Raw genomic sequence first — 72089 nt, 5'->3', positions numbered from 1 at the left:
CATCTTGTAGTGGATCCCTGAAGTTGTTGATATGTTCAACACAAGTAACACAGGTCTTCCTTGAGAAACCCTTCATGGATGGGACATTCTTAATGGGCTGTGGTGCAAACCACGAGGAGATTGCTTTATGTCATCTTCAGTGCATGCTGTAAGGGTAGACAATATTGATAATATGCATGGTCTTTTTCTCATCTTGTAGCGGATCCCCTGAAGTTGTTGATATGTTCAACACAAGAAACACAGGTCTTCCTTGAGAAACCCTTCATGGATGGGACATTCTTAATGGGCTGTGGTGCAAATCATGAGGAGAGAGAGACAGGCAGTGGGTAGAGGTGGTAGCTGATGTGTAGTAGAAGTGAGTGTGGTCTTGGTTGTAGCATTATGGACTGCTGCTGTAGGATAAAAAATATGAGACTGAAAGCCAAAAACAGGACCAAGGGTGTACATCCAGCCCTGGCATGCTCTTCACTATGGATGAGAAGTTGTTTCTTGACACAGTTACAGAAATGTCCATCACTTGTAACACAGGTGGAAAGAAATTAGGCATCACTATGGGGCTATGTTAGTTAACACTGGCATCCCATCTCAGCTACTCTACATCATAGAGGAACAAAGACCTGACTGTCACAGGTGACTTGAGCTTGAAAAGTGTCTCTGGGGATTGTAGGAGTTGACGGGGGGGGGGGTGGAAATTGGGGGGGGGGCACTACCTGCTCACCCAGCCAGTGGGGAGGAAAGCAGCTGGGTCTCACTATATGAGTGACACCTAGCAGATCCCAGGTGTCTATCCTGTGCAGCTGGAGTCTGTTGAGCTCACGCGGCCACATACAAGTCGTACTGTGAACTGACAGGAACCCTCACAGATCAGTTATAGCAGAACTTGGAAGAATCATCACAAGGCATGGGGGATACTCTACCTGAGGAGAGGGTAGGCTACCCTCCAGGACCAACAAAGTTGTACTGCTCCCTACCATTTGTGAGCAGATAAGCTCATCTGGAATTCCTGGGCAGAAACACCACAGGGAATCCCTGGCTCCTGTGACTGCAGAATGAATGGGCTGACTGGGTGCATGCCAGGTAGAGGAACCAATGGGCTCAGACATGCATGGATACACTGGTATCCAGTCGCACCATGTAACCTTTGCTTGCAGATGTGTGCCATTACAGTACTCTTACCACTCATAGGTGATGCCACTGAGGGTGCTTCATGCAATAATGGCATACAGACACCTGCCACACCAGATGATCCTATGCAGCAGGCATGCATTTATGATACCCTGTATGAGCTGATGTCCAGCTGTACCTATTCCAATACTACAGGCATAGGACATGCTTATGGAGTGTCTGTAGCTGCCACAGGCAATGCTGATACCGCCATAGCAGGTCAGGCATAGGGCGATCAATGTGCCCTCCAGTGGCTTCCACCAGGAGGTCGGACTCACACAGTAGTAGTAGTAGTGATGAGGAAGTGGCTGGTATTATAATGGAACAAGTTATGACAGGTGCTACAGTGGACTTCCCTGTAGGATTACATTGGCCCATCACCAGAGACACTTCCATCTTGGTTGGGGACCTCAGCCACCATCACACATGGAGAGGCACATTATCTGACCACTACATATTGCTGCTTCTGTATCCAATGTTACCATCACTGGAATGAGTGACATTGCAGCAGCTCAGCACCCCACTGACAGACCTGCTCTGACAGCCCAACAGCAGCAAGGCCCACATTGGGTGCTGTATGAGGTTGACTGTAGCTGCCACCACCACTCTGGAATGCCCTGCTGACCTTTTGTGACAAAGCCTCCAGGAGCACGTCTGCTCAGCCAGTAGACTACAACTGTGGAGCTCACTTTAGTGCATGTGACACATACTACGAGCATGTAAGGAGGCAGAATGACCATCTCAGATTACAGACTGTCATCTTACACTAGTTGTATTATGTTGCCAGTATCCTTGACAGGTTGTGTCATGAAATGCATGACTTCAGCAGGTCCTTGCATACTGTGCTGTGTGTGCTTTCTACATTTGTGCAGGACCTGGTGACTCAGGCATGTACCTTAAATGAGGAGAGGCACATCACTTTCACCCCTTTCTCGGTTGGGTGTATGGTGACACATTCATACTTTACTATTCTGTGACCTTTGTTACTGGTAGCCATGCCTACTGAAGTACTTCCTATCCACAGTTTATGTGGTGGATTGCTATGTCCTCATTGCCTGTAATCTCAACAGGGTTAAGTGTATCCATTATGCCAGTACAGGGGGCTGTGATATCTAAACATGAGCAGGTTTAGGGGGGTTCATGTCTGTCACTGTACTGTACTGTACCAGCCATGGAGGTCATGGTAAGGCATTGAAGGGTGCTATAGCACTAGATGTCACCCCCTTGCACCACCTTACTCACATGTGCTTAGCCTGTCATTGCCCCTAATCCCAACTGCATACAGTACCTCTACACAACAGACACACACATCAAATAACCACACAAGAACAACTCTAAATCTATCCCCTTAAATAATCTAATCCTAGCCTGCAAACACGCACACAAACACTCCTTCCCCTAATGCTGAAACTTTTGGTACATCCAAAAATTGCAGTGTTAGTAAACAATCCACTTACCTGCATGCAAACAAACTTCACACACCATACAGAATGAATATGTTCCCAACATCGACATTTCTAGCATTAGAACACATACACATTCAATGAAAAAGATACACCAGTTTACTTAGCTGATATTAGCCGATTTGATAAAGTGAACTGTAAACTTAAAGGCATAACTATGCCAAAAATAAAAGATAGAGTTAAAGCCTGGACTCAATGAGGGAAAAAACAGGCAATTCAGAAAAGTTTAATAATTACCATCTCCTGAAATGAAGCATAAGACTGAATATAAATAAAGCTAAAGTCCTCTACTGTAAATCATCACAAACAAAGCTACTCAATACTATCAAAAAGTTAACCTCACACAAAATTTTCCAGAAAAATCATGCAATTGAACAGACTAACCTCAATATACTTAATGTTATGAAAATAATATTACATACCACCTACTTCCCCAACAAAAGATTCATATCTTAAAACTATCCCAAACCAACCGCCATACCACTTCATCTCCTGTTTATTCTTTTACTTAAAAGCCTTTACAAAAAAACAGGTAAAGAAGCTCCATACAAAACACAATCTAACCTGTCACATAATTCACACGTAATATTTAAACTTGGAAATCATACATTGTGTAAACACGATGCCCATATTTTTAACTTGTTCTCAACTGCAAGTCAGTACCACAACAATCTAAACATACTGTAATGTACCCACTCCCAAAAATCCTCTCACCCTAGACAGCTACTGAGTGAAGACCCCAAAGCTACACAACCCTCTGGCTAAAACTCAGGATCTTACAATTTATGAACAAATACTTAGTAAAAAAATGTGATATCCTTACTCAACAACAGTATAGCTTTCAGTCTGAGTATAATGCATTAAACACAATTTAATAACTTCACAAATGTGGTATTTAGCAATATGGAAATGGCCTGTTGACTGAAGCTATTTTCAATGACTTGAAAAAGGCCTTTGAGACTAGTGGTCATACTATTCACCTAAAAAGCTGCAACAAAGTTATTTCTCAGCAGATGTTTGTCATTGGTTTACCAACTACCCAACCAACAAAACCTTTATTATTATCTCCATTAATTCAATAGTTCACGGATAAACAGAGAGTAAAGGTCAGGAAACCACACACTAAAAAACAGACCAGTGATAGGAACCATAATATGAAACTCTGAACAAACAAAAGGTAACTCAAATGATAAAGATCAACAATGGCGGGAGTAAATTCTTGTCCTATCCAGGAACCCCGTATATCCCAAAAAGTGAGTCACAGGATGAGCAAGTACAAAAACCGCAACAGATATGCGCAGAGATAGCTGTCCCCAGCATTAAGGTAGAGGACTGGCTTCACTTCCTTGTTATTTGTGAAAAATAAAAATTAGAAACACTTAAAAATTGCAGTGTTAATTAACTAATAAATAGTCCAGAACTTCAAATATTAATTCCTCCTTTGTGAAGTTACTGAAGAAACAAACTCAAACAGGCTTAGTCACTAGAATAACTCCACTTTAATTCATGATAAGCACTTTCATCCACCAACTGGACTCCATCAGATCAATTTTTCAGAAACAGCTTTAACCCATGGAAAACTAATATATACATGAAAAACACAAAGGATCATAAACCATGACTGACAACCTCATGCATAGTAATGATCCTAGCCTACATCTAAAAGCTAGCCTGATGTAACAGAAGTCATTTTTTACAATCCGAACTAAAATAAGAAACAGAAAGAGTACTAATAAAAACAAAATCCAAATAAACTGAAGTGCAGAACTAGTAATTAACTCCTAGTCTGTCTGCAGTCAGGGACAAGGTGTCAAAAAATTTCCTTCACTAAAGGCTATTTAGCAACAAGGTGACAACAAGATCCTTCCAAAAGGAATGATATACTAAGCTATAAAGGAAAAAAAGGGCGTGTGTATTTGTGCATGCATGTGTGACAAGCACATGAATCAAGAAAACAGCATCCAGTATAGTAACCTTGGAAAAGATGCAAAATAAATATCATAGACAAAAATACTATCAAAATAATCATGTCTTAAAACAAGCAAAAAAGTAAAGCGCTTTCACTCACAGGGCTTCATCAGATCACTATTAAAACTGAGTATTTATAAAAAACAATCATAGACTAAAAATAGTTAAAAAAATCAATCAATAAAATGTGTGGAAAAATGGAAATGACTATGCATATGTTTATGTTGAAGCACAAAAGAAAACAAGCAGAAACCATAAAAAATACAGGCATAAAAATGTCCAAGGAAAGTGAAAAAAGGAGTAAACATGTCTTGTCAAAATGATTATTAAAATAATTTGTGGTCCAGCTTCCTAAGCTGAAAATGCATTTAATTGGAACATGCAGAAATGAGTCCAGGTGGGTCTTAGATGTTAAGCTGTATTTGTCATTCCAGCTCCTTCTTTTCAAGAATGGCATTACAGTTCTGCTCAAGTAGACTCATAGGTTCATAGGTGTTTACTAGGCTAATGACCACAAGGGCCTTTTTAAGCCTAGCCATGCATCCCAAATCTCTGACAAGTTCTGATACCCTTGAGAAGTGTAAGCATGGGCCTGGGAGATGAACCATTTACAGGTTACCTGTGTCCATTAGAGACATAGGTGCCAAACCAGGGATGAATTTCTGGTTTCCTATCCAATTGTCCAAGTTGCACTTGAGTTGGGTTAGGGAGGAACTCTGCTTCACATGGATGGGGAGTCTGTTCCATAGACAAGGTAGTCTCTGGGATACATATCTATCTCTCCAGCAGGTCCTATTTATATCACAGGCAAGGTTTATGTCTTTAGAACAGGTAATTCTGGTACTGTTTGTTTTGTTGACATGCAGGAGATCATATCCAAAAAGTGAAAAGTGAAAAAAGAATGACCTGATGATTCAATGCTGTGCTTCCCAAGATGATTCTTGCTTAGTCTATTTCTAATTTCAGATGTGTTGGGCTATCTTCCTTTTAAACTTAGAAATATTTTTTTCCTATGTAAAAAAAAAAAAGAAAACGACACTTAGAGCAATGGGCTCTGTAAATAATGTGTTCACTGTTACATTTCCTAATCACCTTACTGTTATACCCATACTGGGGCAGATGAAAAAAAATCTATGCATGACACTTCCTTATATGAACTGCAAATAAGTTTTTTACTTGATTTCAGAATCACTTCCAAAGAACTTCCACTACATTTACAAAGGAAAGAGAAACTGAAAAGTATGACTCTAACTTTCAGTAAAGATGCCCACGATATTAAAAGGATAGTTTGTGACAACTGGCCCATTTTGTGTAGTAATAGACTGGTGAGCAAGATTCTACATCCTACCCTGCCTTTTGTTTTCAAAAAAGGTAGGAACATTAGATCGTATTTAGAAGGGTCATTCAACAAGGACTGTATTGAGAAGCTTGTACCTTTAAATGTGGGCTGCCTTTCCGTACCATTTGTGAGTTCTTGAGCTGCAGAGATTTTTTTCATCTGCCTCAGTATTAGTATAACAATAAAGTGGCTGGGAACTGTAACAGTGAGCAGATTGTTTACAGAGCCCAGTGCTCCAAGTGTCATTTTTTTTGTTTGTTTTATTTAGTAAAGGCTATTTCTAAGTTTAAAAGTAGGATAGCTCAACACACATCTGAGATAAGAAATAAACTAAGGAAGAATCCTCTTGCAAAGCACAGTATTGAATCACCAGGTCATTCTTTTTTCACTTTTCACATTTTAGACATAACCAGAATGGGTCCACTCAAGCAGAACTGTAATGCCATTCTTGAAAAAAAGGAAATGGAATGACAAATTCACCTCAGCACCTACAACCTGTCTGGGCTCAGTTCTGCTTGTTCAGATAAATGCATTCTTCAACTTAAGAAACTGGACCACAAATTATCATATTAATGGTTTTAACATAACATGTTTGCAACTTTCTTCACTTTTCTTGGAATTTTTTATGCCTGTAATTTTGATGGTTTCTGCTTGTTTTCTGATGTGCTGCATAGTTATTTGCATTTTTCAACACATTCTGTTGATTGTTTTATGGTTGCTCAGTTTTAACAGTGATCTGATGAAGCCCTATGGGTAAAAGCACTTCTCTTTTTTGTTTGTTTTTAATACAAGTATGATTACAGTTTTCATTTTGATTGTATTTTTACTTGTGATGCTTGTTTATTTCACATCTGTTTATTTCACAGGTTTTCCAAGGTTACTATAGTGGGTGTTGTTTTCTTGATTCATGTGCCTGTTGTCACATATGCAGACACACATGCACAAACACACACACACACACACACACACACACACACACACACACACACACACACACACACACACACACACACACACACACACACACACACACACACACACACACACACACACACATAAAACCCTTCACTTCAGCTCACTGATTTTTTTTCTGTTTGTTTCTTTACAGGTTTTTAATGTATCACTCCTTTTCGAAGGATCTTGTTACTTTGGTGCTAAATAGCCTTTAATGAAGGGAGTTTTGCAACTCTTTGTCTGGAGACAGACTAGGAGTTAATTACTAGCTCTGCACTCCAGTTTAATTGTATTTTGTTTTATTGGTACTTTTTCTATTTCTTATTTTAATTTGGATCATAAAAAAATGACTTGTGTTATATCAGGCTAGCTTTTACCTGCAAGCTAGGCTCATTACTATGCATGGGGTTGTTGGTCATGATTTATAATCCATTGTTTTTTTATGTATGTATTACTTTTGCATGGGTTGAAGCTGTTTCTGAAAAATTGATCTGATGAAGTCCAGTTGATGGATGAAAATGCTTATCATGAATTAAAGATGAGCTATAGCAGTGACTAAGCCTGTTGGAGTCTGTTTCCTCAGTAGCTTCGTTGAAGAGGAATTAACATCTGAAGTTTTGAATGTTTATTACTGTTACTTAATATTATAATGTTTAAGTGTTTTTATTTTTCATTTTCCACAATTAACAGGAAGTGGACTCAGTCCTCTACCTTAACGCTGGGGACAGCTACCTCTTCACATCTCTGTTGCGTTTTTTCTACTTGTTTGTCCTGTGACTCACTTTTTGTGATACACATGGTTCCTGAGTGTGAAGGCATTGTTGAACTTTATCATTTGATTTGCCTTTTATTTGTCCAGAGTTTCATACTACACTTCATATCACTGGTCAGTTTTTTAGGGAGTAGTTTCCTGACATTAATTCAATAATAACATAACCAAGCACCCTAGAACTAAAACAAATATGTTTTTTTCACTCTATCTTTGTTTCCTAACATGTTGTATCACCTCAAAATCACTCTAAGTGCTTTATTTGTAATTTTAGCCAGTTTTTCATGACATGGCTACCAATGGGGCTTGATGTATCAACGTGATCTTGTTCTTCCTCAACCCTTTCTCTTTCCCATAATGCTTTTTATGACTCATGCCAAACATAAGGAAGTAACTGTGAATTCCCATGACATTGACATATATTAGGATTTGTGTGAGTCACTATCATCTTTTATAACTTCTGTAAAAGGGCTGCTTCTTTTCTGTCTCTAATTACCCTCATTTATGTTTGGCTCAGAGCTTGTTTTACACTATACTTAGAAGTTATCCAGCTCTAGCTGGAAAAGTAGGTAAATTGCAGGCCTTTGTTCAGGCTTTTCTTTTGTAGTCAAAGAGGAATTGACACTGACAGTCCCCTCCTGCTACACTACTGCAGAGCTGTTAATACTGTCACTGTACTGTGAGACCCTTGCAGAATCAATTCCTCCTGGGACATTACTTACCACCTCCTTGCAGTGAAAGTACAGTACCATATTACTGGCCACTTTCTATTCTTTCCATCTCCCTTCTCATTCTTTCTATCCTAGCTTATGTATCAACCCACTCAAAACACAGTCTGTTCTGAGATATGCTTTTCCCCTCCAGCTGCTCCACAACAACACATCAACCTCTGAAGGAACGTATACTTTAATTAGTTCATACAAGACACAGTTGTATTACTATGATGCTTATAGTAGCTGAATTTAATCTGTTGCTTTTCTTCCTCTTCTGTTTTCTTAATTCTATAAGTTTTACTACAGAGTCATTTAAAATAAAAAAATGAATCTAAGTTGGCATTATTTCAGTTGTGCCTTCTGTTGCTGTAAATTAGAGTAGTATTTCAGGTAATGTTCTTGTTTTTACAATGGTACTGTTTTACAACATTGTAGTTCTTGTGCCAAGAGTCTGAAGACCTAGCCTGAGGTTAAACAGTACACCTCTTTTTGTTAAGCAAAACTACAAGTGACTTTAAAGCTGGTGCTACATTAAATTCCTTAGCTATGACATCAGAAGAAAGACAAATATCTATCTAGTCTGCCTCTTGTCTAGCTAGCATCTGTCACTTGCCTCTTCTCTACCTGTTTTTAGGCATCCAGGCTTTCTTGATGAACTCTGTCATCAACAGTCCACTACATACTCAGGTATTCTGTTCCATTTATTCACTAACTTTGATGTAAAATTACCTTTTAATGTCAAAGATGAACTTTATGCCCTGCACATGATAGATATAATTGTTCCTCTGTCTATGCTGTAGAACTGTATATCATCACAATGCCCTATAAGCATTTACCGAGCCCAAAGCTTGTTTCTCCTCTCACATCTACCCTTAGAAAGAATAGATTTAGTTTCCATAATCTCTTCTTGTGCCTCCTGCCCTAATTTACAATTAATTCTGACATTCATCTGGCTAAAATAGACATGCAATCAGTACTTACCACCTCTGATGCCGAACCTATAACTCTTGGTGTTTTGAGACAGTACCACAACTGCCACATGTTTGTCAAAAACACATTACTTCTACCTCAACAAGACTCAGTATGTGAAAGGTGCAAGCACTTTACTCTGAATTCCACCTTGGCAAGTACTGACATGTTTGGTAAGCACCACATATACTCGTACACAGTACAGACACCCACACTATACTTACCTGTGCCATGGTGGTGAAGAATTCACTTCCCAAGCATCAGATAATTAAAACACCTAGAGAAGTACAGCTAAGAGACCTCAGCCAGCACCACCAGCATCACAAACTTCAGCAGGCAACACACATACTTATGAAGGTCATAGGAATACAACTCCTGTAAGGCACAGTGCGTCTATAACCATGTAAGTTTATGTTTTCCTATCTTCAGGCCCACAGACAGTATGCTCACTTTTTGTCAGTCTGTCTCCTAGACATTATGAACTGTCAAATCCAAATTCAAAACATTAAAAGGTGGCTGTACTCAATGCCTGAAGTCTCAATAAAATGATGCTGACAGTTGAGGCTTTCCTGCCAACTGAACACATACATGTATGAATAGTTACAGAAACATGGCTTCAGTGTAATGATAGCACTCCCACTCTTGCTGAGTTCAGTGCCTATCATGCGTTCAGACCTATGGGAAACTGCAGGGGAGTGACTACCTTTGTCAGAGGCCTCTTCATTTCATGGCAAATTCCTAATGACCCAGCATTCAAATGTCTGGGAATCCTGGTCACAGTAAACAAAGTTTATTGCTTCAGTGCCAGCTACAGAGATCCATCTATGACTTCTGTGGATTATTATAGCTATCTCAACATCCTGGATCAGAAGCATAGGTAAGGTGAGGCAAAGGGTGCAGCTGCCTCAGGAGCAAAGTATATGGGCAATGATTAGGTATTCAGTGTATTACTATATTGCATGTGTGGGCTGAACTGAAGCAGTGCTTTGCACTCTTTGCAACATTTGTAGCAAGCAGTTTGCTGCACTTCCGTGCTATTCTTTTGCAATTACACTTGAGCTTTATTTTGATCCCCAACTTTAAGTTGAGAAGGGCTTCAAATTAGAGGATGGCACTAGGCATGAGATTAGCTACCTACACCTCTGTCCTATGTGACATACTTACAAACCCTAATACATTTATCCTATGTAACTTCAATTATCTGGCAGTAAATTGGCTCACCAACACTACAGCATGGAAACACACCAATGTCTCTTCAACTTTGTAAATGTAAACTATTTAGAAAAATTAGTGGTGCTGCGGCAGCGTTGTCACCTCACAGCAAGACGTTGTCCCGTTTGATTCTCAGCTAGAGCATCTTCTGTGTGGAGGCATGCGTGAATGGGCATGCCTTCATTGAAGGTTGTGTGTCAGGGCTGATAACTCGGCACGTAAAAATCCACTCCCAAACATTAGCAGACCGGAGTTCCGCTGTGGCGACCCCTAACCGGGATAAGCCGAAAGACACAACAACAACAAGTGAATACCCCAATCAGGGGACAATATATCCTGGATATTGTCCTTGCTAATACCACCTCAAATTATACAGCTCTGGGGGAATCTTCCACCATTATAAAATCTGAACAAAAATCAGATATTTTGTCATATGAATTCACCAGCAATCCCCAAAGCAATACTTGTTTGTTCATGGATTTCTCAAAAGATCAATTTAAGCAACTTCTTAGTGACTTAGGCAAATTCTGCTGCAGTCCTCAGCAACCATATCCAACATTCAGAGCTCTTCCTCTGTCCTGTCTCACCTCCTGCCATCTCTGCTGCAGTCCTTCCTACACTTCATATGCTACCTCTCCTACCCAGTCCTCTTAAGCTGTTCTTTTTATCTGTATCACATCTGAAGATCGGTCTTCTCCCATCTGTGCACTTCTACTGTAAGCTGGTTGAACATTTTGGCACAATCCCTTACCTCCTTGGTCTCGTCCTCTTTACCATCCACTGTACTTTATTCTATTCCTGACTTCCCTCACCTCTTTATAGTCCCCTCTGTAATGTACAAATCACTCTGCCTTTCCTTCTACATCTGGAACATTTGATACCACAAGGTCTGCTGTAGCTATCTCATCTATATCTCCACTTTCAGTTTTGAACTGTTCCTCTCTCCTCCTTTTCTTTTGCTGCCTTCTTCTCAGTTTCAGCCCTGCACATCTACCTAGTCTCCCTCCTCTACCTCCCATCTCCTGATATTGCACCTGCACAGGTCCTTTTATCTTCATACATATGTGATTGCAACTGACTGACACAAGACCTGAGCTCCCTAATTAACTCCTTCATCTGAATTACCTCAGTATTTGTATCCCAGTCTTTCTGCAAGGTGTGTATTTACCTCTTTGCCTCACACCCAAAAGTCATACTGCCATATCCCACACAGAGATCCCAAATACAAGAGCAAAATGCAAAACTGAAGGTCTAGAAACTGAGAAAAGTTATTTTTTAGTGTAGACACTAAACAGCAACTGACTGAATTTGCTGCTATCCAGTTAAAATGCTTTAACAGGGGATTTGTGTATCTTATGATGCACGTGTGTGTGTGTTGGGGTGCTGCACCTCTATCCCCATTAACTTATATATATGCACACTAACTCCGTGATCACTGTACCTCTAAATAAGGGAATACTCCAAGCTACTACTTAATAATGTAGTACTCATTCCGAGATTTATTAAATAACAGCATTGCAGTTCTGAGGATCACACTTACTGTTGTCAGAGTTACAACAGATACTCCAGATGTCAAACATTCTACGTACCTCAGTGTCTCACTTCTCCCCCATCCCAGTTTTTCTTTTCCTCTGTTTCAGTCCTGCTTTTAGCTATAATGTAGTCTGTAGTGACTGATTACTACTGATTAATTAATATACTCCTGAATCTACCTGCTTGGCAACTGTTTTTGGCTACCTTTTTTGTACTAAATTCTTGGCCTTCTCCCTTGTCGGACTTGCACCTTTCTTGCAGTGCTCTTTCCAGTGCTATGTTTGTATCCTCAGTCTGTCCTTTTTTGTGTTATGATGCTGCGGTTCAGTGCCCAACAAATCATATGTATTCTAGTGCAACAGCACCCAAGGAAAACAATCCCTAAGTTTCTTTCATCTCTATATTTACAGGTTTTTAACTAAATAGTCTCATGGACACCTCTTTGAAATATTCTTTCTCTGTTAACAGTAACATCATGGCACAGTACTTAAAGTGTCTGGCCACAAAATTGAATATTTATTTATTTATTTTTTTTATGTACTAGAAAGTTCTAACTGGGAAATAAGCCCCTTTACATTGAGGTCAGGGAAGAAAAGCTCCAGAAGAACTTATAACAGTAGTACATATACAACATACAGAATACTTGGGTAACATTTAGCAACATTACAAACAGAGTTCTGCAGGAAATATTTACATTAGTACTTATACAACATGCAGAATGCTTTGGTAACATTTAGCAACATTACAGAGTTCTGGAGGAAATATTTACAATAGTATTTATACAACATACAGAATGCTCAGGTAGCAGCAAAGCAAGGCTGAAAAAAGCAGATAATTATAAAATAAACAAGTATATTTTGTAGCAGCATTCTTTGCATCTGGTGAAGTTATGTAGTAGTACATTAAATCATTATGCAGCGGTGTGGATATTGAATTCCTGTGGTCTGTAAACAGCGACCACTGAAGGTGTTTGTACTCTCAATCAACCACACAGTGAACATTCAGTTTCATATCACAATTGTTTTATTTTTATTTTTTTGTTAGCTTAGTTAGTCAGGGAGAGCAGGCAAGCATGTCAGTAGAGGAGTATGGCAAGCTGACAAGGAGCCAGTTGGCTGAGATGTGCCAGGCTAAAGGACTGGTGCATGGAAACCTGACTAAAGCAGACATGATTGCAGCTTTGGTAACAGCTGCATCAGAAAATAGCAACCAGGAGGACAATCAGACTGGCCTTGGGAATTTGCAACTCTCAGAAAATGGACAGTTCAACCTTTCCACAGAGGACTTAAAAATCCGTCTGGAGTTAAAGAGACTTGAACTGGAGGTCAAACAGTTGGAAACAGAATCAGCGGAGAGAGTGAGATGCCTGGAGGCTGAAGAGAATGAGAAGCTGAAATGTCTGGAGGCTGAGGAAAATGCGAGGCACATGCAACATGAGAAGGAGATGCTGACTCTTCACCAGGGTCATGGAGGTAATGGGGAAGGGAGTAACGGAATCCAGAAGCAACAAAGGTCAGTAAATTTCTTCCACAATTTATAGAGGGGGATAATTTGATAGTTTCATTCATATGTTTGAAAGGGTGTGTAAACAGTATAATGTTGACCAAGGGCTCTGGGTATGGTTCCTTACCCCCTTACTCCATGGTAGAGCTGTAACAGTTATTTCTAAATTGCCTGATACTGATTGCTTAAAGTATAATACTGTAAAAATTGTCTGTTAGAATGTTTTAAGTTAACACCTGAGGCTTAGAGGAAAAATGTTTTGTGAGCATAGACGCAAGGCAGATGGAAGTGTGTGTGTGAATATATTGCTGAACTAAGCACTTATTTTCATAGGTGGGTGAGTGGATGTCAGGTTACCACTTCTGAAGGGCTGGCAGACCTTTTGGTGAGGAAACAAGCCCTTAACACTTTGCCTGAGGACATGAGAGTCTGGTAATCGGATAGAGAAGGTAACACATCAGATGAGTTGTGGAAAAGGGAGACTTATACCTAGCAAGCAGGGGATCACTGCACAGGAAAGGGATACCCAGTACTGCTCATGGGCCTAAGGGAACCCATGGTGGGTGGCCTAGACCACCCCAAAGAGCCTGCCAGTAGCAGGGGAAGCCACTAGTCCTGGTACATGTCCAAGACCAAGGGTTAGATGTTTTAAATGCAACCAGTGGGGCATGTAGCATATAGATGTTGATGGAGACAAGGTGGGGAACAAAAGGTGGGAGAGCCAGTAAGTGGGAATGACAGGATGCCAGCAGTAAGTTGTCTCAAGGCAATAAGGGTACCAAACTACCACAAGAGGTTATATCCTATATTAATAAATGGGAAAGAGGCCATTGCTAAGAGAGACATGGCCTCTGACCTAACCATTGTGAAGCTTGTAATGGTTAAAGAGGAGCACTACTTGCTTGGGCAGTATACTCCAGTCAGGCCTTTAGGAGGGACCCCATTCCAAATACATTTGGCTAGGGTTCACCTTGAATGGAAGGGTGGAAAAGAAAGCCAGCAAGTAGGTGTTTTTGTGGATATCCCTGTAGATGTCTTGATAGGGAATGATTTTGATAATGCAGTACCTTGCATGCATGCAGTTACATGCAGTCAGGTTTGGAGACAAGCATGTGGGCCTGGTAGCCTGGGGGGGACCCAGACAGACCGCACACTTGCAGCCAGGATGGGTGAGGTGGTTACTTCAGGGAAGGAGCTACCTTGTAGTAGTGAGACTGAAGGTGAGCTACAGCTGCGTGTGGGTACTGATGTTTCCTTGGACAGAGTGACAGCAATGGCAGAGGTGAGTAGCAGTACCCAAGCTGACAGTGAGGCACCGCTGTCAGAGAATACCAGACTTCCCATGGAAGGGAAGCTGGGAAGGGCTACCAAGAGAGAGTTGGGACAGGTTCAGCTCTCAGACCCTTCATTACAAGGCCTGAGGGAGGTAGCTAGTGAGGCACCTGATTCTCAAGGGAAGGGGGAATCAGTATACTGGGACAAAGGGTTACTATATAGAGAGTGGACCCCTGAGGGTGAGAGAATACAGCAGTTGGTAGTGCCCACAGCCTACCATCTGGCACTTCTAGCCATAGCCCATGATATTCCCTTTGCAGGTCATATGGGCAAAAAACCTACAAAGAGACCTATTATGCAGTATTATGCAATACTTTTATTGGCCTGGGATTTCCAGAAATATAACAGGGTACTGCAGGACAAGTGAGCAGTGCCAAAAGGTAGGCAAGGCAGGAGACAAGGCCAAAGCTCCTTTGATGCCTTTGTCTGTGATTGAGGAGCAATTTCAGAGGGTAGCTATGGATATGGTGGGGCCTCTGAGCACCCCAAGTTTCACAGGGAAAAAGTATATCCTAGTGGTAGTAGATTATGCTACCAGATACCCTGAGGTGGTGGCTCTGTCCTCTACTGAGGCAGAAAAGGTGGCAAATGCTTTGTTAGAGGTTTTCAGCAGAGTAGGTTTCCCAAAAGAAATACTGACTGACAGAGGTGCCAATTTCATGTCAGATCTGCTGGCTTGTCTGTGGAAGCACTGTGGGGTGAAGCATCTAAAGACCACCCCCTACCAGCCCCAGATTAATGGTCTTGTTGAGAGGTTAAATACCTGGAGTTGCAGAAAGGAAAGAGGGGCATGCTCTTAAAAAAGCTTTTGCTCTACACTCAAGACCATGCTACGGGAATTTGCAGACCAGTTCAAGAGGGAGTGGGATAAATATTTGCTCCATCTATTGTTTGCTTACAGACAGGTGTCCCAGGAATCCACATGTTTTTCACCCTTTGAGTTGCTGTATGGGCATAGGGTGAGGGGACCTCTAGATTTCATTTGAGATGAGTGGGAGGGTGAGTGTGAATCCTACAAGGAGTCTGTTGTGGTATGTATCCTAAACTTCACGACAAGATTCTGGGAGCTCATGGGTTTGGCCCAGGAGAACTTGGCAGAAGCCCAACAGCAGAAAAAGGTCTGATATGACAGGAATACTTGAGCTAGAGAGTATGTTGTGGAGCAGCAGGTAATGGTTCTCATTTCTGTTAGACACAACAAGCTGCAGGCAGCCTGAGAGGGACTCTTCAAGGTGGTAAGGAAGATCAGTGATGTTAATTACATGGTAGAACTGCTAGGCAGGAGGCAGGGATAAAATGTAACATGTTAACATGATGAAACCTTACTATGAGAGGGAAGCCGTTGTGCTGAGTATTTGCAGTGGATGGTAGGAGGAGTCTGAGGGGGATCTGGTGACCAGTCTCCTCAGTGAGGCTTGGACTGATACCTGAGTGGAAGTGGTAGCAGTGTCCCAGCTGCTATTTCATACCCAGGTTCAAGAAATCTGAGCAGTCTTACAGGAGTTTGGGGACATGTTCACTGGGAAACCAGGGTGCACCCACCTGGTGCAGCACCATGTGGATACAGGACCCCAAAGGCCTATTAAACAGGCCCCTTATAATGTGTCTGAGAGAGTCAGACTCTGAGGGAGGAGATACATGAAATGTTGGAACTAGGGGTACTCCAGGTGTTCAGCAGTCATTGGGCCTCCCCAGTGGTGCTGGTACCAAAGAAGGATGGCAGCATTAGGTTCTGTGCAGACTACAGGAAATTAAATAGTCACACAGAGTCAGATACCTACCCCATGTCTAGGACAGACGAAGCCCTAGAGCAGCTGGGTGGGGCTAAGTATCTTACCACTATTAATCTTATCAAGGGTTACTGGCAGGTGCCCTTGACTCTCCAGCGCTAGAGAGAGGTCAGCCTTTGTGATTCCTTTCAACTTGTATGAGTTCACAAAGATGCCCTTTGGGATGAAAAATGTCCCAGTGACTTCCAGAGGCTAGTAGATCATATCCTAGCAGGAGCAGGAGATTTACCCCTTGCTTACCTAGATGATATTGCCTTCTACAGTCATTCCTGGCAAGAGCACCTTCAGCATGTCAGGGAGATGCTGGGCAGACTACAAAGGGCAGGGTTGACCATTAACCCCAGCAAATATCAGGTGGGTATGGCAGAGGTCTCCTTCCTGGGACATAGAGTGGGGAGTGGTAAGATCAGGCCAGAACCTGCCAAAGTAGAAGCCATTCAAGCATGGCCTGCCCTTGTTCCAAAAAGCAAGTGAGGGCATTCTTAGGGACAGCAGGGCACTACAGAAGGTTTATCCCCAATTATAGTACCATAGCTGCTCCCCTCACTGACCTGTCAAGGAAAAACAGGCCAGATAAATAGTGCAGACCCCAGTATGTGAGCAGGCATTCCAGAAGCTTAAAGGAGTTTTGGGAGGACCCCCTGTGGCTGCCAGTCCAGATTACAGCAAATAATTTGTTGTGTAGGTAGCTGCTTCAAACCACGAGGTGGGGGCTGTACTCATCCAGGTTTTCTTAGAGAGAGAAGTGCACCCAGTGGTATATCTCAGCCAAAGGCTCCAACCCAGGGAGGAATGCTATGCAGCTGTAGAAAAGGAATGTCTAGCCTTATCTGTATGGAAGGAAATTCATTGTAGTTACAGAACACAATCCCTTAACATGGCTACATCGAGCCAGCTAGCAAAATGCCAAGTTATTAAGGTGGAGCATAGGGTTGCAGGCATATAATATGACAATGCAGCATTGCAGTGGGATTAGTAATGCCAACGCAGATGGGCTCTCAAGACAAGGAATGGGGTAAGGTATTCCCAGATGGGCTGAACCCACTCAAGCAATGTTTCTCAAGGGTCACTTGAAAAACTAGCTTGAGTTTTTTTTTGGGGGGGGGGGGTCACATTGACAGCCCAGCTATCTGGAATTTTGTAAATAATTATATGTCATTTGAGAATATTAATATGATTTATATAGAAGTGTGACAGAAGGAGATACTGCCAGCCCAGCTATCTGGAATTTTGTAAATAGTTATATGTCATGTGTGAATATCAGCAGGATGCAATTTCTTGTGTTACCACTATATTAGAACTGTATGTCATCTTGCATAGATGTGTGCTGAAGAGATATTTTTATACACTATTGTAATTGTTTAGATGTATGTATTTTAACAGAAGATTAGCTTGCAAAACTTAACAATAGTTGAGATTGAAGTACTTTATTGGCAGGTCATAAACAAGAGATGTTATCTTTCAGTTTCAGTCAACAGGAAATAGGATGTCTACACTAGGGGACTCTTTGTGTTGTTTTGTAAGTGTTTTGATGTTTTATGCCTTCTAGCAGCAGTTGCAAACATCTGAAGTCTAAGTATTTTCACAGAGAGATGTTAAATGGTACCAGATGCAGTGGGGTTTAGCCTGGGAACTGAAGTCAGATGACAAAAAGTGATGTCATGCTGAAAGTATCACAGCAGTAATATTCAATATTAATTTAAGAACTCTCTGAGAGAGTGATAGTGCATTTTGTAATTTGTCTTTGACCTAACAAGACAGCCACTCACCACTTCAGCCTGCTTGTTGTTCTGTAAGTAAGTTTTTAGGGTATAGTAACTCTTTTAGATTCAGATAGGAATATGGTAAAGGATAGCTTAGCTGTTTTCTTTATTTATTCAAGACTGTTCTGCAATGTTGTTTTAAATATTTCCTGTGATTTTTGAACTCTGATGTAACTGATTACTTATTGAGTATTGCCTTTTTCGTTTATTATTTATTATTAAATATATTTAAACCTATTATTGTGGCTGATATCTGTGAGACATATTTAAGCTCTTAGAGTACTTGCATATCTATTTGTGACACTGTACATGCCATTCCTAATAGCCTGGCACTTGGTCAAACTACCATTTGGATTAATAGTAACATTACACAGTAAGATTGGACACCCTTTGTAAGGACCTTAAAGTAACTAATAAGGACCTGGCTGGTGACAGTAAAAACTACCTTATAGTCTGGGCAGAAGCAGGCTTAGCTAGTAAACCTATGCCAGCTTTTCCCAGGTGTGTGTGTGTGTGTGTGTGTGTGTGTGTGTGTGTGTGTGTGTGTATGTAAAGTGTGTGTGTGTGTGTGTGTGTGTGTGTGTGTGTGTGTGTGTGTGTGTGTGTGTGTGTGTGTGTGTGTGTGTGTGTGTGTGTGTGAGCTACTTGGCCAGGGACACAAAGCACTGGTTAGACAGAGAATGTGCAGGAGGTCCAAGCTTGGCCACTCATCTGAGAGCTCAACTCTATAGCTGTGCCAGTGGGGAGTCTTATTAGGGATCTGGAGAAAGAGAGAGAAACCAGTCCCAGACTGACTGTGATCTCTGTGTGTTCTTAAGCAAGATTGCACTTTACTGTGTGTGTGTACTTGTCATCCTCCCATTGTGTACACCCCCCACTGTTTCCAGTGGAGAGGATTGAGGCTCCTTGATTACTGGGCCAGTGTTGGGGTGTCACACAGCACATCTGAGATTAGATCCCATTATTGCCCATTTGGACAGTCCCAGAGTCTTGTTTAAAAGGAATTGCGCCAGTGGAATTATCTAATTACCACATCCAAAAAAAAGTCACTGTTATATACAGTATAGTCTGATGTGAGAACAAAACTCTGTATTTACATAAAACAAGCATAAGTGTGCACGTACACATAGCCACAGACATGCATATTACTAAGTGAACTTCCTTTATAGCAAGTTATTTTAAACAAGGTCAACTTAAATGATTGTTTCACGTGTGGTTATTTTGTGCAAACCTCATAAAATATGGAAATGCTATGTAACAATATATCATCTTAATGTTATATAGTATGAGCAAATTCAGCTTGCTCTCTTTTACTAAGCCAAGAAGGTAGCTTTGTATGACTCAGATGAAGCTTTCATTGCTGAGAAAACTCAGAAGCAGATGATGTGGTTACAGGCTCTCATCACAATGAGGTGTACATACAAGAAACAAAGGTTTACAAATGTTGATGAATGTCAGGCTGTAACTACCATTTATTTGTTGCAGCAGTTAAAAGACCGCAGGGCAGCAGCAGAACGTTTCCCGTTGCTCTGCTGCATAGAATGTATTCAGCATCTGAAGAGTGAGTGATTTGTGCATAATTTCATGAGAGCATGGCATACCTCTCAACTGTCCAGATTTTCACATAATGCCCAGAATTTTGCCTCATGTTTTGGCCTCTCTGTTAATCATAAAAATGTGTGGTTTTCTGGCAAATCATCAAGGACTGATGTCACTAAATAATGACAGATATTTAAGTTTCAGACTTTGTATGCTTCAGAAAATGCATGCTAACACAAAACCTGTTATTCTAGCAAATTTCTGAGTTTAGAAAAAACAATATTTAAAATCTGTGCCTGTTTGTTAGCCTTTGTTCCCCGATTATTTTTGAATTTGTCCAGATTTTTTACTTAGAGGGTGAGGCACACATGTCAGAAGACCCATAAAGGGAGTATTGACACTGTTATAAACATTTTGGAAGATGAAAATGGAATTCTTTCTCTAAGTCCTGCTGAATTATTTCATTATTTTCTGTCACGAGGTTATCATGTCTTACTTAATTTTTGAAGTTCATCATCTTCACTGAAAAATCACCTGTCTGGATACCTGTTCTACCCTGCGATCTAGCTGTCTGTGAAGGTATGCTTCCACAATTGTGTTATAGTTCCTTCTGGCATGAGGTACTTTTTGATAATTGTATCCTTGCAGAGTCTTTGGAAGCTCTCTATAGTTTGACATGCTTAAATTTATTTTATTTATATTCCTCACAACCATTGACTTTTGTACAGTGTGTGCTCTCTATATTGCTGAATGTCTCATGGAAACTAGTGTAGTACAGTGAATATGCTGATGTATGTTTCTCTCTATGTATATAAATTAAACAGTAAAAAGGTCACACAGACAAACCAATTAATAAAAACTACAAGACAAACCAAGCCAAGCTGGGGTTTTCACTGTATGATACTTTAAACCTTCTGTAATAGAGGTTCTATGGCTCCTGAGTGTTCCTGACTTTTTACTTTTTGTTTTTAAGTCTTTATGGATATATTCAGGATAAAAAAAACCATTAACTGTGAACATGCATGTTTTTGTCTATAACCTCATCTGCCAGGTAGCTTGTCCATCTATATGTTCAGAACAAGGGGTCCTTAAATCCAGCTGATTTCCATAAACATTAAGGTGTCTGCAAAATATTCCAGCTAACATCCCAACCAAAGAGTAAAAAGGTCATACAGACAAACCAGTTAGTAAAAACTAAAGCAAAACCTAGCCAAGCTAGAACTTTCAGTGTGTGCTGCTTTAAACCTCCTATAATAGAGACCCATAAGATATATGCAAAGGACCCCTTAAGGGCATCAAGTGTTTCAGCTATATGGCTTCTGCATTTGCTCTTGTTGCAACTGAAAATAATCTGAGCAGACGAGTTCTCTTAACCAGCTAAAAAGTAAATAAATTAAATGTTTAATATTTTTTCAGACTAATTTCCTTATTCAAATTGCACTGTCAGGATTACACAAACTGTACTGCTCTAATGGTTATCTTACTGTCCCAGACTACTTTGTGAGTCACCTCAGCACATGATGCTGCGCCTCCCTCAACAATGACAATCCAAATTACATATCAGCTTACATCATGCAATGCATTTAACAGCTGTTTGCATTTAGCTGAACCTTTCTGTGAAATTCCCAGGAATTATTCTCTTACTTTATAATTTTATGATTCGGTGCCACCTAATACTATTTATGTTTGTCTGTTACAGCTGAGCTATATTTAATGTTTACATACATTGTCTATTTAGAGTACCTTAAACCAAATTCACATTATTATCTCTTAGTATCTGCTACTTTAATGTAACTTGGCATGCTGCTTGGAATATGGTTAATTTTTGAGTAAATGACAGCAGTGGTCTGGTGAGTCTTCATGGTGACCACAGAAACAGTAATTTTCTAAAGCTTCATTAATCCAGATATGGCCATGCCTGAAGTTTATATACTGGCAGTATAATTTCTGCCGCCTGCTACCTAATCCTCTAACAATATAATCAAGCGTTATTCTGGCCTTTTCTGACACATTCCTATAGAGTGAGGTGTTCCATGATGCAAGTATAGCTTGATTCCAGGACATTCAGTTTCCATTGTAAAGCTTTGATTGAGCTTCATGTTCATGACTTCAATATGTCTGCTGTTGTAGTTTTTTACACTGACCGTGCATACATACAAAATGCCTGCAGAATGAAACAGCGGGAGCTATGTGCTCTGCCCAAACACCGTTTCTTCAAAGTATCACCAGTCCTTTTGAATTAATCAGTAGTTTTGCTTTGTACTAGCTACTCAGGCAGTTCATTTCATTCATCCACCATCCTCTCCATGAGGGAATATGTCATCATATCTGCATTAAAGCTTCCTTATTATAGCTGAATGTTATGCCTTACCCTTCCACTCCATCTGTCGTCTTTAATTCAGTCCCTTTGTAAGTCACATTTGTTTCTCTCTGCATCTATAACTTAATCCCCTTTCTGTCCTAGAGTGGTCTGCACTAACTGTAACCCTGATCTGCCCACCCTTTCCTTGTGCATCATGTCTTGTAATCCGTTCATCATTTGGGTGGCTTGTAGTGTTTTCAGTACACAGTTTCCAGAAGTAATCACCAGCTGTGTTCTAATCAGTGCCATGAACATGGTGACAGCACCTCCCTATTGTCTTAAATTCATTTTGTTTGCTATGCAGACCAACATTTTACGGGCCACAGATGTTGCCTCCTTTGCCTTCTTGGTCTGTTCTTCTAAGATTATCACCTTTTCATATGTCCAAAGAACAACATTTCTTGCTGAAACAGGACACTGTGCCTGGCAAATGATAAAACCTCAGGGTAGGATTCAAACAGAAGACTCACAGTGAATAGTAGTGGTGTATTCACAATTTTGGGACATGAATTTCTGAGTGATTTAGAGACAAAAGAGCAATGGGCCACAAATGTCAACAAGCAAAAGTGAAATATACTGCAGTGCTGTTATGCTAGTGAAAGCAGTAGAGTTTCTTTGCATGCATGTGAGGCAGTGAGCAGTTCAAAGGTCTCTAACCTTGTGTCTGATCTTGTGTTTCATGTATTTATCAGCTTGGTACACAAGATCAGACATCTTTGACAACGTGCAGTTATAAGATGTCTGATCTTGTGTACAAGCTGCTAAATACATGAAACCATGGTACCAATGCAATTCCAAGAAGGCACTTTGCTATAATGAATCAGGTTCCATTTTTAATCATGGATATTATAATGATAGTCACATAGCCTGCAACCATACCAGGTAGCCAGACAGAACTAATATAATGTCCAACTGCAGTATACATCATCATGCAAACTCTTGAACGACTCCGCATGATGATATGGATGCACATAATGTTAATGGCTGTCCATTACTGCTACAAATCAGGATAAGGATAGAGGTCAGCATCCTATTCACAGCCACCATGCAGAGGCCTTTTGAGGACAAAATTGGCACACTGAAAGAAGCCATCAGTACAATTTTGAACCATTTAATGGAATGCATGGCCAGAAATGTTATTAAAGAGAGACTGATTTTGTTGGAATTCTGTTGCGTAGAAGACATTCCCTGCTTCATTGATGCCACAGATTGTACACTTTGTAGCATACACACATCTAGCAAAGGTAATATTGCAGGATATTTAAAAGGGAACAGACTGTACTCCCTGAATATGTGGGTTGCATGTGGTCATTGTGGTCTTACAGTGAACATTTGTGTCCAACTCCCAGGCAGCACACACAACATCAGCACCTATAATGTAGAAAGTAGAAAAAACAGAACCATGGCTAAAGTTAAAAGCAGCTTTAATAAAAAAAAAAGTTAAAATCACCCTTCTGCAAAATCCAAAAGTTAAGTACAAGAAGTTAAAAATAACTCTTCAGCAGTATCCAAAAAGTTGTGTTGCTAGTAAAAACTTTCACCTTAAGGCTTCTTTAGGCTAGTGATTCTTTGCATTATAACTGTAGTATTTAAGTAAAAGCATGTGATTAGTGCACCTGTAGTTGCAGACCATGAAGCACTGGTCTTAAAGTGAAAGGTTCATTAAGACGAGGTGCAGTATATGCACTGAAGTGCAAAATCCATTTAATTTCTTGTAACTCGATTAGGTGTTTTGAACTTCCTCCACGTATGGGTTTCTATACAGTGCATAAAATTAAAAATTTGAAATTATGTGAATTGTCTGTGTTTGAAATATGCTTGTATAAAGCATTAGTATATACTTGTCTGTTAATATCAGAAATATGGTTACCATTCCTTTCTTTAAGCTTCCTGTGGATCACGCTTATATAAAATGCTGGACATTGTGTACATCATTGTATATAAACCCATACGTGGAGGAAGTTTAAAACACTTAAACTTAGATCTTATTATAATCTTTACTACATATATAATTATTCATTTTTTTCATTTTTTAGTCATTGAAAATGAATGCTGAAAGTTGCTCCCATTGATATTAATACAAATGATATTAATGAAATATTAATGGAATATAATATCGAATTATTAAATTATCAATACCATTGGTAATAATTATCATTATATATTGTGTTTGAATTTTAATATGGCATTATGGATACAAGAGTATTGAATATATCAAATAACATATGTTATTTTGTACAATGCACCTTTTATGTGTATTTCTCTTTAAAAGAAGTTGTTTCGCATTTTTCGCGCCTAAACAAGTATTTAAAAGTTTGATTGATTAATTAATGACATTCTGAGGAAGTCCACATTGCATGTGGATGAAAGCGCTAAAACTGATTTTGTTTTTACCATTTTTTATTAAATTTATGGAATATTATCTTGCTGGTGTTTGTGTTCTTCTAAGGAATCCAGCATCTTGTAGCGTTTATTTCTTCCACATATTTATTTGGTTGGCTGAACACTATTGTGTGGCAAATTCAGTGAAACTGAATAAAAATAATCCTAAATAAGATTTTTTTTTTTTTTTTTTTTTTTTTTTTTAGCAAGGATGTTGCCCCCTATGTACTCCAGTGTGGGATATGCAGCGCACACCCCATACAACTTATATACATTAACCCCATGATCATAAGCATAAAAAGAGACATAGCTGGCACCAGGTAATACCATTTATTTGCCTATAAAAACATTAGCACAATCTCTAAGTTAGCAGTGTCACAATCAAAGTGAACTGCTTGGCAATCAGACCTTGGAATCATCAACAGTATACATCAAGCTCACTCACTGAGATGGAAAAGATACAATCAGTATTGAAAAAATACAAAAACCAGTAAAGGAGCATTTAGATTCTGGAGACGTATTACTGATTTAGCACTTTTATTCTTTTAATGACTTTTCTGTGCAGAGTCTGCACGTCCTCCCCGCGGTTGGGTAGCATTCGAAAGACATGCGTGCGTGAATGGGCGTACCTTCGTTGAAGTTTGGGCATCGAGCTGGCACCTCGGCGTTTCATAAAAATCTACTGCCAATCATTAGCGGACTGGAGCTCCGCTGTGGCAACCCCTTATGGGAAAAAGCCAAAAGACAAACAACAACATTCTTTTAATGACTTTTAATGAAGAAATTAATCAGAATGCATACAACACATCCCCAGCAGGTTAAATTCTTTGCAAACATGTAAAAGACATTGTGATTGGTTAATTCCTTAACTCATCAGCTTTAACTTTTAAAACAGGTGACAAAACACATGGCCATTCAATCCTGGGGAAACATCAGCATTCCAGAGAACTTGCCAATATAATTCTCTGTACATGAGCTTGTTCTCCCAATCACCCCAGACTTTTATTGAACTTCTTCAAAATAAAAAAAATAAAAACTTTAAAACCTTCACATTTCAGAGAATGTTTATACAGAGCATTAGTGCTGTTCATTTTTCTAATACATAAAATATGTTCATGTATTCTTTTTCTTAAAATCCACTCGTGTTTTGCAAGTGTAAAATCCTAAACACTTTGAACACAGAGCAGTATGAACCACACCACTGGTGCTACAGTTAAGTTTCCGAAACACTTTGAACACAGATCAGTATGAAGCACACCACTGGTGCTACAGTTAAGTTTCCGAAACACTTTGAACACAGAGCAGTATGAACCACACCACTGGGGATACAGTTATGTTTCCGAAACACTTTGAACACAGAGCAGTATGAAGCACACCACTGGGGCTACAGTTACGTTTCCGAAACACTTTGAACACAGAGCAGTATGAAGCACACCACTGGTGCTACAGTTAAGTTTCCAAAACACTTTGAACACAGAGCAGTATGAAGCACACCACTGGCGCTACAGTTAAGTTTCCGAAACACTTTGAACACAGAGCAGTATGAAGCACACCACTGGTGCTACAGTTAAGTTTCCGAAACACTTTGAACACAGAGCAGTATGAACCACACCACTGGTGCTACAGTTAAGTTTCCGAAACACTTTGAACACAGAGCAGTATGAACCACACCACTGGTGCTACAGTTAAGTTTCCGAAACACTTTGAACACAGAGCAGTATGAACCACACCACTGGTGCTACAGTTAAGTTTCCGAAACACTTTGAACACAGAGCAGTATGAAGCACACCACTTATGAAGCACACCACTGGTGCTACAGTTAAGTTTCCGAAACACTTTGAACACAGAGCAGTATGAAGCACACCACTGGTGCTACAGTTAAGTTTCCAAAACACTTTGAACACAGAGCAGTATGAACCACACCACTGGTGCGACAGTTAAGTTTCCGAAACACTTTGAACACAGAGCAGTATGAAGCACACCACTGGTGCTACAGTTAAGTTTCCGAAACACTTTGAACACAGAGCAGTATGAAGCACACCACTGGTGCTACAGTTAAGTTTGCGAAACACTTTGAACACAGAGCAGTATGAACCACACAACTGGTGCTACAGTTACGTTTCCTCGGACATGGTAAAACTCTATGAATGCCATGCACAGTCAGATTAGATCCTATATGAATATAATGAAAATAAGAGCACACACCACCTTTAGTAACAGCCAGACACCACCTTTAGTAACAGCCAGACACCACCTTTAGTAACAGCCAGACACCACCTTTAGCAACAGCCAGACACCACCTTTAGTAGCAGCTAGACACCACCTTTAGTAACAGCCAGACACCACCTTTAGCAACAGCCAGACACCACCTTTAGTAACAGCCAGACACCGCCTTTAGTGACAGCCAGACACCACCTTTAGCAACAGCCAGACACCACCTTTAGTAACAGCCAGACACCGCCTTTAGTGACAGCCAGACACCACCTTTAGCAACAGCCAGACACCACCTTTAGCAACAGCCAGACACCACCTTTAGTAGCAGCTAGACACCACCTTTAGTAACAGCCAGACACCACCTTTAGCAACAGCCAGACACCACCTTTAGTAACAGCCAGACACCGCCTTTAGTGACAGCCAGACACCACCTTTAGCAACAGCCAGACACCACCTTTAGTAACAGCCAGACACCGCCTTTAGTGACAGCCAGACACCACCTTTAGCAACAGCCAGACACCACCTTTAGTAACAGCCAGACACCGCCTTTAGTGACAGCCAGACACCACCTTTAGTAACAGCCAGACACCACCTTTAGCAACAGCCAGACACCACCTTTAGTAGCAGCTAGACACCACCTTTAGTAACAGCCAGACACCACCTTTAGCAACAGCCAGACACCACCTTTAGTAACAGCCAGACACCGCCTTTAGTGACAGCCAGACACCACCTTTAGCAACAGCCAGACACCACCTTTAGCAACAGCCAGACACCTCCTTTAGCAACAGCCAGACACCACCTTTAGCAACAGCCAGAAGCCAGAGGCCATATTCCTAACATATCAGTTACATAAAATGGCCTCCTTTATCAGCTGTAACTTTCACACCACTATAATTTGTTGAGATTCAAAGTGTGAATGTGAACAATGTATCTATTTACTAATTTTAGACAAGCCATTAAATTAAGCATTTGCCATTGATAATGCAAGCTGTATAGCATTCCAAAGCCAGCAGTGTGAAGCTAACCAGGCATTCACTGTGTTGTGAAAACTTTCAGGCTGTAACATTAAATAATGCAGTTCATCAATGGTAGAAAATGCTCCAAAATTATCATCCATTTAACATATGCCTTTGTAGTGGCTTAAGGTACAATCCCAATGATAGAAAGTGTTCTTTGACCCCCAGGAAGTGCAATAAATCCTGTTAATACCCAGAGTTTCAATTCCATTTATCTTTTTGAACATGGATTAGGAGAGATAGAATTCTGCATGGAATCAAAAATGATCAAGTCAGAAGTAAATAATTAAGGGAACCTGACTTGCTACAATAAAGTGCTTGATGCATAAAGAGTAATTAAACTTTCAAACATTCACCTTAAAAACATAGGTTAGGACCTGAAAGTATATAAAAAATGACAGAACAAAGTACATATCTGCTAAATAATATAAAAATAGAAATGAAAGCACTTGTGAATATATAGTCATCAAAATGGCACTTGGTAATAAATGAATAGGCAGAAACAGAACCAGTGTAAGAAAATACATTTTAGAGTTACTAATCAAGTCTATAGGCTATGTGTGCATTGTACACATTTTGCAAAGGGACATTTTCAAGGATATGTCCAACACAGGGTTGGACAATCAACTTGCACATCCATGCAGTACCCTGTGATGTTTTTCAAGTTCATGAAGGCCAGCAAGTAGCTCTTTTCACAAACAAGAACTAATAGGTGCAAAAAACAGAGTGAAGCTATGAGTATTTTAATTAAAGTTAAATATAATTCTCTGTGTTGCTGACTGTATACCTTTAATTGCTGACAATATCTTAGAGAGACATTTTGACCCATTTATTGATGAGGGTTGTCTGCAAGAAAAGTACCATACTGATATTACCCCAGGGCAATAGCAGTATTGCATGATCTGAGAAGCGCTCCTGTTACAGTCAGAGATAGAACTAAGCAGAGATTAAGACACACAGACGTGTAGGAGTAGTTAAGCAAACTGATGTGAGTGAAGCAGCAAATAAAATGGTATCAGTAATGAAGCAGAATTTAAAAATATGCATAGATTCTAAAGGCAAGCACACAAATGAAAATAATACACTGCTGCAAACAATTGAAGCAGTTGTTGGAACTGTGCATAATGCTATGCTCTTCTTGGAGATTAATGCTAACTAAGGATTTTCTGTAAATTAAGCAAGATCAATCTGTCTTTTAAGCTATGTATATTCATCTTCCCTCTAGATAGATATCTATGTCTGCAATTTGAAATCTCTTCTGCTCTGAAATGACTGAAAGACTAGAAGGTATAATCAATATAATTCCTGGTCTTCCATTTTGGGTAGCTACTGTGCCAGAGCATGATTTGCATGTCATTCAGTAGCTAGACAGACAAAGGTGAAGAAGCTTGATGCTGAAGGGTCAAATTTGTGTATCAGCTATTTAGTATATAGGCCATGATTTAACTTCTGAAGGTCTCAAACCTAATTCCAGCTAAGTTAAACCAAATGGAAATATGCAGCAGCCTCGTGATAAACTATCTCTTAAGCAACTCGTGGTATGGCACAATGCCTTTTTAAGTTTATTCCAAATCTGTCAGATATAACAATACTACTCAATCATGAGATTGCTCGAATCTGCTCAACGGTGCAAGACAGAAGCTAGTCACTGAGGCACCTACATTCAAATTCTATGATGCACCACAGCCCATAATTTGCAAGTAGATATTGCTCAACAAAGTCGTTGTGCAGTGTTTCTGCAAGGAGGTAGACTGACTGTTTGTGGGTTAAGAGCTTTAAATGATCTAACACATTATGATAAGATAGAAAAAATGAGTTTCAACCATAATTTTTGTCTGTCAAAATTTTCATGACTAGATCTATGATAAAAGAGTAACTGTGGTGTCAAATAACAAGCCACTTCAAATTGCATTTAAGAAGTTTCTGGATAAAGTACTATTGAAAATTCAAAGGATGCTGCTGTCTTTGCAGAAGTATAATCTGTCAGTTCACTATAAATCATATAAATTCAAAGTCAAAGTCAAATAAACGTTACTGTCATTTACAACTACACACGTGTAGCCTAAATGAAATTTTGTGCATCAGCTCAGTTCTTGAGATTAGAGCAGACACATTTACCAACACTCATATACGAAAAGAATACCCTCCCCTGAGTTAAATTAACTACCCTATTTAAAGTAATACAAAACACACTACAGACTGAAATGCCTAAGTTATTTGTCTAATATTGCACTTGAGTGGGTTAAATAATACTGATTATGGATATAATAAATAAATATTGCACTTGCTTGAAATATATGCAAGTATATATTGCATAAATAAATACAAATTGACTTATTATGTGTCCAGACCTCTGGGACTAGTGCCCGAGTTCAGAAGTCTAATCACTGTAAGGTATTGAATCAGCTGACACCTTGGGTGCAGCATATCTGTAACTGAATAAAAAGAGTATTTATATGGGAAAACTCAAATTTTTATAGATAGTTTCTCAATTATTTAAGTATAACAAAAACTGGAGGAGCCTAGAGTTTGCACAAGTGAAGAGCATGAACTACAGTATATAAAGTTATAGGGTTAGCAGATAATGGTACTGCACTACATCCAACCAGTTCGGTTTATCTTCCATGTCCAGATGAGCTTTCATGTCACCTGGTTTGTTATTCAAATATGAAACAGTTATAACTCCTGCTTATCTGTGTGAGGTCATCTTGAGTAACACACAAGTCACATCTAGCTACTGGTAAATTTAAAGGAAAATCATGGATTTCTGCAAAGTCAAATGAATGATTGGTGTAGAAATATAAAGTCTGTACTAAGTTCAGGAATCAAAATCAAAAGCAGAAATGCTATGACAAGCAATAGCAAATTTTACTTGGGCAAAAGTAGGAGTGGATTTGTATCAGTACCAAGATGTTTGTTCTCTTTTTGTGGACTGTTATTCCATATTTCTGGAAGCTGTGTAACTTTATGAAGCTAATTGTTAAGGTGTTGCTACAGTTCAGAATGTTACATTTGTCAGGCGTGGTATTCCTAAAGAAATCATATCTATCTTCCTCAACTTCTGAGTCAAGTTTTGTAAATCAGTGGGAATTTAATCACATCACTTCAAATAATAGCTATCCAGAGAATAAATAGTAAGTGGAATGAATAATCTAATAATTAAAAATTTCAATAAAAGTTACGTCAGTTCAGATAACTCAAATTGCCAGTTAATTGTAGAACAAAGAACTAAACCATTACAGTTTGTAGGACTCTGACCAGCAGGGATGTCAATGGGTAGACATCTTAAGTGTAAACTACCTCTCTTGTATTCATTGCTAGTATCTGACTATAAGAAATGGGCTAGTCAGGAGTTGCAGGAAAGACAGTGGCTGACATTCATAGACATGTAGCACAATGCACAGTCCAAATTAGCACACTAACAGCAGTGAACAGGGAGTGGGTGATTCAGAGACACAGATAATGTGATCACAATGTCACAAAAAAGAGATACTGCCATCCCAGCTAGCTGGAAGTTTGTAAATAATTGAATGTCATTTGTGAATATTAATATGATTTATATCAAAGTGTAACAAAAGGAGACACTGACAACCAGCTACCTGGAATTTTGTAAATGATTGCATGTCATTTTTGAATATTAACACGATTTATATAGAAGTGTAACAAAAGGAGATACTGCCAGCTCAGCAGTCTGGAATTTTGTAAATGGTTATGTGTCATTTGTGAATGTCAACATGCTTCATGTAAAATGCTTGTGTTACAGATTTATTTATTTACTTTTATTTATTTATCCTTTGTTTACCAGGAAAGTCTGACTTGGAACAAAGCCAATTTCAGCGGAGGCCCGGGGAGAAACACTCCAAATGCATGTCTTTGTAATATGGGAAGAAACAGAAGCACCCAGAGGAAACTCACACAGATGCAGGGAGGACATGTAGACAATGCACAGAAGGCATCCCAGCCGAGAATTGAACGGGAAAACCTCTTGCTGTGAGGCAACAATGCAACCATTGCACCTTCCAGATGTATTAGAACTGTATGTCATATTGTACAGACATGTGCTGAAGAGATATTTTGTGAAGTACTGATCAGAGCAGTATATACACTATTGTAACTGTTTAGATATATATATTTAACACTGGAAACTGCAACACAGGAGGTTAATTTCATAAAAATAGTTGAAAATTTAAATTATTTTATGACCACGTAATAAAGGGATGTTGTCTTTCAGTTTCAGTGCAGTGGCAGACACAGTGTCTAGAGCTAGAAGTTTTTTGTATTGTCTTGGATGTGTTTATTGTTTTATGACTTCCAGGATTTGCCTTAGAACTAGGAGGGGTCCTTGTTTGTGTATTTTCAAAGGTAGATGCTGAATGCTACCAGCTGCATCAGTGGGGGTTTTCACCTGGGACAGTGTCAGATGATAAGAAGTGATGTCATTCTGCAAGCTATCCCAGCAGTAATATTTAGGATATTAATTTAAGAACTCTCTGACAGAGAGAGAGACTGAGCATTTTGTATTTTGTCTTCGACCTGACAAGAACATCCACTAATCACATCTACCTTGTTGCTCTGTAAGTAAGTTAACTAGGGTATAGTAATTCTCCCAGATTCAGTCAGGAATATAGTGAAGTATAGGTAGATGTTTTCTGTATTTATTTGAGACTGTCCTGCAATGTTGTTTTAAGTATTTCCTGTGACTTTGAACTCTGATGTTACTGTGATTATTTACTGAGTATTTTCTTGTTCTTTTATTATTTATTATTAAATATCTAAACCTGTCACTGTGGCTGATATTTGTGAAACATATTTAAGTTCTGAGAGTACTTGCATATTTATTTGGTGACACTGTGGGCCGCTTCTAATAGCCTTGCTCTTGGTCAAACTACCATAAGTATTGATAGTAACATTACACAGTAAGACTGGACACCCTTTGTTAAGGGCCTTACAGTAGTCAAAGTCAAAGTAAACTTTATTGTCATTTAGAACTACACGTGTAGCCTAAACTAAATTTTGTGCATCAGCTCAAATCTTGAGTTTACAAGGGAAAGTAAAACAACACATACAAGTAGAGAAATAAACATAACTAACAAATACAATACTATCCCAATTCATGCAAGAAAGACAAGAGACATTTACCAATACTCATATGCAAAAAGAATACCCTCCCCTGAGTTAAATTAACTACCCTATTTAAAGTAATACAGAACACACTAGAAATTGAAATGTCTAAGTTATTTGTCTAATATTCCACTTGAGTGAGTTAAATAATACTGACCATGGATATAATAAATAAATATTGCACTTACTTTGAATATATGTAAGTATATATTGCACAAATAAATAAATATTGACTTATTATGTGTCCATACACCTGGAACTAGTGCCAAGGTTCAGAAGTCTAATCACTTTAGGGTAGAAACTGTTACTGAATCTTGTAGTCCTGCAGCGGATGCTGCAATATCTCCTGCCTGATGCCAGATGGTTAAACAGCCCATGTGCAGGATGCGTGTTGTTCTGTATTATTTTGATGCCCTTTTGGATGTTTCTTGCAGAATAAAGATGTTGTATCAATGGAAGACTGGAACCTGTTACTTTCTCTGCAACCCTCACCACTCTTTGTAGCCCCTTCTGTTCTGTAACTGTGCAGCTTCCAAACCACACTGTGAAGTTGCAGGTGAAGATGCTCTCTATTGCACCTCTATAGAAGGTGGAGAGAATATGAGGAGGAAGCTTAGCTTTTTCAGCCTTCTTAAAAAGTGGAGGCATTGGTGAGCATTCTTGACCAGCTGGCTGGTCTTTCCCGACCATGAGAGATCCTCTGATATGTGTACACCCAGGAAGTTTGTACTCTTAAACCTCTCCACACTCTCACCATTGATCCTGAGCACTGAGTGGTTTGTTCTTCTTTTTCTGAAGTTGATGATAATCTTTTTGGTCTTGCTTACATTCAGGTCAAGGTTGTTCCCCTCACACCAACTGATTAGAGATGCCACCTCCTCTCTGTATGCCCTTTCATCTTCCTTTGTGATTAGCCCCATAACTGTGGTGTCATCAGCAAACTTGATGATATGGTTGGACTTGTGCTTAGTATAGCAGTTGTGGGTCAGGATGGTGAATAAGAGTGGGCTGAGAACAGATCTCTGTGAATCCCCAGTGTTAATTGTGATGCACTTTGATGTGTTCTTACCTGAACACACCCTCTGTGGTCTCTCAATCAGGAAGTCCAGAATCCAGTTATAGAGATGTTTACTGATTCCTAAATGTGCCGTTTTTTCTATCAGTTGCATTGGTACCACCTTATTAAATGCAGAACTAACATCTATGAACAGCATCCTCACATAGTTGTCTTTACCCTCTAAATACTCAAGTGAGATGTGTAGTGCTATTGATATGGCATCAGCCGTGGATCGGTTAGCTCTGTATGCAAATTGCAGAAGGTCAAAATCAGGAGGTAGACATAATGAAAGATGCTTTTTGTTCAGCCGCTCAAAACATTTCATAACAGTGGATGTCAGAGTGACTGATCTGTAGTCATTAGGGCTGGAGGGAGTGGTTTTCTTACGTAGTAGGATGATGTTAGTTTCCTTGTAGCATGAGGGTACTTTTGCCATGAGAAGAGAGGTGTTAAATATTTCCTTGTGCACTGTGCATAGTTGATCAGCACAGCCTTTTAACACCTTGCCCAGTATATTGTCTGGGCCAGCAGCCTTCCTGGGGTTCACTCTCCTTAGCCCTCTTCTTACTTCCTCTGTGCTGAAGCTGAGTATTGCATCCTTATCAGTGGGTAGCTTTAGTGCTAACCTGTTGTTTCTTTCCTCAAATCTACCAAAGAATATGTACAAACTGTCCAAGAATTTAATGCTGTCCTCCCACTGTGCTAACCTGATTTTGGAGTAAGTGATCTCCTGTATGCCTTGCCATAATCTTCTTGCATCCTTCACATCTTCAAAGTGGCTCTGTACCTTTCTGCCATACTCTCTCTTAGCTTCCTTTATACCTTTCCACAGATTACCTTTTGTTACACTTAGGGCTGCTTTGTCCTTAGCCCTGTAAACTGCATTTCTCTCCTTCAGAAGCTCATATACCTTGGGGGTGAGACATGGATTCTGGTTAGCTCTAATAGTGATGCTCTATAGTAGCTGATAAGGACGTGGCTGTTGGCAGTGATAACTAACCTAATAGTCTGGGCAGAAGGGGGCATAGCTAGTAAACCTGTGGCAGCCTTTCTCAGGTGTGTGCATGTGTATAAATCAAACCTCAAAGTGTGTGTGTGTGTGCATCAGATACTTGGGCAGAGGCATGAAGCACTGGTTGGACAGAGAGGGTGCCGGAAGTCTTGGCTTGGCCACTCAGCTGGGATCTCAACTCTATAGCTGTGCCAGTGACTATAGTCTCTGTGTGCTCTTATGGGAAATTGCACTTGATGCAAAGAGCTGCATCTGGAAATACTGTGTGTGTATTTGTCATGCTACCAATGTATGTCTCCGACTGGTGCTAGTGGTGAGGATTAAGGCTCCTTGATTACTGGGCCAGTGGTGGGCAGCACACACATAATGTGAAAAATAAAACAGCATGCAGAGAATGCAGGTAATCACAATGATAGGGACATGAAGCATCCAATGCAAATAAGTCATGTGGGTGATGTAAATGCTGACAGCAAGCATGGCAGAGCAATGCATAAATGTTTAAAGCAGAGACACTCTGAAATTAAACAAACCTATTCTGAACACTGAGGGGTTGTGGAGTACCAAGTATGGCAGAGCAATGCATAAATGTGTAAAGCGGAGACACTGTGCCATGAAACAAACTTATTCTGAACTCTGAGGGGTTGTGGAATACAAAGCATGGCAGAGCAATGCAGAAATATGTAAAGCAGAGATACTGCATAATGAAACAAACCTATTCTGAACACTGTGATGTTGTGGAGTACCAAGCATGGCACAGCCACCCATAAATGTGTAAAGCAGAGACACTGTGCCATGAAACAAACCTTTTTTGAACACTGTGGTGTTGTGGAGTACCAAGCATGGCACAGCCACCCATAAATATGTAAAGTAGAGACACTGTGCCATGAAACAAACTTGTTCTGAACACTGAAGGGTGTGGATTGCCAAGCATGGCAGAGCAATCCATAAATGTGTAAAGCAGAGACACTGTGCCACGAAACAAACCTTTTTTGAACACTGAGGGGTTGTGGAGTACCAAGCATGGCAGAGCAGTCCATAAATGTGTAAAGCAGAGACAGTGTGCCATGAAACACACCTGTTCTGAACACTGAGGGGTTATGGAGTGCCAAGTATGGCAGAGCAATCCATAAATGTGTAAAGCAGAGATGTTATGCCATGAAACACACCTGTTCTGAACACTGAGGGGTTGTGGAGTACCAAGCATGGCAGAGCAATCCATAAATGTGTAAAGCAGAGATGCTGTGTCATGGAAAAAAACTATTCTTGACACTGAGGAGTTGTAGAGTACCAAGCATGGCATAGTAATCCATAAATGTGTAAAGCAGAGATTGTGCTATGAAACACACCTGTTCTGAACACTGAGGGGTTGTGGAGTGCCAAGTATGGCAGAGCAATCAATAAATGTGTAAAGCAGAGATGTTATGCCATGAAACACACCTGTTCTGAACACTGAGGGGTTGTGGAGTACCAAGCATGGCAGAGCAATCCACAAATGTGTAAAGCAGAGACACTGTGTCATGCAACAAATCTAGTCTGAACACCGAGCCGTTGTGGAGTATACCACAAATAGGATAGACGTAGCTGTGATTCTAGTTGAACAACATATGTTAGTATCCACCACTGTCAGTACCCACAATCCTCCACGCCAATGCAGAAGGTATTGGCAGTGCCCTACGTACCAGCACCTAACAAATCAGTTAATAGTGGACTCAAGAGGATGTGTGAAATGCCCATTTCAGTGAACATAAAAGCATGAGTAGCTTTAGCCATTTTATCTACAGGGACCTTTCAGTGGCCAACAGGGACACATTAGGCATGTTGCGGACATCAGCCTTGAGTCCCCCATACCAATTCCTTGACATTATGCTGCAGTATGTAGAGGAGCATGTCTGGTTCCCCAGGACAGCATAGGAGAGAACCACCACTATGCATGCCTTTTTACAGCATAGCCCATTTCTCCCTGAAGCCCTGAAAGCCATAGACTGCACATACACACACTAATGTCAAGGCCCAGTATAGAGACCAAGATACATTAGCAGGAAGGGCTTCTATTCCGTTAACCATTATGTGGTTTGTAATGCTATTGTCTGTGCACCACCCTGGCAGATCCCATGATTTACCTGCATGGCATATGTCTGCCCTATATTCTGGTATCTGCAGGGAGACCTCCCACTGGGCCATCTAATTAGTAGGTGCACGTATAGATGAGTTACACAGGGTGCTAATCAACCGACAGCAGGACATCTTGTTCAATAACTTCAAGAAGCAAACTGTAGTTTTTTTTTTGTTTTTTTTTTTACTCAAAAGCTTGTTTAATAACTCAAAAAAAAGATGTGATTCAGTGTGTTCATCTGTAATACACAGAGACTTCTTCAGAACATAAACTGTCAGAAGCAAAGTTCATTTTTAAAACTCTTTGTCACTTGACAACAGTAAGCAGCTGACAGAGCTGTGTGGAAATGTTTAAAGCTATGTACTCAAAAATATGTATACTTATAGAAAATATATAATTCCTAAAATACAAAATGTCATACTCAAAGGTAAAGTCATGAAATATATACTGTAAAATCCATGCTGTAAAATGTTCACAGCTTGGCTCCTTTTAGCTTTAATACACTGTTAATTGAGATGGCATCATTAATACCAGAGGAATTAGATGCATTTAATGTTAACTGCCAGCTAAGTTCTTCATACTTGGCAGTATTCTCCGAGCACCCCTCTCTGACTGAAATATTTACCTTATTTTATTTACCTTATTTATTATAAAGAACTGAATGTTTTTAAAATTGGTACAGTGTGTAGATTATTTATAAAGTGCATTATTAGGTGCTTTCCATCTAAAGTCATTCAGGAACTCATATTCTCGGATTCAGCCTCCTCTTCATCTTTCCTGTACCGAAAGCATCAAAGAAAAGACAACCTGCCAAATAAACTGTCCTTTTGGTTTTACAGTGACAGGTATGGATTTTACTGTACATATTTAGCTTTCAGTGTATCATTATGAATTTTATATGTGTTTTCGTGTATGATCTTAACTGATGTTTTTATTATGTATATGGCTTTAAACATTCCAACATGGTTTTGTCAGCTGATTAATATTGTCACGTGACTGAGTTTTTAAACATGCACTTTGCCTTTCATGGTTTAGATTCTGAAAAAGTCTGTTGGTGTTACAGATGAAAGGACTTAACAACAAGTTCTTTTGGATGAAAACAAGCATGCTTCTTGGAGTTATTAAACAAGACTTCCTTGTCTGAATCAGCTACCACAGTGTTAATGGTTTTCCCACTGGTTCTGAGTATACACACACTGGCTGATGCTTTGAACCATTTTTTTCCTGTTATATACACATATATCATGCACGCAGGGAGCAGGACACACATAATTATGCAGCTTGTGTATTGCAGCTAATGCTAGATTTGCCATGGGATGGTGAACACTATCTATAACTTCCAGACCATAATGCAAGATGCATACACCACCACCCTAGCAGAAACATGGATCATCATCTATTCAGCATGTTTGGACAACTGAAGACATATTCCATTGCCTTGGCACATAGTGTGAGGCCTAGCAGTACACAGCAGATATCACCAGCAAAATCCTTGCGGTATGTGTTATGATATATATTATGGTACCACCTAAACAGCAAGGAAACATTTCAGCAGGGCACAGCATAGCAGTAGGATCAGCAGATAAATAGCAGGCAGTAGTATACAGAGAGAAGGATTCACCAGCCATAGTACATGTGAGGTAGAGGTGAGTGCGATACATTGCAGCACTGGTTAAGAGGTAGCATGTGCTCTATGATTATGGGCCATGACAAAGACAACACAAAATTAAATGATGCATGTATTACTACATCCAGAATATACAAGGCAATGAATGAACAGGCCAAGCTATACATCATAAACACCCTTACCAAGGCAGGTTAAAAGGGTGGGCAGGGCTCAGTAATCATCACTTGCTCAAATGGCTGGGGGCATACAGTGGCATTTATAATAGGGGATAGGGTCATGCCAACCAGATTTGGTAACCATTTACTCTGCTAGCAGATTGTGAAGAGTCAAGGATCACAAACTCATGTGGTGGGGTTGAAATGCAGTTTTGCAACTATCGGTGATGTCCACTGTGAAGGCTTGCAGTACTGGGGCTCAGTGCAGTCCATGGTAGGAAATGTGCAGCACTTTGAATATGAGCCTGCCTGTGTATCCTGATGGGGTGCCTCACAGTGGGAGCTACAGTGCTTTGACATCCCTGACCAGGATGTCATCAATGTGAAGTCATAATGTTCCATGGACTCACAGATGATAATGAAGATACAGAACTATGGGAATAATTACAAGCAAATCCATAAAGATAGCATATGCTGCGAACAGTTAACAAGATACCCCAGTTTACACTAATACCCCAGTTTACACTGTGTCCTTTGTGTCTTTGGTTAACTGTAAATAATTACAAGCAGCCAGGTAAGGGGATCCAGGTTTTGACCTAAATGAACATGACTGGGTTTGTCAGGCTATGTGTCAACAGTTGAAAGTGGAGTCATCTCAATAACAATCTGTTTAGTGGGCAGGTGTGGCATGTACCCAGCCACCTCACATCTGGATCCTGACATGGCCACATATTGCAGATCCTGCAGATGCAGAATAGGAACAGTTGTCACATATCAAACTGAAGCACTCATGGAGATTACATTTCCCACCACTGACGTAAGCAACAACAATAACTTCTTGTCCCTATGTTCCATGTCATCCTACAAACCACAGACCACATTCAGAATATTGACAATACTGTTAGTATCTGCTGTCTGTGTCACTGACCTGCACATCTGTTGATTTAGGCTGAGTGATGCACCTAGACTGATCCAGCAACAGCTGGATGTCTGCCCCATCACTGTACATGACTTGTCAAATCAAGTGATAAGTAGGCCACTACAACTGGGCCACCAGAAGCACAGCTCACTCATGACATCAGTCATGGAGGTGACTGATGGCTGGGTTTTGTCCTCTGGGCCAACATGGCATTTGGCCATGACTCCTGCCTTATCCCTATCCAAGTGTTCCCCTCTATATCATTTTCCATACCTCATTTGTTGTGCATCCCTATATATCACCAGTTGTCCTTCTCTTGTCACAATGTATCCATCCACTGTCATGTCTAACTTTCATGTGTAGTCCAACTCTATGTGTGTCTTGTCTGACTGCCCCTGCTGCCTTTCCTTCTCCCTCCATCTATTCTTTAGTGATCCCTGTCTACATAATCCACCAAGCCTTCTTCATATATTATAATTATCTCTTTAACCTACAAAACAGGTTTGTCTTCCTGCCTCATAGCTTGTGTTAACCTTTGTGTGTTTTCCTTTCCTTCCTATAGTCACCTTCCACCATCCCTTTTCTCTCTTTTCTCACCATTTCTCCAATGAACTTGGTTAGCACGTTGCTCTCCTAACCCTCTGCAGGTACATCTGATATGGCATCATTGCATCATTTTGTTGTATATATGGATGCACATGGACTGTGCCTCGCTAGCCTACCATGGAGGTGACATCAGCCATGTCAGTTACATGTCCGTTTGTCATGCTATTCCCCTGTTGTACTCCTATCTTCCCTGTAACATGCAGTCATTTGCTTGGTATCTTTGTGCACTGCTGGCCTTAATACAGCTCTGATTAGCTTTCGGTCATGTTGTTGCATCAGCTCCATGCCATTAAATGCTATGCAGGCATGCACTGCTGGTCAATAATCATAACCAATATGAACAGAAGTTTTACTCTGAGTGATCATCCAAAAATCTTTTTGTGATTAAAAAAAAAAGTAGGCGTGAATAAGGATGAATGTTGGCTGTGATATTTCACATTTGATGCACACACACACACACACACACACACACACACACACACACACACACGCACACACGCACACACGCACACACGCACACACACAAATTCATGCAGCACAACGGCCTAGGTTTTGTCCTCTGGGCTGGTGCGGTGCTGCATAGGTGCCACATCAGGTCTGCCTAAGGAGGGTTAACACAGCAGTTTTAACCCAGAGCTAATAATGCAACATGGGCCAAAGCTAATCAGATATGCATTTGACTCAAAGTACCATTTTGATCACTAATTCTACATAAGAAATAGGAATCCTCATTCCAGGAGATATTCAACTGACTGTCTGTGAAAACTCAGGTGAATTACCTACAGGGTCCAAACCAGGGAAGTCATTACCACTTCCTCAGAGTGAAGAATGTGTTTGTGGGGAATGTCTCAGCTCATTCTGACATCTCTCTTACTGATTAGGAGTGACACTGATCAGCTCTTCAGGATGTGGAAGTTTGATTAAACTGTCTGATATTCTGACTGTGTGCAGCATATATCGTTTTCGTATGCACTTAGTATCAACCAGTTTAAATGCTTTGAGTTACATGCATCTGTGCATATCCCATGATGTGCAGGTTATATGATAGTGTAGCATACTAAATAATTTGTATGTAATTTGTATATATTTAAAATCAGGTATCTTCCTCTAAAGTAAAGAGTACGTCGTCTCATGAATAGGTATATGTATATAAGAGCTCTGTCTTGAAGGCAGTTACTAACATTTGGCTTATTATGTCGAGTGACTTTAATCCTTGTGTAATTCGGTGAAGGTTCTTGCCAAACACACATGATGTTAAATGCGTCTTCACTTGTTCTTTTTGACTGTGTATGTTTTCAGTGTACAGTACATATAATCACAACCTGTACACTGCACAGCTATGAAATGTAAAATCAGGTATCTTAGGTTCATAGGTTCATAGGTAGGTACTAGACTATCAGCCCTGGGGCCTATGCAAGCCCAGCCAAAAAGGTACCTTGGCTTTTGCCACCCAAGAAAATTATTTTACTGTGCCACTGTCGAGCAGAGCCAAAGAAGTGATCCCGGGGTGAATTTCCTATTTCCCATCCAATCATCAAGATTTTTCTTGAAGAGTGCTAGTGAGGAGCTTTGTTTGATATAGACAGGTAGTTTATTCTGGAGTATGGGAAGTCTCTGGGACAGGAATCTATCCCTCCGGCATGTTCTGTTTATTGTGGTGACAAGGTTTAGGTCCCTAGAGCGTGTACCTTGGAGGGATTGGGATTTCTTTAAGTGGAGCATGTCCAACAGCTCTGGATTTGACATAGCTTTGTATGTTAGGCAGAGATCACCTCTGAGTAGACACTATGCGACGGAGTAAAGCTGGAGTTTTTTGAGACGGTCTGCGTAGGGCGTCTGTTTGAGGCTGGTAATCCTCTTTGTGAGGTATTTCACAATGATCAAAGATGAGAATCAAACCCATGTACCTTGCACCTGTGAGGTAAACACTTTAATCATCATACTAACCCCACAACCTCTAAGTGCCACTATCCTGTAATGTCAACATTGTAATACAGAATACTTCCTTTAAAGAAAAGAGGACATCATCACATGTATAGGTATATATATATATATATATATATATATATATATATATATATATATATATATATATATATATATATATATACACACAAGAGCTCTGTCTTGAGGGGAGTTACTAACATTTGGCTTATTATGTCGAGTGACTTTAATCCTTGCGTAATTCAGTGAAGGTTCTTGCCAAACACACATGATGTTGAATGCATCTTCACTTGTTCTTTTTGACTGTGTATGTTTTTAGTGTACACAATCACAACCTGCACACTGCACAGCTGATAAAAGGGCAGAAGAAGAAGACTAGCTTGTACTAGTTACCAGCTGGTTTATCTGTTTGCAGTTGTACTGCATCACCATGACTGCTCTCTGAAACTGTATGCACTTCCAGGAACAAGGCGTTGTCAGCAGCAAACACTTATTTATCTAAACGTCATCTAAACGTCACTGCCACATAAATATTGGAACTCTACTGAATTAGGCTGTTTGTAATGAAGGTGTATATTTCTCTAAAGCTTTATAGAAAACAAGACCTTTGACTCAATGTTAAACACTTTATAAGATAGAACAGTAATTTCATTAACTTTATACATACTAAAGTGTCAACATCCTCAGACTCCATTGTAGCATGTGATAGTCTTCTGTTAGGCCATTTGTGTAGTGAAACTATAAATATGTAGTGTGTGTGTCCTAAATTAATAATCAAGAAAAGCCAATAAATCTCTTTACTCATACGTGACATAGGAAAGTGAGGAAATTCTTTGCATCTTGAGTAACAGATGCTGTATGTATACATTTTAAATATATATCACGCATGTGAGCATGTGTTATATATAAACATATGCACATCTTATAATTTCTTGATATATGTAATTATGTGTGTGTGTGTATACACATACACACATGTTTTTATATTATTAACTTCCATATAAATGGTTTAGCCCTTACTGCTTAAAAATTTAATACGGCATTTCAGCATTATGGACTTGAGCAAACGGTAAACCAACCAATAAAACCAAATCAACAAACAGGTATATATAACACTCTACCTTATTCTTCCAAACCATCTTAGATCATAGGTAAATACTAGGGAATCAGTCTGCAGACAATACTTAAGATCTATCCAAATGCCAGACAATGATCAAATATGAGAATCAAACCCATGTACCTTGCACCTGTGAGGTAAACACTTTAATCATCATACCAACCCTCAACCTCTAAGTGCCACTATCCTGTAATGTCAACATTGTGATACAGAATACAGAAAAAGCCACCACATCTTCTTAAGATAGACCCATTTCTGAATAAGGCAGGCACTCCTTAACACACACCTACAAACTGAACCCCCCCCCCCCACATCATCTTAAGGTAGACCCATTTCTGAATAAGACAGGCACTCCTTAACACATACCTACAAACTGAAAAACCACCACATCATCTTAAGGTAGACCTATTTATGAATAAGGCAGTCACTCCTTAATACATACCTACAAACCGAAAAGGCCACCACAACTTCTTAAAGTTTACCCATTTCTGACTCAAGACAGGTGCACCTTAACACATACCTACATGCTGTAGATTGGGCACCTTTATATTTTGAAAGCTGTCTTTCATCCCTAAGCTCAGCAAGATACAAGACGATTTTTTTTCAGTGGAATTAAAAAGTAATAAATCCAAATGATAATGCCTTGGAAAAGCTAGAAACAAAACACCTAAATGTATAGTTCCATCAAACTTAGACTATAGAAAGGCAGCTAGAATAGTGACAAACACAGCCAAGGCAACAAAGCAGCCTATCTCAGTAAGAAGTAAGGTTCACTGTCCTCTACTGTTAAACAAGTTTTGAAAGAATTAAGACAACTAGGACAACATATTACAAGTGCCATCTATTGTACCACACTACAGTCTACCAATGACAATACAAACTTTACCAAAAGGTATAAGCAGTATTTATAAGTACTGAAAATCTAGTTAGCAAGTTTTCAACTCAACCATATACTCAGTAATAGGTAAAGGACATAATAACTATAACTGCTCATAGCTTAACACTGAACCTTCTGCTTTAAGCAAATGGTCAGTGAACCAATACATTAAAAAGACTAATTAGTAACTCTGATGCTAAATTCAGCAAGCTATACAAATCTTTCCTAAAAATGATATCCTCACTCATTGCAAAACTACTCCCTCATGTTTACAGTCTCTTTCATTTGGAAAAGTCCCTAATCCCTTCAAATATTATACTTTGACTTCTGATGGTTTCTGCCCCAAAGGACTGCAAAGGTTACAGGTATAGTTCAGATTTATGCCCCTTACCAAAATTTTGAAAACGTTGCTGTACAAACAGATATCTGATCACATAAACAGCTGTGTCCTTCTGTGTGATCCACTAGGTTCCCTCTTGGATTTTCTTCTTCCTTGACCTACATCATAGATCCAAAGTGGTCTGTCATTCTGATGCTTGAGCTGATGATGAGACCTGGGAACTTGATGTAAAAGGTGACTTCTTAAGAGTTTTGACCTCATTCAGGCCATTTCCATTGCCAGTCAAAAATGCGATCACTCCTTGGACTTACTGTCCATCTTGGTCTAAAAAAACATGGACTTGGCAATGTAGCCAGTTTCCTGATCTGCCCACTATCTGTTTCATTTCAAAGCAGGATTCCTTAGGTCACTGCCCCCCCCCCCCCAAATCTAAGTTATTTGTCATGACCTCAGTAGAGCACATAACGTGAGGTTTGTCTCCATTAATTGACCATTTCCTCAAGGGAGCAGCCTGATTCACCAGTGGCAACATTTAATGCAGCTACGGGTGCTCTGTGAGTGTGCATCTTAGGGTGATTGCACACAAAGAATCATGCTTTGGTCATGAGCTTGAATGGATGATGGAGCAGAAGTGATGAAGAATGGGCTTTCTCAAAGACAGACTTATTCTGCTCAGTATTATGTCATTTACCAGACAAAGCTTTCATGTCAGACAGTAGCATCTGTGGCCAGTGAAGTCTCTGTCTCTCCATAACATCTGGCTGTACTCTTCTAGTTTGTCAGCAGGTGGTGTAGCCCATCCTGTCTTGCCACTCTGAGGAGTTTTGTACAAATTATTGTTAGAGGCTTGCATGTTCTTTACAGAGAATGTTACGATTAGGCAGACCTTTGTCACTCATCCACCTGTTGGCACATATGGTGATTCTTGTATGTATTCCCCAGACTTTTATTGGACAATGATCATCTATGTGCATTATGATGAAACAATGCTGATTCTATCTTCTGCATGTCCTATATACTGCAGTCTGCACACAGGTCCTGCAAGACTAATTTTGGTCTGCCTTGTGTCCCTGGGTCCAATTATTTCCCAAACTGTGAAATACTCTTTGAGATCAAGGATATGCCTTCAGTCTTAAAGGAGACATTTGTCATCCCTATTCTCAAAAAGCATTGTTTGATACAAATAGTCAGTGGTATACTCTATATTATTAAAGTGAAGCCTCTAACCATGCATTTATAGTGACAGCTATTGAGAAGGTTGTTTATTCACAGATGTATGTGTATATGTCATCCCATAACCTCTTAGATCCTTGTCAGTTGAGTTTTAGATCTAGACAAATTACTGAGACAACCCTCATACAAGTGGTTAGTGACCTCCTTATAATGAGAGATCAACTAATGTGTTCTACCCTGATTCTACTTAATCACTCAGCAGCATTCTATACAGCGAATCACAGGATCCTTATTAACCACTTGAAATATTATCATTGCTTTACAAGAACCATACTAGAGTGGTTCTCCTCTTAGCTCACTGGTCACACATAGCAGGAGGTGTCAGAGGTTAATTGCTTTTGGTTCTATTTTCTTTCACTTGTTGTTCACAGTATATGTGTTGTCAATAAGGGAGGCCATTATGGGGAAGATACATATTATCAAGGTTATTCTGATTATGGTCGGCTTTACCTTTCATTTTTTTTTTCAGGATCAACTACCAGATTTTACTACTTGTGAGGACTGTCTGGTTTCTAATGCTCATCCATTGAGACGTAACTGCCTGAAACTCAACAGAACAAAGACTGGGGCCTTGTTGCTTTTCAGCATGCATTTTTTTCACATCTTAGTTGCTCTTCTTTACACATGAGGGTAATACACTGGAATTTATGCCTTAAGTCTGCCCTCTGGGTATGATCCTTGATGACAGATTGACATTGAGGAATAAGGTGTCACCTGTCATCAGGGTGTCTTAGTTTCATCTCAGAAATACCACTCAGATCAAGCATTTGTACTGCCTTCGGACTTAGGTACGGTGGCAAATCATCTGGTTGTTTGTGGTCTGATATAATGACCTTTACCTCAGGCTTGCCAATGGCAAGTTTGCAAGTCTACAAAAGGTGCTTAATTCTGTAGCCAGAGTATTGACTGATACATTAAGAATCTTCCATATAACTCCAGTTTTATGTGCTCTGCACTAGATTCTAATCACTGCCAGGTGTGTGTTTAAGATTTTGTCCTTTACTGACTATGCCCTTCATAGTCTGTTTCCTACCCACCTAAAGGAGCTGCTGAGACCATGTGTCCTGGCTAGACATCACAGGTCAGGAAAGAGAGGCTGCTGCTATTTCATGGACTACTTTGGAAACATTCTTTTCTTATCATACTCGACTTCATGGAACCTGTTGCCTTCCTTTATTTGTGTAAGTGAATCTGAGAGCTCTTTCAGAAGGTAACTCTCAAGTTTTACCTTTTTAGGAAGGTGCATTTGCACCCAATAAGATTCATCTCCAACACATTTAAATGGTTGAATGTTTTTATCTTAAATGTGTATTACTATTGGTGGTACCTACTGGTTTTGTACTGAACTATCTCACTGCTGTTTTATGATTTATTGCTTTTATGGTGGATACATTTTAGTTTTTAAGCTTCAAAAAGAAAGTAAATTAAGTTGTGTTTTTATCAATTCTTAGCCATATATTTCTCTTTTATTTTGTCCCTATTTTTATTTTTAAACTAAATTTTCATTTTATCCCAGTCAGTAGTTATAATGTCTGAAGATATTTGTATCTTTCTTAACTCTCAAATAATTTCCACTACCCAGTCCTTAAATCCCTCTCTTTGTCACAAGTAGGTGGAAAGTGCCAATGTCTTATTTTTACTTCATTGCCTTGCATTTTTAGCTTAGCTTTTATTGGAGCATGATCAGAAATAGTTATTGAATGTGTGTTGAAGCTTTCAATTAAATGCACATGTTCCTGTGAAATATAATTTCTATCTCGTCCAGCCCATTTATTGTACCTAGGGGAATAATATGTAAATTCTGTCTGAGTTCCTACTACTGAATTCATGTTTTACAACAAATATTTTCATAACTTTCTTCAGAAATCTACCCCCTTTTTTATATTGTCCATTCCAGGTCCCTCTGATACATTCTCAGTACTGCAAATCAAATCCCAGTCCTCAAAAATTAATAATATTCCCTGCTGAAAGCTAATTATTTCTCCCAAAACTTTCTTAAGCACCATAACAGCAGCTTTTGGTGGAAAATGAATACATGCTATTGTAATGCTCCTCCCTTGCTGATAGTCCCTTACCACAATAAATCTAACAGTTTTGGATTTTTTTCTCATCTATCACTATCCCTCTAGCAATTAGTATAATTATTCCTGCTTTCCTCTATACTGCGGTGGTGGTGCTGCGGTAGCGTTGTCGCCTCCCAGTAAGACATTGCCCTGTTCAATTCTCAGCTAGAGCGTCTTCTGTGTGGAGACATGCATGAATGGGTGTACCTTCATTGAAGGTTGTGCATCAGGGCTGGCAACTCGGCATGTAAAAATCTACTGCCAATCATTAGCGGACCGGAGTTCCGCTGTGGTGACCCCTAACCGGGAAAAGTCGAGAGACCCAACAACATTCCTGCTTTCCTCTTTCCCTGATATTCTGCTGAATATCCTTTCTGAAATCCTATCTTTGTCAAATCCACATGTTCATTTCTTTCCAAACATGTCTCCTGCAGCATTACTATTTGCATGCTGCATTTCTTAAAATAATTCTATACTCTTTCCTTTTTATCTATACTTATAAGGACATTCACATTTCAGTATTATATAGACAGCATAGCCATCATGATAAAAAGCTATCATTCCCACTTATTATACATGATCATTTTTTGACTGTGTATTTCCAGCTTATGTGTTACATGCATATGCTAATGTTTGGCAGGCTGACCTTTTTAGCAGTTGTTTCTTCTCATATCCATTTGAACCTATGTCATATTTTTCAAGAATTTTTGTTTTAATAAAAACCATCAAAAAACTAAATACAAACACTCCCATCCCCCTATTAACCTGGAACAAACACACACAACTATGTAGATCTTCAAAACATGAAGTTTAACCCTTCAGACGGAACAATTGGTGGCTGCACCTACAGGCATTATCTAACCTAAAATTAAGGTTATCCATGCTAAAGTAGATGTTGCAACCTGTGCTCCCACTTACCCTGATTACTATCTGTTCTTTTCTTATCTCTCTTCCCCTCCCAGATATGAAAAATAGCTTGTATACTTTCAGAAAACATTAACCTTTAGTCCTAAGAAAAAAATACATTGGCTATCTTTAAATAAAACCAAACTGTACACTGTTCTATTAACTACAATAAAGTATTAAGGCTGCTAAGGATGTTGCTACCTCTTATTCACTTCCCATAATTTCAAACTTATTTTTTTCACTGAGCTGATTGCCGTTGTACCTTTAAATTTTGCATTTCCCTCAGTAAAGAACACTCAGAATTCTGAAAATTAAATGCTTGTACCTGCAGACTGTTTATCTCCATGGAAATGTACTCAGCAATGAGTCTTTGTAAATTGTACTCAGAAAAGTATGCACATTTGCCTTCAACTGCAGATATCTCAACTTCACTGAACATTATCCAGCAGAAAACAAACAAGTTAACATCTTTGCAGTTGCAAGAAGCATAGCATTTTCATATAGCATTGTCATGACTTTCATCATTTTTATCTTATTTTTAAAGCCCACATGCTTACAAAAATACCTTTTTTCATCTTAAGCCAAGGGTAGTAATCTAGACATTCACTCTTGCAAAATAAAAAGAGAAAATATCCTAATTTTACATATAATATAAGTGCACTTTTACACATCATCCCTACCCCAGCAGTCCAAGATAACAGCATATGAACATTAAACTTGCTTTTGTCCAGCCTTTTTCCCTTGTTATACTGTACAAATTGTATGTCTTATAACTAAAAAAGTACTTTAATATCCTTTACACATACAACAGTCACTGAAAAGATATTCTACATTTAAAATACCCCTGACTACACACTACACAAAACTTTTACTGTATGTAACATGCAGTTTATATCATGAAATGTTTTATACAAATACTAATAAGAACAAACATTATTTTACTTAGAGTTAGTTTTCCGCTTTTAGTGTCCTTCTAAACATTAATTATATAAACTAGGTATATGCTTTACAGTCCACCCACAAGTTTAACAAAGTCAACAAACGTCTAGTGTTTTTCAACCACTTTTTCTTGCAAAACCATATTCCACAAATGTGATAAGATGCTTTATAACCTTTAATTTATTCACTAATTTCAGAGTTTCTGGTCTTCTTCCTGCTCATCTCCATTTCCCAACACAAGTCTAAGCTACTGCTGATTCTTCTAGTCAATGTCTGTGTCTTTTTTCTGCCTCTCAAGTATTTTCATTTGGAACATTGGAAAAGGTTTCACTGGCAAATTCTCTCCATGAACATTGCCATCAGAAGAATGAGAAGCAGAGTCCTCTTCAGCTTGCTGACACACTTTTTGTTGGATCATTTTTATTTCCTCCTTAGCCTGTTTTTGCATCAAAAATGACTTTGATCCTCCAGGAAAAACACTTGGAAGACAGCTGGATACAGCAACTTGAATCTCAACTCTCGACATTCCCTGATTGCTGAGATAAATGTGCCTCTCTTCTGCCTGGTGTACAGTGAATAATCATTTTTAACAAATACTCTGCTGTCTCCAATTTTTAACACTTTGCCTTTCTGCCACAGTTGCATCAGGATCAACTATTTCTGCTGATATGATTGCATCTTTACTAATATAGGTCTTGGCTGCTTTCTCATGACCAAGTTTGGAGCACATACTCGATGTGCCCTTTCAATTAACACCAGTCCAGTTGAAAATTAATACAGACTGTTCCTCCCAGTTTCACTGATACAAAAGAAAATCTCAGATTGTCTCTGCTGCTTACTCTGTCTTCTGTTTTTTTAAACAGTTCTTGCAAACCTAATATTTAGCCAACTTTTCTTATGTCAGCCTCTGATTTTTGCAGTTTTATCAGTTCATCTGAATGGCATGTTAAAGTTTCTTCTATTTTTTCTAGCCTTTTTTGTTTGAATTGATACATTTCTTAATTCAATGTTTAATTTATTTTAATCACCTCTGAGTATGTACAGTATGATACATTTTTCTCTAAATTACTGGAAGCCATCTCTTGAACCAAAGCTGAAACCTGAACTACTTTTTGCTGAACTGCTACAGAATCCTTCCCAGTCTATGCTTTCTATTCACCTTTAATGAATTAATTTCTTTCAGGTTTTTCCAGCTTTCTTCTTTTCTGGCATACAGGCAGTATATTTACTAGCCAGCAAATGAATTTTACCAAAAAAAATATTTTTTTTTCAAATGGCACTCCTTTTTCTCAGTTATTGTTTTTACACTGGGAGAGCTGAAGTTATGCTGTTGACCACTGTGTAGCCATCTTGAAGTTTAAATAAAGTTGTGTTTGTTGAGAACAATTATGTGCAAAATCCAGGTGATCATACAATGCTTTGTTTGACAGGATAATTTTCAGCTCAGGCTCCTCTTAATTGGTCACCTTACAAAGCAAAGATTTTGGCAAACCACATAGGATATCTGTATAGTCTTGTGCTCTCATTGTCAAGTGAATATGTTCTCTCAGTTGGAGTTTTCAATGATTTTGGAGGTACTGGATGTTACAGTACCATCTTTTAATAGAGTTTTGGGCAAAAGGTAATCCTTTCTTCAAGATGTCATCCAAGAACAAAAAGGATGACTGTAAGAATAGTGGCAAGTCTCTCTTCTTGCTTTTAGTTTTGCCAAACTTCCATGGTCAAGCCAGGATTACACCAGACCTTCCAGATTTGCAGTCATGTTGTCTTTAATCTTGCTGAATGTTATTGGCTAGGTAAGAGCAGCCATCTGCTTCACATTAGTCTGAAATTCCATGCAGAACCTATATTATTCTGACAACGTATGGAGCTGGAGCTGCCTCTGCAGTATCTGAAAGGGGCGAGACTAACAATTTTTCACTATGCATTAGAAAACTTCCTCTGAGTTGCACTAATAGCTACCCTCTCAAGATTCAGTAGAATGACTGAAGGGCTCATGTTCACTTCCTGATAACAAGAGAGCCCTGTTTAAGTTTCAGAGAGACTGTCATACATCCCCGTATGTTTAATGCGACGAGGGTATATAGTACTGGTCTTATGCAAGCACTGAAAAGCTCACCTGTGTTCTCATGCATAATATGCAGCTGATGTCTACCCCCACCTTCTAAATCTGTGGGGAAAATTACCAGTGATCCACAGTTTTGCATGCCTGAGGTAGGCAACATTTGCTGCAGCAGTCAGGAGGAGGACTTTGCCACTGCTTTGTATTAGTTTTTACATTAGGAAGGTATCACATTAAAGAGAAACAACTTCTGATGTGACAAAGTTCAGTGACAAAGTAAGCTCCTTCAGATCAGGCAGTACTGCTTTTCTTATTCTGCCAAAGCTTTTCCAAAGTGCATTCTGGGACAGCAGTAACTGAAGTACCTTAGCTTATTTACCTGCCATAAAGCTTTGGTACTTCAACCAATATGCCTGCAGTAGTGCCTTGGTACCTCAGCCAGCATACCTGACATAGTGTTCTGGTACCTCACCTGATGTGCCTATCATTGCGCTCTGAATTACCTGCCAATGTAGATCATTGAATGCTTGAGCCCCTGTTTTGTTTATGCACTACCATGCTGACTTGACAACCCATTGTATCCTGCCTGTGTAGGTTAGACATAGTCTTGGTCAGCTCCACAAGTTCTTCTTAGGATATAATGACTCTCTTCTACTTGCACTGATTGGCTGATTAACCAACATAATACCAGTAACTGCTGAAATTACTAGCATGTTCCAGGTGACAGCTGTATCTGTCAATTATGAGGTTATGCCTTCTGCAGTTTGTCAGCAAGCTAATATACAGTTGTCCAGCATAGGCAAAAACAAACCAAATGTTTCTAGTAACAAGAAAGATGACCAGTGCCTTGGCTCCAAACCACTATATAGTTCTCAAAAAAAAAAACTGTAGTTGAATAGTGTTCATAAAAATCAGTTAATACAAATGTTTATACACTCTACCCCACCCCATGCCATGCAATCATCTCTTCTATAATTAGACGAAAAGGCAGTCATCCAGGCAGCCACAAAGGGAAGTTGCTCTCCTTGTATTTCATGCAAGGTTCTCTGATAAAAAAACACAGGGATGTCTTCAATCCAGCAACCAGAGGGTTGGCTTCACATTCCCCAGGACTAGGGCCACCCATGTTTAAGGCTGGATCCTAACTGTCCCAAGGCTTAGAAATATTTTGCCCCCCTCCCCCCGTCTGCAGTGAATTGGAGTATTTGTTTTATGGCTGAAAGCCCCTGCTCCTGCCCCTTAAGTGGCCTGCTATACCATAGTCTGGGAAATGTACACTCCTGTACAAGCTAACTCCTACTGCATCACACATACTGCTGGGCAGGTGGGAGTGTGTCATGACCATGTGACTGCCTTCTCCTAGGATGAGCAAGCAGATGTCAGCCTCTCCCTCATACCCTTTCCATATGGTCTTGCAATGCCAATATTGCAAACTGATCCTGTGTTGTGTGGGTCATCAACAGAGCTTTATCCCTCTGCACTACACAGTCATTTAATCAATATATAACTAAAACCTCAATTAACTTATTTCATCTATTAAACAAAGAAAAAAAGCATTATAAATGTACCCCTAAATTGTATCCACATTTATGCACTGATGTTTCACTGTGTCATGCCTCCTTACTTAAGTAGCCTCCAGTTTATTCATATAATCTTTATTTTGTTCCCTAGTCCAGCAACATGATATATTTAAGGCAAACATTACTCTACAAGATACAATTGTCATCATCATTGTGACATTCCAAAACATTTTAAAACTGTGCTATTAAAATTATTACTTGTATATCATAGGTGTTCCTGAGTAGGTATCTTAAAAGCTTTGAATAGATCACACACACCTACCTATGAACAGATATCATATGATAACATTTCATGCCATTTTCCAATGATACTCCAACTCTTGTTTAACATATGTATAGACCTCTCTCTCATGCATACATATACACACACAAACATGCACAAATGCACACACGTGCATGTGCTGGTAGCTGCTTAGTATCTCTGAAAGTAACTGCAATGAGCAGTGATGCTGCTATGATGACCTTGATGTGGAAAGATCATGGCTGGATATGCCCGCTGCTAAAGATCATAGCTGGATATGCCCGCTGCTAAAGATCACAGCTGGATATGCCCGCTGTTAAAGATCACAGCTGGATATGCCAGCTGCTAAAGATCACAGCTGGATATGCCCACTGCTGATAAAGATGATAATACTGCACACATCATGCCGACTATTAAAAAAAGTATCAGCTGTCTTCTTTTACATAATTTCAGGCAATACATGAGCATTTTTAACTGATACTTAGGCCTTTCTTCAAATAAACAAACAGAAGGAGGTCAGCAACCAGTACTAAAAAGTTTAAAAAGATAGATACTGTCAGCAACAAGTCAAATTACTGTTGCTAGATGAAATTAAATTTGGCTCAGCAAATTGCTTTTCATAAAGGCAATAACATCACCTTTAATGCCTTTGCAAATATATCTCTGCAGTTTACAGTGTTGCTGGAATAAAACATGTTTTGCTGCTACAGAACATGTCATTAGATTTATTTTAAATAACAAATTGTTCTGTTTTTGAGGATCTAGTAAATCACATCCAGCTATGATGCTGCAGTGATTTTGACAAGTGATAGAGCTGCCACACCAGCATTGCCTCTAAAATAACTTTTTGTTCTGAAGCCAGACATATTTGCTTAATTGGTACAAGATCAGTTTCAGTATAAAATTTCATCTCAATCATCCATTGCATGCAACACTTACTGGAAAATAAGTTGCAGTTAAAGGAGAAAAGTGATTTTAGAAATATGTGAATTTCCTATGACTATGGATACATTTATTTATGTTGCACAAATTGGCAAAGCAATATGTCATACATAGTGTCCACAGTTACTGTTTATTCAGAATATTGGTTTAGAGAAATGTTTCTCACAAGCAGCAAAATGTCCCATATGTTAATGAACCTAACTGTTTACACATTCAAGTGTATAGACATCTGCAGGACTTCTTTTGCAGCTTAACGTTGAGAGCCCTGCTCTAGGCAACCCAGAAATTTGCATTACAAAACTGATTCAGGCAAATCAGAAACATACATATGTATCTACAGCACTGCTAAAACATTGTTTCAAAAATAGGCTAGAGAGAGAATGCCAACAACCATAAGGATGACTAAGGCTTTTACAACAATAAGGTGTTTATACAAGGAAGTAGCAGCTTAAAAGACTTGCAAACATTTTAACAACTAGTGTTAGTATTTGCAGCATTATTAAGGAAGTACTTCATTGGTTGGATATTTAAAAAAGTTTGAAACTAATAGGAGCAGATTCAATTTTACTTTAGCTGTGCTACATGTAGAAAGCAAAGTAGTGATGTAGTTACCCCTGTGGATAACAAAATAATTATGTAGTTACCACTAAAGGGTAACAAAGTAGTGTTGTAGTTACCACTGTGGATAACAAAGTAGTGATGTACTTACCACTGTGGATAACAAAATAATGATGTAGTTACCACTATGGATAACAAAGTAGTGATGCAGTTACCCCTGTGGATAACAAAGTAGTGATGTAGTTACCCCTGTGGATAACAAAGTAGTGATGTAGTTACCACTGTGGATAACAAAATAATGATGTAGTTACCACTGTGGATAACAAAGTAGTGATGTAGTTACCCCTGTGGATTGGATAACACAGTTATGATGTAGTTACCCCATGGATAAAAAAGTAGTGATGTAGTTACCACTGCTGCCCTACAGCTTATGCCTTTAAGGGTGCCTTCTCTGAGGAGTCTATATGGGTTTATGACAAGTGCACTAGTTTCTTCACACATCTCAAACACAGGTTTTTAGGTAAAATGGTGACCTTCAAATTGTCCATAGGTACGTATGCAGTGAGTGTATGTGTATATATATGTGTGTGTGTGTGTGTGTGTGTGTGTGTGTGTGTGTGTGTGTGTGATATGCAATGACAAGCATCACATTCAGTAGTGGCTCTCTGTCTTGCACACTGTTTGCCGGTACAAGCCCTGGCATCCCATGAATAAGAATACCATGAGTAAGACAAAGTGGGCCCCAGAGGAAGAATGAATGAATATACTGTATTAGTTATCATTAGGCTAGTGTTCCACTTTGATATTGTTTTATATGAACATATAACAAGTGCCAGTAAAACGTTTGACCATATATTACTAGTTTTTGCAAGATTTTAATAATCTGTTATGAATGCTTAAATCTGCAGCTAAATCCTTCCCCCAGTCACAAACACTTGTCTTGCCTTTCATCTTTCATTGCTCTGACCTTCTATATCTTATACTATATCATTCCCCCAGAGCCCCAGATATCACAGACACACAGGTGAAAACAGCCCTTTCCAAAGCCAAAAACACAGCATCAATGGGATGGGACAGTATCCCAGGTTGTGTCTTACACAAGCTCCAAAATGAACTAACCCCTCACCTAAATTCACTGTTCAAACTCAGCCTTACCACTGGCTATGTACCCAAAGAATGGCATACAGCAACAGTTATCCCACTCCATAAAGGTGGTGCCACAACAGATCCTGGGAACTATCGCCCTATAGGCCTGACTAGCTTGGTCTGCAAAGCTATGGAGTGCATCATCATGGAACTCATTAACAGAGACATTGGGAACCTCCAGACACTGGACCCTACCCAATTCGGCTTTGTTAAAGGCAGATCTTGCCTCCTAAACCTAGTTGACTTCTTTGAAACAGTTACCAAGGCCATAGATGAGGGAAAGGTAGTCCACACAGCCTACCTGGACCTTGCAAAGGCCTTCGACACCAGTCCCCACTCTGGCATTATAGATAAGGTTACCAGCTTGAACATTAACCCCTATGTCACGAGATGGGTTGCCAGCTGGCTCTTGGATAGAACTCACATGGTCAGAGTTGCGGCTGCTATGTCCGACTCTAAACTGGTTACAAGTGGCATCCCACAGGGCTCAGTCCTGGGACCTCTCCTGTTCAGTATATACTTCTCTGAGGTACAGACAAGCACAGGAGGACTATGGCCGACCAAGTTCGCAGATGATTGCAAACTGGGGGCCATAATCTCCAGCTGACACAGACATCCTCCAGAAGAGTCTCACAGAGATAAATACCTGGTGTCAGAATCATGACCTCAAGCTAAATGCCAAAAAGTGCATAGTCATCCCATTTGGGAAAAACAAAGTGCCCATGAACTACCACATAGGTGGTAATCCACTAAGTACGGAAGATGTAATTAGGGATCTGGGGACCCAAGTAGATAGCAACCTCTCCTTTGATAATCACATTGCCAAAGTGGTTAGAAAATCCTTCTATGCAGCCCACCTAATCACAAAAGGGTTCACATCTAGATCAAGAGAGGTTATTATGCCCCTCTACTCATCGCTCATCAGGCCCATAATAGAGTACAATGCCCCATTTGGGATGTACCTTACACGACACCTGCAACAGCTGGAAAGACCACAGAAGTACCTCACCAAGAGGATTGTGGGCCTCAAATAGATGCTCTATGCAGCTTGACTAAAGAAACTCCAGCTCTACTCGGTTGCTTACCGCCTACTCAGAGGTGATCTCTGCCTGACGTACAAGGCCATGTCTAACCTGGAATTAATGGACATGCTCCACCTCAAGAAAACCAAATCTCTTAGAGCCACACACTCTAGGGATTTAAACCTCAGCCCAACAATAAATAAGACATGCTGGATGGATAGATTCCTGTCCCAGAGACTTCCCTCGCTCTGGAATAGAATCCCAATCTATGTTAGGCAAAGCCCCTCACTGGCTCTCTTCAAGAAAAATCTTGATGATGGACGGGAAATCATAAATGTACCCCTGGGATCACTTCAGTGGCCCTGCTGGACAGAGGCTCAGGAAACTAATTTAAAAGGGAGGCAAAAGCCAACACATTCTGGCTAGGCTTATAAATGCCCTTGGGCAGATAGCCTAGTACCTACCTATGAACCTATGAACCTATTCTGAAAACCATGGACCTGATACGAGTACATGGATATGGTGCTGGAAAACCTGTCCAGCATTAAAGAATTTCCAGTCAGTCAGTGCAGCTCGTCCACTGCAGCGGCCCATCCTGTCCTCATTTTCTACTTGTCCCAACCTTCTGAATTCTGCTGTCAATATGATTTCTCCAGCACACTGTTCCTTGGGTTCATACATAGTTACTAGTCATGCAGTCCAAGAGGCCATTAAAGAGCCTATTCCAAATTCCCAATCACTCAAAGAACAGTCTGGTTATGCACCTTGCTCAAGATGACACAGTAGGTAAATGAAGGTGGAAAAATTCAAACCCTGTACTCTTGGCAGAGGAATCAGCTCATTAACAGGTCAGAGCTTTAATCCTTTGTGCTAACTGCCAAAAATGTTCTTCCTTAAGTTACACATGAATCTTGCACCATTCCAAAGTAACCGATGCACCTTCTTCCTCCAGTCTTCTTTCTTAAGTCCATCTCCTGCTTGACCCTTATGGCAAGTCCATATCATGTCCTCTCATTCCACTCCTTCGCCATGAAGTGTACCCACTCAGTACCTTCAGTTTTTCTTTATAAATAACCCATCCCTTCCTGTATCCATTTTGTGGCCCTTTTGGCAAACTGTCCACATACTACATGTCCTTAACACTCAAAATGCAACAAAGCTCTGTACATCCTTTCAGGTGCAGTCTAACCAGAGACCAGTAGAACAATGACATCCATTGCCTTTGCAAGTTATTTCACAGTCTCACTTGTCTGTGCTTATACACCTTCCTCTGGAAATGTTGTTGATCATCCATTTTTCACCTCTTTATGGAAGGTCCTAAATTTATTTTAGAGTTAGGATTTGTGGAGTTTGCTGCCACAGAATAGTGGTGGCAGGTACCACTTCCATAGTATCATCCTGTACAACAGATGGCTTTCTCCTGCTCAGTTATCCCATAACTTCCTGTAAATTATCCATATGTTGAACACATCAAAGCTGGTTTAAACTCCTTCTCCAGGCAGCAGATCCTACATTAACCCAGTATCCTTGAGCCCACTCCTTGAAATAGTCCAGCCTAATTGCCATTTGCCAGATATAGTCTTTAGTCAGCACATCCTGACCTGTAGCAGAGCTTCTCAGCTGCCTTGCAATTCATGATGCCGTTTTATCTAGTCCAGTTGTCTTCACACATCTGTTTGGTTATGTCCATATAAAATGCAATTTCTGTTCAAAAATAACAGCACTGTATTGATGGCTGAGAGTACGACATTGCAATAAGCAAAAAGAAAATTATCAATCTTGCATTACACAGAGGATCATTTCTTTAGTAATTCCATTTAATCTTTTTACAGATTTTCTACAAAGTTAATTTATGGGTGCATGATGTACAAGGATAGTGTTCAATGCCATTTTGCATCATAAATGTCTGAATTTTTTCTAACAAACTATAGGTAATAGTCACCAACAATTCTATTACTTGCAAAGACCATTATTAAAATAGTTGTAAAGTTTTCAACTGTGACTAAATCTATACAGATTTCAAGAAAGCTTGAAGTGCACATCCAGTATAATTAGGAATTCTGTCTTTTCTAAAGGATCTGCAAATTCAGTATAACTACACTGACATGGTGTAGAGGGTCATTTCTAGAGATGCAGTGGAAATGGCAGTGATGCATTCTGAGCCATTTGACATCCATTGCAGCTTCTGATTAAGTCTTCAATTTATAAATCAGTGTCCAGCCACCACACAAAACTTTGGGCCAAGAACTGTATTTTTGCTCCTCCCAAGTGCCCCTCATAGATAGCATAACTTGGTCAAGAACATCACTCCAGAGCTACATAAGATTTCACAAGGTACTGCCAGTTGCTTCTTTTACAGCAACAAAATTAGGTTCCAACTAGTTACCACCCCCCTGTGGCTATCCTTTCACAACTAATTCAACACACTGGATCAGTACTACATCCTGAAAGGGTCCCCTCTGTATAGCAGTATTTCCCACAGGCAGCTGCATAACAACTAATGTATAGTATAAATCTTCTAGATCCTTTGTTGGTGGTTCTTCTGATTCTTCATGTAGCAGTCATATATATTCATCATTGTCTGTCTTGTTTGTATTCAGTATCATACAAGTGTCCCTTTATAAAAGTAGCCTTGCAGCTGGACTGCAGTCATCACTGAAGATGCCTCTTTCCTTAGGTCAAGAACAGTTAGCAGGAATTATGATATGTAATCAGAGTAACCCTGTTCCATACAGGTTGCCCAATGGCTTTTGTTTATATAGATATATTTATTGATTTCATTTATCTTTTTGACATCCAGGTGATTAAACAGGTCTGAAGACCCTTTTCAGTCATGATCCAGGCCTAGTGGTACCACAAAAATAGCATAAGTCATATTAGCACATTCAGTATCACATCATATGTTACAGGAATTCATTAGTAGACAGTGGCATGTTATTCAGCCAGTTGAGACTGACATGTTAATTAACATCAATTTACTAAAACTGGACATCATTAATGAGAGTTGTATAACAGAGGATAAGTAAGGGGAGAAAGCAACAGAGGAGGCCTTTGCTAAAAGAACTAGGGTAGTTTGTTCATCTTACTATAGTATGACTTATTAAAGAAGTTTTATCTTGAGTGAAAATATCTGCATGAAGTTGTTACTAAACCATAGATGGTTTAGTAGTTGTGATTTAAAAGAGGGAGGTCTAGTTGTATTTCTAATGGAATCGAATATGGAATACAGTTGCATACGGCTGGAACAGTTTCAGAATGACTTTTCTGTTTTGGTTTCAGAAAAGAAAGTTATTTTAAGGTACAAGATCCTTCACTTAGTAATTATGAGTCATTAAAATGTGTTTGTTCTAAGACCATTTACCATAGGGGATAGTTCATTTATCATTCATTCTCCAATGCCAAGTTTATCTTGTATCACATGGTGTGTGTGTGTGTGTGTGTGTGTGTGTGTGTGTGTGTGTGTGTGTGTGTGTGTGTGTGTGTGTGTGTGTGTGTGTGTGTGTGTGTGCATTTTTAAGACATACAATGCAGTCTATGACAGTAAACAGTAGGCATAAGGCAAAGAAAAATAATCCTATACATGATGCCAGTCTAAAGCATATTAATATAAAGGCATTGCATTATAGTACATTTGCTTGATGGCCGAAAGAAACAATATAACTCTCTAGTCTGCCCTTTTAAGAGGATTTGATATTGTACAACTCTTCCATCCCTACTTTTTCTTTAGTCATTTGATATCTGCTCCACACCATACACCCTCTTGAATGTCTTTGAGGATTCATAGCTGTATATTCCTTCTCATTCAACCATTCTGTTAGTCTATTCAATATATTCACCACACTCTTTGTAAAAAAAAGTACTTTCAAATATCCAAAGTGTAGTTAGCTCCTACAATCTTCTGGCTCTGTCCTTCATATTGAGATCAACCCCCTTCACACCTCTTTGGCATGATCTTGTGTGCCATCCTCATGTCCTGTCTGTCAGCTCTGACCTCCAGTGAGAAGAAATCGGTCTTATGTAACCTTTGACATATTCCTTCCCTTCACTCTATGAATCTTTCTATTATTTTCCTCTGGATTATATCCAGCAGCTCAATTGCCTTTTCCTTATATCGCTTTCAGAATTCCATGCCTTGAAGAGTAGAAATATTACCTCTTTGCCTTTGGAATCCATCTCTTACAGGATAAACCTTAGCAAGTTATTTGCTGCTGCCACTGCCCTCTCACTGGTATGACCAGCACTGACAGATCCCTTTATTATCCTCTCACTACTGGTTTTACTCCATCCCCACTAATAATTCTCACCGGGGTTAATGGTGGCCGAATTGCATTACCTAATAGCTCCCTTTCTGCCTGCTTGTTCAGTATTTTTAGCTTTTTCACTAAACTCTTCACCCATTCCCCACTAACACACCTATTTTTGTATCATCAGCAGAGTTTGATGCTATTCTGTATTCCCTCAAACATGTCTAAGACAAACACACTGAAGCATACTTTACATAGGATGAACCCCTATAAGTTGGAATCTCTCTGCCTGCTCGTGGCAGATACAGGTCCCCAATATGTAGCACCCTATTCCTCCTACCTCACTCCTTTACACTCACATCCAGCCTTTCATCCTCTTCTCTTGGTGTGCCTAGTGAGTGATACAAAGTATCAATCTACCAGCTTTCCTGTTTTCATCTACCTTCATTGCTAGAGCACTTGACCTTGTCTCCCAATCTGGATATACCCTTGTCACATTCCTGGCTTTGTTTTTTCCTCCTCCTCCTTGACCTCACATCTCCTTCTCTCCTTAATGTAGACTGCTGCTCCAGGATAATCTCACCATTCCCGGTCATTTCTAAGCAATCATATCAGTCAACTTTATGCCTCCTTATCATCGGCTAATGTTTTTGAGATACCATCAATGCCCATCCTCCTCTCCTATATCACAGCATGCAACAACCCCCTCTTCTGAACTAGATTCCATATATTGCACAGTATGTTTACCCAAACATAATCCAAGTTATCTCTCTTTCTTCCTTTATTATGCTTTCCTTTTCTTTTTACCTCCTGTCTACTGTCCAGATTCTAACCCTCTCATCTGCTTCTTTTATTCTATTCCCCATTCCATCTTAGTTTAAATGTTCAGTCACTGGGGCTGGAACCTCCAGCCAAGGACTTTGCACTGGAATGAGAAGGAGCATATCCCTCACACAGAGGTGATCTCTTTGCTAGGTCTCCCTCCATCATCACAACAGTCCTACACTGTTCTCCTTGTCTGCCAGTACAGCCAGTTGTTATACTCCCTAATCCTCCCTTTCTCTGCATACTGCCTGGTGCAGGTAACTCTTCTAAAAATAGAAAAATGTAAATAACAATGTTATCGGAAGGCATTTAATATTGCTTCGGGATAGGCAGTGGTGTTGTCTGCATCAAGTGTAACAAATATGCATAATCTTTTGGACATTGCAAAAGATGTGTGTTTGCACATAACTGAAGTTGACAAATGGAACAACAGAATCTAATTTTAGAAGCAGTATGTTTTTTACTGCAGCTAAGTGTGATTCATTTGGAAAGGGATGTGGGGTTGTTTAAGTAAATTAATGCTATTTGAGATGCCTTTTTCAGTATGCAGAATGGAATTAGGGTCATCTGGTCTTTGGAGAGTACAGGTGCTTATGACAGAGTCCAAGATATTTGTAGGAGGCAGTAAAGGTATATATTTTTTTCCATTGGGATCATTCATTCATTTATTTAAATGCTTAAGATCTTAGCATTCTACAAATAAAACAGCATAATAAATACAATATTTTAAAAGCAGCAAATCTATAATGAACTAATATTGTAGATACCTTTCCAGCCTTTAGGTAGTTCTTAATAGTGTTAGTTTTGAAGTATTCATTTTAATTTTTTTCTATATACAGCCAATTTTTCAGACTTTATTGAAATCTCTTTAGAGGGAGGGTTGAGTGGAGTTTGAAAATTTACCTGATCTAGGTATCAGATTATTTAGAGTAATGTTTAGTGTGTGTATAACTGTCAGTTGTTAAGTAGCAATAAAAACTGAATAGATCCTACTATGGAGATATGTGGCATTGCAGTTGACAATATGCCTTGGCTAGATACATTGGTCCTAGCTAAACTTTTAGCCTCAGAAAGGAAGAAAAAACAAGTTAGTATAATGAGAGATACATTTCAAGCATATTGTGAGTCAGAGAGAAACCTGACATGCATGAGGCATCTATTCTTTATCAGAAATCAAGGAGCTCAGGAGTGTCTATGACCAGGATTCAAAAGGTTACCCACCAGTAAGCCTTTTATCGCTCACTGGCAATAGCCATTTCCGATTCAAAGACAACACTGCTTACCTCAAGGAGATGTAGCACTGTGGTGGGCTATCTGTCTGGCCTATGACAAATGCTAATGAGGCATTCCAGGGGAGAAGCACATGGTAATTAGCCATATAATCTTCCCCTGAAAATTCATAGAGTCAGTCAGCTGTGTAAGTACCTACCTGGCCAAAATCTCACATTCACCTATTACTTTCAACAGATGAAATCACATTAAAAGCAACTGCTGGGGGGCTTTAGCAAATGGACAGTGTTAGGTAGGAGTGTGTGTGTGTGTGTGTGTGTGTGTGTGTGTGTGTGTGTGTGTGTGTGTGTTTGTGTATATGTTACTGTCTGCCTGAGTGGTCACAGTAGGGGGTTCAATAGGGGTGTGTAGGCGTATGTATGAGTGAGTGAGTGAGTGCATGTGGGTGGAGAGTGTTTGATGTTCTGAGAGAGAAAGAGAGAGTTAAAGTATTTGTGTGTGTGTGTGTGTGTGTGTGTGTGTGTGTGTGTGTGTGTGTGTGTGTGTGTGTGTGTGTGTGTGTGTGTGTGTGTGTGTGTGTGTGTGATTGACAGTGGGAGGGCTGCCATGCCTCTCAATTCCCCCTAATCTAATAAGCACTGGATGAAATATGGGGAGAAGGATACCAGACACCAGGGATAATACTGAAATTACTGCAAAAGTAAATAAAGCAAGATTATGCATCAAAAAGCTGTAAATGAGAATAAAGGAGCATTGTATAAGCTGCGGTGGTGCAGCGGTAGCGTTGTCACCTCACAGCACGAGGTTCTCTCGTTCAATTCCCGGCTGGACCTCCTTCTGTGTGGAGTTTGCATGTCCTCCCTGCAGTCGAGTGGCATTCAAAAGACATGCGTTGAATAGGCGTGCTTTCGTTGAAGGTTGGGCATTGAGCTGGCACCTCGGCACCGTAAAAATCTACTGCCAATCACTAGCGGTCCAGAGTTCCACTGTGGCAACCCCTAACTGGGAAAATCCAAAAGAAGAACAACATATACCCTAATTTCTGACATTCTTAAAGAGCATTATATACCTTAATGTCTGACATTCTTAAGCAGCATTATATACCCTAATGTCTGAGATTCTTAAAGAGTATTTTATACCCTAATGTCTGACATTTTTAGGGAGCATTATATACCCTAATGTCTGAGATTCTTAAGGAACATAATATACCTTAATGTCTGACATTCTTAAGGAGGATTATATACTCTAATGACTGACATTCATAAGGAACATTATATACCCTAATGTCTGACATTCTTAAGGAACATTATATACCTGAATGTCTGACATTCTCAAAGAGCATTATATACCTTAATGTCGGACATTCTTAAAGAGCATTATATACCTTAATTTGTGAGATTTTTAAGGAGATATTATATACCCTAATGTCTGAGATTCTTAAGGGGCATTATATACCCTAATATCTCACATCCTTAAGGAGCATTATTTATCCTAATGCCTAACATTCTTAAGGAGTAATATTTACCCTATTTTTAATTTCTCCAAATCTTTTGGGTTTCTAATACCATGATGGGAATGGACCCCATTCCTAAGCCAAAATACGATTCAAGTTCATGAAATTAGTATTCTTTCACTCTCTGATGTCAGACAAAAGTGCTCTTCACAGCACCCGCAATGTGCTTAGTAATGACTCCTTCTGCAATTTGTATGGTTACATATATTGGTAACATATCTAAATATGATTGTAGACTCTTTTTTTTATAAGACCTGTTGCTCCTACTGCTGTTGGAACTATCTGTGTATCTTTCTTCCACATTGCTCTCATTTCTGCCTGCAGATCCTGATATTTTATGACTTTGTGTCTCTCTGTGCGCAGGACACTGTAGTCACTGGGTGTGGCAATTTCAATGATCAATGCTAGTTTTGTCTTCTTTTCTTGTACCACTACATCCAGTTTTCTAGCAGTCAGTCCATGCCATACTTAGATTCTTCCCCTTTTTACAGTTCTCCACTATGACTTTATTTAACAACAAATGATCCTTTGTTCCATATGACTTTCTTTTATTCCCCTTTTGTTCTACTGCCATAATTGGGTTTTCTTCTAAATGACTATAAGCTCTGTCAGCATCAATTCCCATGTATACTTTATACGTTGTTGGAAGGCAAGTTATTGATCTATAATTCTTAGGGTAGCTTGCAGGTTCACTCTTAAGTAGGAGCATTGTTTTTCCTGTTGTTAGCCAGGTTGGTGTCTATTTCGTGGTGCTCATAAAAATAGTACTTACTCATGGCTAAATCTTTGTGCAAAGATGTTAACACTTTTAGCCAAAAGTTAGGTACTGCATCTGGGCCAGGGCTTTTCCAATTAGAAGCTTTTCTTAACTTTAGTTCAATCTCTTTGGCTGTTACTTCATCCCATTTCATATCCTGTTCCTTCCATCCATTTAGCATCTTTGCTATGTTCCACAGGATCTTCATAGATATTTGTTCAAAATGTGTCTATTTCTTCTTTTTTGGAGATCTTTCAATTCCTTTTACCTTGTTTCCCAATTCTCTATAAAACCTTTTTGGGTCATCAGTAAATTGCTTATTTTGTACTTTATATTTATCTTCATATCTTATAAGTCTTTCCACCTGTGCTGAAATTCTTAGTTTTTTTTATTTGAGATAGTGCATAATAGATCCTGGTCTGTTCAAATACTGCACATTAACTTTATCACATCTATCTTTCTAAGTATTTTTGTTGATCTGTTCCCTCTTCTATACTCTTCCAACAGTGAGACTTCTTGTCTTAATTCCTTTATAGTTTTCTCTATTTGATACTACCCTGTGTTCTTGTGGTAGAACTTTATCAGTTATTAATTTAGCTGAACAGCAATATATCCTGTTTACTTCTGTTATATCGGATGGATCTCTATGGAGAGTTCTAATTATTGTGTTCATTTGTTTTATCAAACTTCTGACTTGTTGGGTTTTATTGACCTGCTGCAGTCTATTTCTTTCATAGATCTTAACGTCTATCTATCTCTATTAAATCAAGCAACTCTTCTCTTAGCTCGTTTTCTTCTAAACTGGGGGCACATTTTTTGTTTTCCATTTCCTGCGGGCATCCTACAGAAAGTTCTATAGCATCTTCCTGTGGCATATTCTCTTCAATTTCATCCTATGCCATCCATTGCTCTGTCATATGAGAACTCACTGGACTATCACTCTTCAACATTAACTGTGTCAGAGTTTCCACAGTTTCCTGTTCCTTCCCTTGCCATCCAGCTTCAAGTGAATGTGTATACTCATTTCCTGTGGAAGGCTTCAAAAATATCTTCATATGGCACCTGACCAATTGCTTCCGATTCCATTGGTTTCCCCTTAATTTGGAGTTCCGTTGCTCGATCCTTTTGTGGTGCTTTCTGAATTTGATTTTCTTCACTGAATCATTCACTTTGGAGGTACTCCATAACCTCACTTTCTATTTCTTTAACTTCTCCAGTACTAATCTCCATTTCTATGTTTCCTCTTTGTCGTCTTATTTTTTGTATTTTAAAGTTTTCCATGTCTGGATTCCTTTGCCGGTATTTCTCTTCAGATATCTTTGGTGCTGCTCTTTTTGTATTGGTTACTTTTGCTTTCTTCTTTGCAGAGATATTACACGATAATAATTTTTTTTCTTTCCCATGTCCATATTTCTTCTTCAGATGTCTCCTGATCTTCCTGTTTCTCCTTACTTTGGGGACTCGTTCCATCATGCTGTGATATAACCTGTGTTAGACCTTCAATACCAAATCCTTCACTTTGCAGGCACTCCATAACTTCAACTTCTATTTTTTTTTACTTCTGCTTTACTAATCTTCTTTTCTACAATCCGTCTTTGTGATATTATTTTTTATTGTGAAATTTTCCATGTCTGGATTTCTTTGCCTGTATTTCTATTCAAATATCTTTGGGGCTGCCTTCTTTATGTTGATTAGTTTGGCTTTCACCTTTGCACAGATATTGCACCATATCAAATCTCTCTTTCTTTCCCGTGTCCACAGTTCTTTTTTATACTTTTCAAAAATGTCTAGGTTTGGTTGTTTATATTTTTGCACTTCCTCAGGTGCTTCTTTTTCCAAACAGATCAAGGTTTCTTGGTCTATATACTGTTTTTCAAAAATCTGTTGTATTAATGACCACAAATTTTTATTTGAAGCATCTGACAGTTTTTCTTGCGGAAGTATTTTTCTTTCCTCTAATTTCTCTCTTAATCTTTTTTGTATATCTTATGTCTGAAAATTCTGGGCTTTTCGTATAATAGTAACAATACATAATTTATTTCTTATCCTCAATAGTCCACTGTGTCATCTTTATGGCTCTTCTTTGGCCTATCAGTTTTGTGATTTTTGTGGACTGCTACTTCCTTCTACAACAGGGGGGCCATCCTCCCCTTGGGCCTGGCCTGGCCCCATTGTAAAAATGTTTACATATTTTCAAGATTCTACACTGTCATTTTTTGCAGACCTGACACCAGTGCACATACCAGGATTGGGTATTTTTTTATCCTGGGTCTTGTGCACCCAGCTATCTGTTTAAATTTTTGACCTACTTCTGTCTATGATATATGCTATACAAATACAGTCTCTATATCAGGCTCACCTTGGCGAAATTTTGTAGAAGACAGGGTCTACCTTGTTTATGGTACTCTTAAGGATGAATTCAATTTCAGCACTACTATTCTCATTTTCTTGCTGACTTTTCATCTCTCCATTTGGACCCCATAATACCCTAATGTCTGACATCACTGATTTACTGTAAGGGCCTGTGACATCGGAGCGCTATGCTCAAGGACAAAGCTGGAGGTGAGAGACACTAGACAACACCAGCAATTCTTTCAACATGTTATTCTAATCCACTTAAAAAGTTAATAGAACAGGTCTTGCATCTGAATATATTTACTGAACAAGAAGAATGCAATTCTATGTCTGGCATTATCAACTGACCATCATTTGTGATTTATGATGGACAAGGAAAACTAAGAGGCAACATCAGAGACATTCTTTTAAATCAGGGATAGGCAAGAGGTAGAGTGGTGTGTCCATGTGTGTGTGTCAGGGGATGAATGGGGTGTATCACGTGTGTCAGTTGGTGAATGGGATGTCCTCTGCTAACATGATATGTCAGCTGCCAGAGGCAAGTACTGCAAAGGGTAGAAGAAAAGGAAACGTTATCATTGAGGTAATTGCCAAGCAGTTCAGACATATGTAACATTTACCTGATAATGAGGTCTTTCCTCATTGTGGCTAATGTCTCTGTGTATCACTTTTTTCCTGTGGTTGTGCTAACAGGCCATTTTGCCATATCCTCACAACTTGCAGTAGGGCCCAGCTGTTCATGCAACTGATATCAATAACAGAGTGAGACACTGAGTTTTGTGACTTGAATGATTAACTGATAAGAGGTAGAAATCCCTGTGCATTATAAATGATTAAGTCAGAGATAGCTGACAGAGATGTTGCATTGAACAAAGCTTTAGATGTGTACAAGACAAGTGAAATTATGAACCTTCAGTTAAAATGCCTGCATGCAGAGTTGGAAGTAAGTAAAGTAATTGCAAAAAATATAAGGGAAAAAAGACAAACCCTGGGATTCATGAAGTTCGGCACAAGTCCGGCGTAAGGCTTGTGCCGGCCGTGCGGTGTATATATGGAGTAGTCATGCCATATGCATATTAATGAAGGCACGCAGCCGCCACAGCCACGTGCATAGGAAACATGCGAGAGTGCAAGGGGCGTATCAAAGTTGCGCAGGGAGGCGTGTCAATGTCGGCTGTCGAGTAGCAACCTAAACTGCTGAATATTATATTCTGCCAGCAATAGTAATTGTACCTATCAGTGTCCATGGAGACTGAAACGTATGCAAAGAAGAGTCCCTGCGAACAGAAAATGAAGAATCAAACACAAATGCACGGTAGGGAATAACGGGTCCCTACCCATGAACAAATGACATGAAAACCGTGTGCCTGTAGTCCAACATAGTGTTGATAGCTATACCATGTGGAAGTGAAACGTATCATATGTTAGCGCACTGCCAGTAGGTACGTCCAGTCCAACAGAGAGGGTCACCAGCCGACCCATAATGTGAGGGAGGGGGGAACATAGCTGTGCAGATGTGCCCATAACAAAATACACGAGGAGAAATGTAGATATATGTAGTGACTGTATGTCTGAATCATATCCCACAAGCCATGTAATAGTCATATACAAAAGGTATGTCCGTATTTCATGAAAAAATATTTTGATCTTTCTCTGCTTACTTCTTGCTGCTTCTTGCTGTGGGAATCAAAGTCTGGTTATAATTGCATTCACAGTCTGTTGCATACAGAAACTTGCAGAATATACACTGATGAGAGAATATACTTTGCAGCACTTGCCTTTAAGAGCAGTAACCAATAACTTTTATAATAAATAAAACTGGACAAACGTTGCAGCTTAAAAGTACTGTTCCAACTTTACTTCTCATATAGTACAGATGATGTGAGAGATATAACATTTACCTTGGGACTTGTGTCCCTACCAAACCTCTCTCTCCTAGCTGGATTTATACAGCTCTTTATATACTCTTTTTAGTCATGCATAAACATATTTTGGAGAATTGCTTATCCTGTAGAAACAATACTAAACTTCCTTGTTTAACAATGTCTTGTAAGAGACCAGCTTTTCTGACAGTGTGAATATCCTGTAACAGTGTCCTGATGCCCATGTAGAAAAACATATTTTTGAGGAAACACATTGTCTGTATTCTATTTGAATCTGTGTATAGAAACATATGTTCTTATGTCAATGCTGATAAGCATATCCTGGAAAAACATATTTTTGAGAAAACACATTGTCAGAGATCAGCTTTTCTGACAGTGTGAACATCCTGTATTTTATTTGGATCTTTGTATAAAAAACATCTGTTATCCTGTTTTTCCATGCAGAATAACATGTCATTGTTCTTTAAAAGCAGATTTTGCATTTTTGTTCTTGCATACATCCTGTTTTGAGTCTGTAAGGGAAAAATGTCCATTCTTTAAAAGCAGATTTTGTATTTTTGCTCTTGCATACATCCTGTTTTGAGTCTGTAAGGGAAGAATGTCCATTCAGCAGATTCCTTTTCCAAGCCATGGTCATTTAGTATGACTGCTGATCACATATTACTTAAACTTTGTTTCTGCATTTAAGCAAGCCTTTTCTTTCAGCATATTTACAACATAATTAATTTCAGACTAATATTAATAAAATCTAACAATTCCCTCTGTTTTTAAACATACTCAAAACATTTTATATAGAAAACACAAGAAACAAACCTTTAGTTTGATACAACAAATCAAAATGCAATTTTACATAGTTAATACAATGATATTAAGTATTACTACCAAAACTGAATGTATTTAACAACTTTTTCTTTTGCAGACCATTCTGTGAAAATATTTTATCAGTTATAAGCTGTGTCTGCTTTAGTTTAACTTGATCAATTTATTCTTTTGCAATCACAGAATTTAATTTATGACTTAGAACTGTTTCATTAACTCTTTGCAGCTGTTAAATTAACTATGAGACAATAACTATGTGCTACTGCAAGCATTTATACACTACTGAAAACACACAATTTCAATGTCATTTTAACCATAACATTGTGGTCATGTCTTTGAACTGCCCATTAACATCTTGATAAAATACTGAACTGGGCTTAAATAATAAATATTTGAAAGCAGTTATTTTACTGGGGTAAAACCAATGATATTACAACTTGACAAATTACTTTTGAACTTATTACGATGTATCCTGTACAGTATGTATTTACACAGACTGTTTGCTATTTATGCATTTCAATCTAGTAGGTACCCTGGACCCATTGTTTTCTTTAAATATGGTTTTTCACACATATTTATTACTAGACATTAATCTCATTTGTACTGAATTCTTCTGCATTTGTACATACAAAGACTATAAAGTACATTTAGTCTAATCTTACAAATTTAATAACATTAATATTGAGCAAAATCTTGGAAAATGTTTGTCTCTTTAGAAATATCTAGTGGAACTGATACCAAATTCATATGTCCTGTTATTTTAAACCTACATACTCAGCAATTAGAAACATTGATTTTTTTTATACCAACATTGTTTTGCCAAAAACATATTGAAAATAGTGACCATTCTTAGAAACATTTATGCATTTTGCATATCTTTATTATCTCTTGTATA

This window comes from Protopterus annectens, chromosome 7.part0 (assembly GCF_019279795.1).
Source record: "Protopterus annectens isolate FY-2018-M chromosome 7.part0, PAN1.0, whole genome shotgun sequence".
Taxonomy (NCBI): Eukaryota; Metazoa; Chordata; order Ceratodontiformes; family Protopteridae; genus Protopterus; species Protopterus annectens.
Note: the sequence above shows the minus strand (reverse complement) of the source record.